Source organism: Apodemus sylvaticus, chromosome 15 (assembly GCF_947179515.1).
Source record: "Apodemus sylvaticus chromosome 15, mApoSyl1.1, whole genome shotgun sequence".
Classification (NCBI taxonomy): Eukaryota; Metazoa; Chordata; class Mammalia; order Rodentia; family Muridae; genus Apodemus; species Apodemus sylvaticus.
This window is the reverse complement of record NC_067486.1, coordinates 40,148,767-40,220,855: the sequence shown is the minus strand read 5'-3', so window position 1 is coordinate 40,220,855 and position 72,089 is coordinate 40,148,767. Positions and strand designations below refer to the sequence as shown.

At 38.6% G+C, this 72,089-nt stretch overlaps 2 protein-coding genes across 3 annotated transcripts; one reads left to right on the top strand and one right to left on the bottom strand.

Moving 5' to 3' along the window:
* Nucleotides 1–27,588: 27,588 nt before the first annotated feature.
* Nucleotides 27,589–28,515, top strand: LOC127666116 (olfactory receptor 5K3-like). The gene has a single exon (XM_052158846.1). The coding sequence runs from the start codon at nucleotides 27,589–27,591 to the stop codon at nucleotides 28,513–28,515; it is 927 nt and encodes a 308-aa protein (XP_052014806.1).
* Nucleotides 28,516–49,010: 20,495 nt separating this feature from the next.
* On the bottom strand, nucleotides 49,011–52,141 carry LOC127665977 (olfactory receptor 187-like). Of its 2 annotated transcripts, XM_052158620.1 has the most exons (2): nucleotides 52,133–52,141; nucleotides 49,011–49,928 (listed from the first exon to the last, which is right to left on the bottom strand). In XM_052158620.1, the coding sequence occupies exons 1-2, from the start codon at nucleotides 52,139–52,141 to the stop codon at nucleotides 49,011–49,013; spliced, it is 927 nt and encodes a 308-aa protein (XP_052014580.1). The 2 variants fall into 2 exon arrangements, with proteins under 2 accessions (XP_052014580.1, XP_052014579.1); XM_052158619.1 differs by lacking the exon at nucleotides 52,133–52,141 and having other exon boundaries at nucleotides 49,011–49,940.
* Nucleotides 52,142–72,089: the final 19,948 nt, after the last annotated feature.

Below are 72,089 nucleotides of genomic sequence, written 5' to 3'. Positions count from 1 at the left end.
AAGTTAATCTTCCTTAAGAGAAGTTAGGATAGAATGATATTTTTTTAATATCTTAAATGCTACCTGTGATTATAACAATGAAATTCCCTCAGTGCTACTAAAAGAATCCCAGTAGAATAGCCAGTCCCCAGGTAGTGTGCAAATATTAAGAAGTTACTGCTAGGGAGCCGATTATAACAATTGTTTCTCGTGTTTTCTTTCTTTTGAAAACAAAAGCTTACAAATTAATAATAATAATAAAAACCTATTCTACTGAGATACTTCTGAACTTTTAAATATAACCGACTTTCCAGGTAAATTTGGTTTACTGACTACAAGTCCTGGAGGGAGTGTGGGACAAAGGGAACCCTCATTCACTATTGATGAGGTTGCAAACTTGTTCAGCCTCTGTATAACTATTGCTTGCAGAATTTAAATGAATATTTTCCATCTGAGATTTTAATACTCCTTCCAAAAGCCAACGACCATCTATCAAAAACCTCAACATCAGGCAGGAGAAGTCTTCGAGTTAATGGTCAGAGTTTTCAAAATTACCAAAAAAATTTACAAAACATTGTAGGCTATTGATGTTGCTTTTGATTGTATCCAAGAGGTAGAGGCCATCATGCCTGAGCTAGAACTGACCTGAAAGCGTCCTCCCTGAGAACAGGAATTCATGATTCCAGAAGGTGCCATGTAAGCTTCAAAAGGAGAAAAGCAGACAATAATCCTACCTAGGGATGATGTCTATGAACCACACAATGACCAACATGGGACAATAAGGTAATGAGGATGCAGTGGGAGCATGTGTACCTTGACAGTACCTAACATTTCTCTAATTGGATCAAAGACATGTCCAACAATAGGGAAACCATGCTTAATACTGGAAACCTAGCTAAATGCCCAGTGCTAGTGAAGTCATGGTTCTTGAAGAGCCTACAACTACCACTTTATTAAATGAGCAGAATTCCTACCTAACTTCTTCTGCACTACAGAAAACCACAACCAATCAAAATGCAGCTGTGGTGACTAGCCAACACATCTACAAAACACACCTACAGCTAAGTCTTAGGAAACTTTGGAGAAGAGGAGGCTAAAATAGTATAAGAGCCAGAGTATCAGAGAGTGTGATGTGGGAGTGTGTCTCCTAGTAACATCAAAATCTACAGCCATAATGTCCCAGCAACATGACTGCCTAAACATGAGCCAAACAAGGATAACAACAGGCATTCCAAAGTGGATGGAGGAAAGTGCATGAGGCCTCAAACCTACACAGAGAATTACAGCAAATAAGGAATGCTAAGCGAGGATGAAATCATCTTTCCCATTAATATCAATTAGTGAAAGCAGAAGGTATGGATATAAATGAGAGCAAGGATGGGTGTATAGGAGGACTCAGTGGTAGGAAAGGGAACAAGAGACAATGCAATTATTTTATGATTTTGAGAGTAAAAGGAAAAAGAGAGAATGAAGAAGAAATAGGATCAGAGTAGAGGAAATGAAACCCTTTTTCTGTTCCTATTATTCTTAGGTTTAGTATTTTCATGGTGTCCCATATTTCTTGAATATTTTATATCTGACATCTTTTAAATTTAACATTTTCTCGGACCAACATACTGATTTTTTTCAGTCCTATCTTCTATGCCTGGAATTTCCTCTTTTATTTTTTTTGTATTCTTTGGTGATGTTTGCTTCTGTAGTTCTTGTTTCTTCCATAGGTTTTCCATCTTCAGGATTCCCTGTTTGTGTTTTCTGTATTGCTTCTATTTCCATTTTTCAGGTCTTGGAACATTCTTTTTAATTCTCAACTGTTTGATTGTATTTTCTTATATCCTTTAATGGAATTATACACTTACTTTTTAAAGGCCCATATCATCTTTTTAAGATTGAATTTAAGGATGTCTTCTTGTGCTTTGACTGTACTAGGATACTCAGGGCATTCAGTAGTAGGATAGCTCAGCTATGATGGTCCCATACTGCCCTGGATGTTTTTGATTGTGTTCTAATGTCAGCCTTGAGCCTTATGGTTGTCCTTGGTGTTGGCTGGATGTTCCTGATGCCAACAAGACTCTTCCAGAAGGAAGGCAGAGGCGGCAGTGCCTAACAACAGATCTCAGGGAACTGAACAGTGCTCACCTCTTCTAGCTGTGCCCCTGGTGGACCTGAATCTTCTGGAGGCCTCCTTGGGAGGGCAGGAAGAGCTCTGGGCTTGATGATAAATCTTGGGGGATAGAACTCAGTTCACTGCTGCTGGCTATGTCCCCAGGGGATCTTGGTAGGTTGTGGATTGGCTGGGATAGGGTCTCACATGGTTGTACCTGGGACCCAGAAGGTCTCCTTGGAAAGGCAGGCAGAGCCCTGACCTGGAAGATGGAATTCAGGGGACATCATGCAGCTCACCTCTGCTGGCTGTGCCCCATGAGTACCCTTTACTGTTTTTAATATTACATGGGGTTGCCACATATGTTCAGGGTTCTGCTTTTTCCCTCAGAGTAGCTAGGTGCCCCTGTGCACCAGGCTGGAAGGATGAAGCAGAGTTCCAGTCTTGCTGAGAGTGAAAGCCAGGGTGGTCGGGGGTGAGGTGGAGGGAAAGCCTTCTCTAAGAATTTTAGTGTAATACCTTTTAGGTGAAGGACTTCTCTGAATTTCTTCAGTGAAACAGCTTATGCACATACATTTTATTCAGGGTGAAAAAAGTCTGTATGTGAACCTTGTAGAGTGGGAAGATGTTTTCGGGGTGAATGTAAATCATTGACTAGAGTTTAATGGGAATGCTTCATTTGCATGGGGAGACATTCCAGGAATTTCAGGTGCTTGCTGATCAGGTTCTTATCAGGAGAAAGGAAGTTGATCATGTAACCTAACCAAAGCTAATGGTATTCAGTAGGTAGAAGGTATGGGACTTTTGAGCTCCAAAGACAAGTTCAGAGAAAGAGAAGCCCTGATCGTAAAGAGAGTCCTCCATTTTGTGCAATGCTTAGAAGGCTAACTAGGCAATGGAAGACTTTGACCTTAAGGGTTTCTGCTGTTTGATTTTTAATAGGGAAATGTCACCAAAGTCCTCAACATCTATAATGGGGTGGCTTGGGACTGAACCAGAACTCAATTAACATGCTTTTGTGTGTGTGTGTGTGTGTGTAACACTACTATCTGAAGTTTTAAAAACTGGAGGGGGCAGGGTGTAAGCATCAAAATAAAGCACAACATAAACCAGAGGGCTTAATGGCAGGGGTAGCCAGGAAGACAGGGGATTGTTAAACCAATTTAACTGCTTAGTAGATAGAAATCTTTAGTACAAGTCTGCTCAGAGGTTTTTAAAAGTATAAAAATTGATCTCAAACAATATTTGATTCATTTACATAGACATAACATTTTTTTTCTTAATACTATGTAAGTTCTCCCAAGTTTAGCTGTCATGAGGCCCTGGCAAGAGAGTTTGTGTGTTGCTGGAGGGATGCTGTTACCTGATTAAGCTTGTCTTGAAAGTCTCCAGTCCACTGGGTTGTCTGGACAAAGGCAGTTTCATAGCCCCAGCATATCCAAGGAAGATGGTTGAGGAGTATCCATCTGGCCTGCAGCAACAGTGCTGCCTTCCTTTTGTCATAGAGGAAAAAAATATGGAATAGTCCCAACAAAGGTTTAGAACCCTAACAGGGGGAGATCTGCATGGGATATGTACAAAAATACACACACACACACACACTCATTCACACACACACACACACACACACACACACACTCATTCAAACACACACACACACATATACAAACACACACACACACACACACACAAACACACTCTCACACACACACACATTGTTTTTACACCAAATGAAAAGAGGGGATAATGCACATATTAAGCCTGTAACAGTTTGATTGGCTACACACTGTGGTCCATTGCTATAGACCTAAGAGGAAGGTAGGCAAAGCAGTAGGTATTAGGTATTATGTTCTATTATATTTATTGTATGTGATTTTACATTGAGGTCTTTGATCCACTTAGACTTGAGTTTTGTGCCCGATGATAAATATGGATCTATTTGTTTTCTTCTACATGCATACTGGCAGTAAGACCAGCACCATCTCTTGAAGAATTTTTTTTCTTTTTTCTATTGTATGGATTTGAATTCTGTTGAAAATCAAGTGACCATAGGTATATGGGTATATTTCAGGGACATTGATTTGATCCCATTGATTAATCTGTCTGTTCTTACACCAATACCATGAAGTTTCTATTACTATTGCTCTGTAGTATAGCTTGAGGTCAGGGATGGTGATGCCTTCAGAAGTCCCTTTGATACTAGGCACTGTTTTAGCTATTCTGAATTGTTTTTTAATATGAAGTTGAGAATTGTTCTTTCAAGGTCTATAAAAATTATGTTGAAATTGTGATGGGAATTACATTGAATCTGTAGATTGCTTTTGGTAAGATAGCAATTTCACTATGTTAATCCTACCAATCCATGAGCATGAGATATCTTTCTGTTTTCTGATATCTTCTTCAATTTCTTTTTTTTCAGAGACTTGAAGTTCTTGTATACAGGTCTTTCAGTTGCTTGGTTACATGAAGCTACATCAAGATATTTTATATTATTTGTGGCTATTTTGAATGGTATCTTCTCCCTATCTTCCTCCTTAGCCTTTTTGTTGTTTGTATAAAGGAGGGCTACTGATTTCTTTGAATTAATTTTGTACCCAGCCACTTTGCTGAAGGTGTTTATGAATTGGTGGAGTTCTCTGGCAGAGTTTGGGGGGGGTCACTTATGTATACTATCATATATCATGTGCAAATTGTGATACTTTAACTTTTCTTTTCTAAATTCTAGCCCCTGATTTCCTTTTGTTGTCTTAATGATCTAGCTAGAACTTCAAGTACTAAATTTATGAGATAGGTAGAGAGTGAACAGCTTTATCTTGTTCCTGATTTTTAGTGGAATTGCTTTATGTTTCTCTCAATTTAATATGTTGTTGGCCATTGGCTTGCTGTATGTTGCCTTCATTGTATGTAAATATGTACCTAGTATCCATGATCTCTCCAAGAATTTTAGCATGAAGGGGTGCTGAATTTTGTCAAAGTCTTTTTCAGCATCTAATGAGATGATCATGTGAATTTTTTTCTTTCAGTTTATTTATATTGTGGATTGTATTTATGGAATTTCTTATATTGAATCACCCATATATTTTCATATATTAAATCAAGTAGGATGAAGCCTACTTGATCATGGTGGATGATGTCTTGGATGTGTTCTTGGAATCAGCTTGCAAGTATTTTATTGAATTTTTCTGCATCAATGTTTATAAGAAAATTACTCTAAAATCCTCTTTTTAAAAAAGATTGATTTATTATTATATGTAAGCACACTGTAGCTGTCTTTAGACACACCAGTAGAAATCTCATTAAGGATGGTTGTGAGCCACCATGTGGTTGCTGGGATTTGAACTCAGGACCTTTGGGAGAATAGTCTTACCCACTGAGCCATCTCACCAGCCCTGAAATCCTCTCATTGTTGAGTCTTTGTGTGGTTTAGATATCAGAGTGACTGTGGTCTCATAAAATGAGTCTGGCAATATTCTTTCTGTATTTATTATGTGGAATAGTTTGATGAGTATTGGTATTAGCTCTTTGAATATCTGGTAGAGTTCTACACCAAATCCATCTGTCACTGGGCTTTATTTTGTTTGTTTGTTTGTTTGTTTGTTTTTGTTGGGAGACTTCAAATAACTGCTTCTATTTCCTTAGGGTTTATATAACTGTTCAGATAGTTTACCTGATCTTTGGTAATTGTTGCCTGTCTACAAAATCATCCATTTCATTTAGATTTTTACAATTTTGTGGAGTATAGACTTTTAAAAAAAGATCTAATGATTCTTTGTATTTTCTTAGTGTCCAATGTTATGTCCCCCTTTTTGTTTTTGATTTTGTTAATTTGGGTACTCTCTGACTATTACTTAGTTTGGCTGAGGGTATGTGTACCTTGTTGATTTTCATAGAAAAAAACAGCTCTTGGATTCCTTGATTCTTTATATTGTTCTCTTCATTTCTAGTTGATTGATTTTAGCCCTGAGTTTGGTTATTTCCTGCTGTCTACTCTTAGGTGTGTTTGTTTCTTTTTTCTAGAGCTTTCATATGTACTTTTAAAGCATAGTTTAAGAACACTCTAATTTTTTATGAAGGAACTTACTGCTGTGAACACTCTTCTTAATGCTGTGAACACTCCTCTTAGCACTGTTTTCATTTTGTCCCATAAGTTTGGGTATGTTTCCCTTCATTTTACTTTAATTCTAGAAAGTCTTTCATTTCTTTCTTTATTTCTTACCTCACCCAGTGATCATAAAGTATTTTTTTAATATTTTTATTTTCTATATTCTTTGTTTACATTCCAAATGATTTCCTCTTTCCTGGATCCCCCCTCCCCATATGTCCCATAAACCTTCTTCTCTCCATCCCTTCTCCAATCACCTCCCTCCTTTTTCTCTGTCCTTATATTCCCTTCCAATGCTAGATCAATCCTTTCCAGGATCAGGACCCTCTCCATACTTCTTCATGGGCATCATTTGTTATGCAATTTGTGCCTTGGGTATTCAGTTCTTCTGGGATAATTAATATCCACTTATCAGAGATTGCATTCCATGTGTATTCTTTTGTGATTGGGTTACCTCACTTAGGATGATATTTTCCAGATCAAACCGTTTGCCTAAAAATTTTGTGAATTCATTGTTTCTAATTGCTGAGTAGTATTCCATTGTGTAAATATACCACATTTTCTGTATCCATTCCTCCTTTGAGGGGCATCTGGGTTCTTTCCAGCTTCTGGCAATTATAAATAAGGCTGCTATGAACATAATGGAGCATGTGTCTTTATTGCATGCTGGGGAATCCTTTGGGAATTGTCCCTTTCCCCACAGCATTGAGCTGGACATCCCTGGCTGGCAGCGCCTCTGGCAGCACCTAGCCTTCTGCTGGTGTTATCTCTGGCCTTTGTTCCCCTGGGAACAATACAGCTGCTTTCACCTTGACAACCAAGGCTGCCTCAGGGCAGTCTCACCTGGAGATCAGCAGAGACCTGCTAGATGGCCCGCTGAGAAGTGGAGCCAAGGAGTTCTCAGCCTACTCCTTGATGTTGGGAGCAGGGTTGTTTTCTAAAGACTATATATTTTGGCTAAATAATAGTAAAGTCAGTCTTGATCAGCAAACTGTCGTCTTGACTCAAATCTCTTTCGTCGCCTTCCCGTTTATCCCCAGAATTCTCTTCCAGGTCTCCAGTTCACATGTGGCCACACCTGAACAGGAACAGACCTGATACCGGAGAATTTCCTGAGGTGACCCTATCTGGCGAAGCTTTGTAGAAAAAATGGAAAGAAGATGGTATCCGCAGGGTAAACAATTATAGTAGTTAAATGCTAGCACTAGTGTAAAATTTTATCCTTTGAAACTATTGTTGTGGGTGCAGAAGGATATGGATAGGCAAGCAGGATTGTGTTGACCCGGCATAGCAGCTGCTTGGGATAGATAGATAGGGAAAAATGGGACAGGAAAGTTCGCGTGAAATTTGCACCCACAACATTCAAGAGTTGCTTCAGATGAAAGGGATAGGGTTGGAAGAAGGAAGGTTGGAAAATTTCTTGGATCAAATATATTCTTGCTGTCCTTGGTTCCAAGAAAAATGAACGTTAAACGAGAGAACCTGGGAAAGAATTGGTAATTCGCTAAAGGCAGCCAAGGCAGATAATATTACCCTCTGCCTCTGAACACTTATAAAGGATATTATAGATGAAGGAGGCCTGAAGGAATTAGATATTATTCAAGAACTTGAGGAATCTCAAGAAGAAAGCCTGCCGGAGAGGACCTCTGCAAAGAAGGACCCTCCCCACCCTAAGTTACAAAAACGCGGAGATAGTGCTGATGAGCTAATTATAAAAAAGGCAGCTCATCCCAAAAGGAGAACAGCTGAATTTCATGGGGAATAATGGGCCCCATTGTGCCCTCTGCTCCGCCTATGACTTTGATGGCAGGAGACGAGATCCAGAGAGATATACAGTTACAAAAGTTGGAGTTTAAAATTAAATTGCAGAAATTGACTAATGAATTACAGGAGCTAAAAAGGGTATCAAATACTAGAGAGAACAATGATCCTGAGACGCGCCAATCGCCACTAGAAAGAGCGATAAGCCAGGCTCATGGAGAAGGGCAAGATACGTCAGAACTCTTAGCTTTTCCTGTCCTTGAGATCGAAGACCAGGAGAATAGGATTAGACGATATCAGACATTGGAATTCAAAGTGATAAAAGAATTAAAGGCAACTGTAGCTCAATATGGCCCTACAGCCCCTTTTACACAAGCTTTATTGGATACTGTGATAGAGTCAAATTTAACTCCACAGGATTGGAGAACTTTGTGTAAGGCTACTTTATCAGGAGGAGATTTCTTGCTTTGGAGTTCTGAATGGCGTGAGGCTAGCAAAAGAACCGCCACCGTAAATACTCAGGCAGGCCATTCAGAATGGAATGTTGATATGTTACTGGGAGAAGGCGTATATGAAGGAAATGCTAATCAGATTGAGTTTCCCATCGCAATATATGCGCAGATTGCAATGGCTGCCCGCCGTGCTTAGAATATTTACCATCAAAGAGAGATCTTAGTGGAAACTTAACAGGTGTCAAACAGGCTCCTGATGAGCTTTTTCAGGATTTTGTGGATAGATTGTTAAAAACAGCTAATAGAATTTTTGGAAATTCTCAGGCAGAAAATCTGTTGGTTACTCAGCTAGCTTATTAAAATGTTAATGCAGCCTGCCACGAGGCTATCAGACCTCACAGGGGGGAGACAGACTTGGCTGGTTATATTCATCTCTGTTCTGAAATTGGCCCCTCGTATAACCAGGGTCTAGCAATGGCCGCAACGTTGCAGGGGACCACCATCCAGGGAATACTTTCGCAGAGATGAGGAAATAAAAGGTGTTTTAAATGTGGTAGTCTGGGTCATTTTAAAAGTGATTGCCCTGATAACAGGGGTGCTATAAGCGGGCAATCACTTTGCTCCCCAGAAATCTGTCCTAAGTGTGGAGGAGAGACCTTTTATCACAAATGAATCTGGTTTCAGGAAAAAAATCCTCAGACTTTGCTTTTATGTTTTAAAGATTTACAGCAAGCTTTAGATGCTAAAGGATTACAAATAGCTCCAGAAAAAGTACAAACCCAGGATCCGTATAATTATCTGGGTTTCAAACTTACAGACCAAGCTGTTTTTCCCAGAAGATAATTATTTGCAGGGACAATTTAAAAACTTTAAATGATTTTCAGAAGTTATTGGGTGACATTAACTGGCTTCAGCCATATTTAAAGCTTACTACAGGAGAATTACGACCTTTATTTGATATTCTAAAGGGGAATGCTGATCCTGCATCCCCTAGATTATTAACTTCAGAAGGACTTTTGGCTTTACAGCTAGTGGAGAAAGCTATTGAAAATCAATTTGTTACCTATATAGATTATTCTTTACCTTTGCATCTGCTAATTTTTAATACGACTCATTCGCCTACAGGTTTATTATGGAAAAAAGCTCCTCTGATGTGGATTCATTTGAGGGTGTCTTCAAGGTGTAATATCTTGCCATATTATGAGGCAGTAGCCCAAGTAATTGTGCTTGGAAGAAAGCAGGTGCTAACTTATTTTGGCAAAGAACCAGATGTTATTATTCAGCCTTATAACGTAGATCAAGATGCTTGGTTAAAACAGCATAGCACAGATTGGTTGCTTGCTCAAATAGGCCTTAAAAGGACTATAGATAACCATTATCCTCAAGACAAATTGATAAAGTTTTTAAATATGCATGAGGTTATATTTCCTAAAATGACATCTTTACAGCCGTTGCATAATGCTCTTTTAATTTTCACAGACGGCTCTTCCAAAGGAAGAGCTGGATATCGTATTAATAATCAACAGGTGGTTATAGAGACCCCTGGACTTTCTGCTCAGTTATCAGAGCTGACAGCGGTATTAAGTGTCTTTCAATCTATAGATAGTACCTTTAATCTTTTTACAGACAGTTTGTATGTTGCCGAATCTGTCCCCTTATTAGAAACCTGTGGCACATTTAATTTTAATACACCAGCTGGATCTTTGTTTTCACAATTGCAAAGTATCATTCTTGCTAAGAAAAATCCCTTTTACATTGGCCATATAAGAGCTCACTCCAGTCTTCCTGGACCTTTGGCTCAGGGTAATGATTGCATTGACAGAGCTCTTATAGGAGAGGCTTTAGTTTTAGAACCTATAGAAATGGTTAGACGTGATCATGATAAATTTCATCTATCTAGCCATACATTAAGACTCTGTCATAAGATCACAAAGGAGCAAGAAAGAATGATTATAAAACAATGCTCTAATTGTCTTACTTTAGCACCAGTTCCCCATTTAGGGGTTAATCCACATGGCCTTATGCCCAATCATATTTGGCAAATGGATGTAACTCACTATCCAGAGTTTAGAAAATTAAAATATATACATGTTTCCATTGATACCTGTTCAAGATTCCTTTTTGCTTCTCTACATACGGGAGAGGCTTCTAAAAATGTAATCGATCATTGTTTACAAGCCTTTAATACCATGGGATTACCCAAGGTCATTAAGACAGACAATGGACCAGCCTATTCTGGTAAGAACTTTATCTCATTTTGTAAAGAATTTGGTATTAAACATAAAACTGGAATTCCTTAAAACCCAATGGGTCAAGGAATCGTCGAGCGTGCTCATCGCACCCTTAAAAACTGGCTTTTTAAAACAAAGAAGGGGAATCTATACCCCCACAGGTCACCCAAAGCACATCTTGCTTTTGTTTTGTTCATTTTAAATTTCCTGCAGACTGATTCTAAAGGTCTATCTGCAGCAGATAGGCACTGGCACCCTACCAGTTCTAATTCCTATGCCATGGTTAAGTGGCGGGACCCTTTAACTAATACATGGAATGGTTCAGACCCTGTTTTAATTTGGGGGAGAGGGTCAATTTGTATTTTTTCTCAAAAAGAAGATGGAGCACGATGGCTACTAGAGAGATTGATAAAACAGGTAAACACACCCTAAAGCTGCTGGTAAGTATAATTAATTCACAAAGGCATTCCCTAAGCCATTTCTCACTTACTTGGGAAGAAAGGTTCCTTTGTGTTCATACATTTAATTTGCAAGCCAGGCCTCTTGCCTGAGCCACAAATTTGCAATCAAATTGAACGCCTTGGGCCTTCTGATACTGACCAAACAGGTTTTTTCTCTTAATCTCCTTTTATATTTCAAGCAGGTATCTCTCAGATTCAACACTCAGAAGATCAGCCTCTACAGCAATGGCTGCCAAGATGAGGATGGGTGGCTATAAAGGCCAGCCAGCCAGCTCTTTTCACAAAGCATTTACTTTACCAGTGGATCCTGGAAAATGAGGCTGCATAGTATTCAGAACTATGCATGTTTGCTAATATAACAAACATGAGCATCAGTTTGAGGTGTGAGGCAAGGCACTGCAAGGGAAAAGGAAAAATCCTGCTTCCAAATTTCCCTGAAAAGCCGTCCGGCTGCATTGGGTTTGACATTGAGAGACTGTCCTTAAATTATTAAGGTCCATTTGTCTGTCACTGTGCCAATACCATGAAGTTTTTCACACTATTGCTCTGTAGTATTGCTTAAAGTCAGGAATACTGATTTCCCCAGAATTTCTTTTGTTGTTGAGAATAGTTTTAGCTATCCTGAGTTTCTTGTTATTCCAGATGAATTTGAGAATTGCTTTTTCTAACTCTGTGAAGAACTGAGTTGGGATTTTGATGGGGATTGCATTGAATATGTAGATCGCTTTTGGCAAGATGGCCGTTTTAACTATATTAATCCTGCCAATCCACGAGCATGGCAGATTTTTCCATTTTCTGAGGTCTTCTTCGATTTCCTTCTTCAGAGATCTGAAGTTCTTGTCATATAGATCTTTCACTTGTTTGGTTAGAGTCACACCAAGATACTTTATATTGTTTGTGACTATTTTGAAGGGTGTCATTTCCCTAACTTCTTTCTCAGCCTGCTTATCCTTTGAGTATAGGAAGGCAACTGATTTGCTTGAGTTGATTTTATAACCAGCCACTTTGCTGAAGTTCTTTATCAGCTGTAGGAGTTCTCTGGTGGAGGTTTTCGGGTCACTTAAGTAGACTATCATGTCATCTGCAAATAGTGATAATTTGACTTCTTCCTTTCCAATTTGTATCCCCTTGACCTCCTTATGTTGTCTAATTGCTCTAGCTAGAACTTCAAGTACTATATTGAAAAGATATGGAGAGAGAGGACAGCCTTGTCTAGTCCCTGATTTAAGTGGGATTGCTTCAAGTTTCTCTCAATTTAGTTTGATGTTGGCTACCGGTTTGCTGTATATTGCTTTAACTATGTTTAGGTATGGGCCTTGAATTTCTGTTCTTTCTAATACTTTTAGCATGAAATGATGCTGGATTTTGTCAAATGCTTTTTCTGCATCTAACGAGATGATCATATGGATTTTTTCTTTGAGTTTGTTTATGTAGTGGATAGCATTGATGGATTTCCTTATATTGAACCATCCCTGCATCCCTGGGATGAAGCCTACTTGATCATGGTGGATGATCATTTTGATGTGTTCTTGGATTCTTGGCAAGAATTTTATTAAGTATTTTTTGCATCAATATTCATAAGAGAAATTGGCCTGAAGTTCTCTTTCTTTGTTGGATCTTTGTGTGGTTTTGGTATCAGCATAATTGTGGCTTCATAGAACGAGTTGGGTAGAGTACCTTCTGTTTCTATTTTGTGGAATAGTTTGAGGAGTATTGGTGTTAGGTCTTCTATGAAGGTCTGATAGAAATCTGCACTGAAGCCATCTGGTCCCATGCTTTTTTTGGTTGAGAGACTTTCTATGACACTTTTTATTTCTTCAGGTGTTATGAGACTGTTTAATTGATCTATTTGATCCTGATTTAGTTTTGGTGACAAATATCTGTCTAGGAAACTGTCCGTTTCCTCCAGATTCTCCAGTTGTGTTGAGTATAGGCTTTTGTAGTAGGATCTGATGATTTTTTGAATTTCCTCAGTTTCTGTTGTTATATCTCCCTTTTCATTTCTAATTTTATTAATCTGGATACTCTGTGTCCTTTGGTTAGTCTGGCTAAGGGTTTATCTATCTTGTTGATTTTCTCAAAGAACAAGCTCCTGGTTTTGTTGATTCTTTGTATGGTTCTCTTTGTTTCTACTTGATTGATTTCGGCCCTGAGTTTGATGATTTCCTGCCTTCTACTCCTCCTGAGTGAAATAGCTTCTTTTTTGTTTCAGGGCTTTCAGGTGTGTCATTAAGCTGGTAGGGTATGCTCTCTCCATTTTCTTTTTGGAGGCACTCAGGGATATGAGTTTTCCTCTTAGCACTGCTTTCATTGTGTCCCATAGATTTGGGTATGTGTGTCTTCATTTTCATTATGTTCTAAAAAGTCTTTGATTTCTTTCCTTATTTCTTCCTTAACCAAGGTATCATTGAGTAGAATATTGTTCAGTTTCGAAGTATATGTGGGTTTTCTGTTGTTTTTGTTGCTATTGAAGACCACTTTTACTCCATAGTGATCTGATAGGAGACATGGGATTCGTTCGATCTTCTTATATTTGTTGAGGTCTGTCTTGTGACCAATTATATGGTCAATTTTGGAGAAGGTACCATGAGGTGCTGAGAAAAAGGTATATTCTTTTGCCTTAGGATAGAATGTTCTATATATATCTATTAAATCTAATTGGTCCAAAGCCTTAATTAGTTTCATTATGTCCCTGTTTAGTTTCTGTTTTCCTGATCAGCCATTGAGGAAAGTGCAGTGTTGAAGTCACCCACCATTATTGTGTTAGGTGCAATGTGTGTTTTGAGCTTTAATAAAGTTTCTTTTATGAATGAGGGTACCCTTGCATTTGGAGCATAGATATTCAGGATTGAGAGTTCTTCTTGTTGTATTTTTCCTTTGACCAGCAAGAAGTGTCCCTCAGAGTCTCTTTTGATGACTTTGGGTTGAAAGTCAATTTTATCTGATATTAAAATGGCTACTCCAGCTTGTTTCCTGAGACCATTTGCTTGTAAAATTGTCTTCCAGCCTTTTACTCTAAGGTAGTGTTTGTCTTTGACCCTGAGGTGTGTTTCCTGTATGCAACAAATAGTAGGGTCCAGTTTATGTATCCAGTCAGTTAGTCTATGTCTTTTTATTGGGGCATTGAGTCCATTGATGTTAAGAGATATTAAGGAATAGTGATTGTTGCTTCCTGTCATTTTTGACGTTATTTTTTAAATTTGATTAGTTAACTCCTTTTGGGTTTGATGAAAGGTTACTATCTTGCTTTTTCCAGGGTGAAGTTTCCCTCCTGGTATTGGTGTTTTCCTCCTATTATCCTTTGTAGGACTGGGTTTGTGGATAGATATTGGGTAAATTTGGTTTTGTCATGGAATATCATAGTTTCTCCATCTATGGTGATTGAGAGTTTTGCTGGATATAGTAGTTTTGGCTGGCATTTTGTTCTCTTAGAGTCTGCATGAGATCTGCCCAGGATCTTCTAGCCTTCATAGTCTCAGGTGAAAAGTCTGCTGTGATTCTGATAGGTCTTCCTTTATATGTTACTTGGCCTTTTTCTCTTACTGCCTTTAGTATTCTTTTTTTGTTTAGTACATTTGGTGTTTTGATTATTATGTGACGGGAGGTATTTCTGTTCTGGTCCAGTCTGTTTGAAGTTCTGTAGGCTTCCTGTATATTCATGGGCATCACTCTCTTTAGGTTAGGGAATTTTTCTTCCATAATTTTATTGAAGGTATTTGCTGGCCCTTTAAGTTGTAAATCTTCACTCTCATCTATGCCTATAATCCTTAGGTTTGGTCTTCTCATTGTGTCCTGGATTTCCTGGATATTTTGGGTTACAAGCTTTTTGCTTTTTGCATTTTCTTTAACTGTTGAGTCCATGGTTTCTATGGTATCTTCAGTATATGAGATTCTTTCTATTATCACTTGTATTCTGTTGTTGATATTGGCATGTATGTCCCCTGATTTTTCCCAAGGCTTTCTATCTCCAAAGTTGTCTCCCTTTGAGTTTTCTTAGTTGTTTCTACTTCTGATTTTAGATCCTGGATGGTTTTGCTTAGCTCCTTCACTTGCTTGTTTGTGCTTTCCTGTAATTCTTTAAGAGATTTTTGCATTTCCTCTTTCATGACCTCAGCCTGTTGACCAAAGTTCTCCTGTATTTCTTTAAGTGTTTTTTTGCATTTCCTCCTTATTGGCTTTTGTATTCTCCTGAATTTGTTTCAATGATTTTTGTGTTTCCCTTGCAAGGGCTTCTAACTTTTGATCCATTTTCTCCTGAATTTCTTTAAGTATGTCCTTCATGTGTTCCTGTACCAGCATCATGACCAGTGATTTTAAATCCAAATCTTGTTTTACTGGTGTGATGGGGTATCTAGGACACGCTGTTAAAGGAGAAATGGGTTCAGATGTTGCCATATTGCCTTGATTTCTGTTAGTGACGTTCCTGCGTTTGCCTTTTGTCATTTAGTTCTCACTGGTGTTAGTTAGTCTTGTCAATGCTGGACTCACCAGTGCAAGCTGCCTCTTCCCAGGTGGCCTCTGGTGCACAGCTTACCTCCTGAACTGTCAGGAGACAGGGTGCTGTTGCCCAGGCTGTTCAGATCCCGAAGCAGACAACTGAAGGCTTCTGCAGGGGCCCCCTGGATTTACCAGAGCACACTGACTCCTCCCAGTCGGCCTCCCAGAAGCCCCTCTTGCCTCTTGCAGGACCTGGAGATGTGGAGTTGCTGCCCAGGCTGATCTGCATCGGGAAGCAGAGAGATCTGAGGGCTCCCGCAGCTGGAGGCCTCAGGACTGGAACCTAAGCTCTGTGCCACTGGAGCAAGCTGTGCGCTCCCAGTCTGCCTCAGGTGCACACCAGGTCTTCCGCACTTCCTGGAGACTGAGTGCTGTGGCCCAGGCTGTTCAGATCCCGAACAGACACCTGAAGGCTCCTGCAGAGGCCGGCTGGATTCACCAAAGCACACTGACTCCTCCATAAAGTATTTTTTAATTTCCATGAGTATATAAACTTTCTGTTGTTTCCATTGTTGTTGAAGTCCAGATTAAACACAAGGGACTATTTCAGTCTTCTTATATCTGATGAGGCTAGCTTTGTAACAAATTATATACGGTCAGTTTTGGAGCTGTTTCCATGAGGCGTTGAGAAAAATGTATATTATTTTGTGTTTCGGTGAACTGTTCCATATATATGTTAGGTTCATTTGAAACATAACTTCTGTTAGTTTCATTATTTCTCTGTTTAGCGTCTGTCTGTATGACATGTCCATTGGTGAGAGTTGGGTATTGAAGTGTCCACTATTAATGTGTGGGGTTAGTGTGTTGATTTAAATTTTAGTGATGTTTCTTTTATGAATGTGGTTGCAGTTGCATTTTGGGCATGGATGTTTAGAACTGAAAAGTCCTCTTGATAGATTTTTCCTTTGATGATATGTTTCTTGGCCTTTTCCCTTTGCTCTTTCTTGATGTGGGTAGTAATTAATAAGAGTATCCCCCTGCCAGGCCTCTACACCTCTCCTTCCAAGTATCCAGTTTAGTCTCTGGGAGCTTTGAGGGGTCTTGGATAGTTGATACTGTTGCAATTCCTCTTGGGTTTCAGTCCCCTTCAGCTCCTTCAATCTTTCCCCTAACTCTTCCATCAAGGTCCCTGACCTCAATCCAATGGTTGGTTGTAAATATCTGCATCTGTCTCAGTCAGTTGCTCATAGAGTTTCTCAGAGGACAGCCATGCTAAGCAGGTCAATAGATGGTCTTTCATTCAATCTCTGCTCCATTTTTTCCCTGCATTTCCTTCAGACAGAAACAATTCTGGGTCAAAAATTTTGAAGATGGGTGGGTTGCCCCATCTCTTTCCACTGGAGATGCTCTCTTCAGGTTCCATCACCTCCATGTTGGGTATTTCAACACCTGCAGCTACATATTTTCATTCATCTCCTGTCCCTTTGGGTTGTTTCCTGCCTCCCCCCCCCCACCAATCTAATCCTGTCCCTCTTTTCCACTCCCCCTTCCCTCTCCCATCCAGATCCCTCCCTCTGCCTCCCATGATTATTTTGTTCCACCTTCTAAGCAGGATTGAAGTATCCTCACTTGGGCTGTTCTCTTGTTAATACTGTCTGTGAGTTGTATCATGGGTATTCTGTACTTTTTGGCTAATATTCACTTATCAGAGAGTACCTACCATGCATGTCCCTTTGAGTCTGGGTTACCTTGCTCAGGATCATATTTTCTAGTTCTTTTCATTTGCTTGCAAAATTTATGATGTCCTCATTTTTAATAGCTGAATAGCATTACATTCTGTAAATGAACCACAATTTCTGTATCCACTCTTCCGTTGAGGGACATCTGGGTTGTTTCCATCTTCTGACTACAAATAATATTGTATATTTATTTTTATTTGTAATGTTCCAAATTTTCTGGATATTTTGAATCATGAACTTTTTAGATTTTGCATTTTATTTGACCAATGTATTGGTTTCTTCTAAAGTATCTTTATGATTGAGATTCTTTCTTCCATCTCTCGTATTCTGTTGGTTATGCTTGCATCTGTAGTTCCTGTTTTCTTTCCTACATTTTCTATCTCCAGGGTTGCTTCTGTTCATCCTTTCTTTATTAATTCTATTTTTATTTTCAGTTCTTGGACAATTTTATTTATTTATATCCTGTACAATTGATTGTATTTTCCTATATTTCTTTACATTTATTTACTTCTTCTTTTAAGGATTCTACCTTTTAATATGTATTTTCCTGTACTTCATTAAAGAATTTATTCATTTCTTCTTTAAAGGCCTTGATCATCTTTATCAGATAATCCTCTTGTACTACAGTTTCCCTAGGCTATCCAGAGTTTGCTATAGCATAATATCTGGGTTCTGGTAGTGCCATATAGCCTGAGTTCTTGTTGATTGTGTTCTTATACTGTCCTTTAGGCACATAGCTTTCCCTGGTATTGGCTCAATGATTCTGATGACAGGACTCCTTGGGATGACACAGGGAGCAGTGAGCCAGATAATGGAGGTCAGGGGATGCAACTCTGCTGGCTGTGTCACATGCTGACCCAACTCACAAGGGATTGTTCCAGGCTGGTTGTTCTATAGACCCCTTCCCAGGCCTCCATGGAGAAGCAGGCCACTCTTGTCCCCAAAGCCTTCTCAGGATGGCAGGGTAAGCCCAGAACCAGACAATGGAGGTCAGGGGACTGCACAACTCATCTCTGTTGGCTATGCCCCTGGCAGAGCAGACTGGGAAGGGATTGGTGGGGCAGGTTCCAAGCTGGTTGTTCATGGGACTTTCACAGGCCTTCATGTGGAAGTAGGATGCCCTTGGAATTCCCCAAGGCTACTCAGGACTGAAGGGTAAGCCCAGAGCCAGACAATAGAGGTCATGGGGCCAAGGACAACTTACCTCTGCTAGCTGTGCCTCAGAAAGACTGGACTGGCAAGGAATTGGTGGGTCTGTGTTCCATATTGGTTGTTCTTGGGGCTCATGCAGGCTTCTGCAGGGAAGCAGGATGCTCTTGTATTCCTGGAAGGCTCGCTCCTCAGATGTGAAGAGCAAGCCAAGAACCAGACAATGGAGGTCAGGGGACCATGTGAATGCAACTTGCCTCTGCTGTCTGTGGCTCAGGCATACCCTACTCTTCCAGCTGTTGAGAAACATGCATTTAAACAAAACTTTTCTTTAGTTATTCCTGTTATTAGGGAGAGCAAACATTTAGATATAAGTATTTAAACAAAATTCAGACAAAGAAGCATGAAAATTCTAAGTTTTGGGTGAACTGGTGTTTCTCTAATTTGTGTTATCGCAAGCTTTATAAGTAAGACTCATTCTGGAACCTTGGGGGAAAGCCCACCTTGCTTTTTAACACTGAAAGTTGCTCTCCTTGACTTTCATCCTTGGTGCCCTAGCCGTAGGCCAGGTCTTACTTACCCTGCAGGGGATAGCATGAGTGATATTTACAGGCCAGGTATAAGTGCCTGTGTTTGCTTGGCAGACTCCTCCCCTTCCCCTAGATTGCACCCTGTTGAAGCATTGCTCCCCAGCTGCATGCTGAATCAACTCAGCTGGAGGCATTTGCTCTCACCCAAACTCCTATGAAAGCAGACTCAACTCAGAATGTGCCTAAAGGGCCAGAGATGGAGTCTGGTGAGTCAAAGAGCAAGGACTTTCCATCCCAGGGTGGAAGATGACAGAAGCATGCTCAGTTTTAGCCTGATGCCTGAACCGTGGAAAAACTGTGTAAAATGTTGATTTGCCTTTGTAGGGGTCCCAGTGGGATGGTCGTCAACTGAGAATGTCCCAGACTCCAGTCTCTTGGCAAGACCACAAACAGAGGCAGAAGTAGGGACAACTGAGGGACCCACAAGCACCTCCCTACCCTTGACTGGGGGCTGTATCTCCATTTTTTTTTCTTTTGTAAAATCCTCAAGAGTGTAGCTTTGCTGGCCAGAGGGTGAAGAGGTTGGGGAAGGGGAAGCAGATGAGATTGAGAGCCCAGGTGCTCTTTGGGGAGTCTTTTAATAGAGGAATTTTATAAGACCCAATCTTTTTTTTTTAATCTGAAGGTGTAGCATGTAGTTTCCACTACCACACTTTAATCTCTGGTTGGGCCATGCTACCAGACACTTCCCTGGTTCCCTTTGATCCACAGATGAAAGATATGCACATATATCAGATCATTTTTAATATGCTTTTTAGCTCAGTGGCTGAGCATCACTAAGACTTCTATGACAAACATGTCCTTATCTTCACTCCCAGCTCAACCCCTCTAAATCTGCCCACAACTAAGTTGTCCAGTTACCTTCCTTTCCTCTTGCTCAGCACCCTAAATCTGCCCTCAGCTTAGTTAATGTTTCTAATCTCCTCCCTGCTACCTCAGGCACAGTCAGGGAAGTAGCCAATGGCCATTCTACCCCAGATCTCACATGGCTGGTGGCTCTCTCTCCCTCTGAAGCATGCAATTTTTTCTCCTCCTGTGTCTCCTAACCTGCCTGAAGGAACCTCGAAATCCCTCTTTTTTCACCTAGTCATTGGCCGCTAGCATTTTTATTGATCCATCAAAAACCAGTTGGGGAATAGGACCTTCAGAGTTGACACACAGATTCCTTATCAAAGCACCAGAATCACTCCCTACATGATGGTTTTTCCTTTCTTTTTTTGTTGAGATGTTGCCTGTGATAGAAAAAAAGAGAAACTCTTTGTCCAATAGGAACATTTCTGTAACCTTCAGCTTTAGGGAATTCCACAGATGTCCAAAATGTTAAGCCTTCCCACAGATTAAGAACTAGTAACCTTTTATTTTTATTTTTATTTTTTGTTTTTGTTTTTGCTATACAAGACGTTTATTTTTTTAATTTTGTTATTCAATATATTTTTATTTGCATTTCAAATGATTTAACTTTTTAAGTGACTGCTGCTTAAGCAGGTTTTCATGACAGTTTTAACAGTTATTGCTGACACCCAAGTGAGCTTACAGACTCCAGAAAGAGGATAGGGTAGCCACCCCAACCAAAAGTTTTTAATTGTCCCTCCCAAACTCAATTGAAAGGTGCAAAGCAAAAGTAAACCAAATAAATGGAGGTAGATTATTACTCCTCAGGTGAGGATGGCCAGGCAAGATGCTATTACCTCCTTTTGTGTGTGTGTTGAGGTGTTCTCAGAAAACCTCTGAGAGTTCCATGGTCCCTGTTTTTGTGCCTTCTGTGAATCTCCCTATTCACTGGGGTTGTTGGCCACTGGCCCATCAGGATAAAGGGAGCAGAGTTTTGCATGGGTCATGAGTATGGGTAAAGATGATCACATTCTAGGATCAGCATAGGGAGACAGATCAACCTTGACCATGTTGACTAAAGGGTTATATAGTTTTGGGAAAGGAAGTAGTAATATCTAGGTAAGGAAATGTCATTGACTGAAGGCCAAGGTTCTCAGCTGCCTCATTAGCATGAGAAGGCATTCCAGGAATCTCATGTGCTTGCTGAACAAATACTTATCAGGAAAAAAGGTAGCAGAACCTGTAATCTAACCAAAGCAACTTGACATTCCAAAAGTAGAGGGTTTGGAAGTTTAGTGCTCCTCAAGCAAGGTCATTTAGGGAGAAGCCCTACTGGTAAAGGAAGTCCCTCATTTTGCACTGAGCTCAGAAAGCATTCTAGACAACGGTAGACTTTGAGCTTAATTAACAGGATTTCTCCACACCAAACTAACTAAAAAGCAGAGAGAATATCCAAATTAACAAAAATGGGAATGAGCAGGAGTACATAACAGGCACCAAGGAAATCCAGAGAATCATAAGGGCATAAGTACTTAAAAACCAGTACTCCCTAAAAATTAAATTTCAAAGAAATAGATCATGTTCTAGATAGATACCACTTATGAAAAGAAAGTCAAGATCAGGTAAACAGTCTAAATAGTCCAAGTGTAATAGAAGCTTTAAGTTTACCAACCAGAAAAGATCGAGGGCTAGATAGGTTTTGAACAGAATTATGTCAAACTTTTAAAGAAAAGATAATGCTGATATCTCTCAAATTATTTTTAAAAAAGAAATAGAAGGAATATTGATTAATCTATTTTATGAGGCCACAGTTACTCTGATAACCACACCAATAAAGACTCAACAGAGAGAATTTCAGACAAAGTTCCCTTATGAATATGGATGAAAAATACTCAATAACATACTCAAATACTGAATCCAAGAACACATCAAAAAGGCCATCCAACATGATCAAGTAGGTTTCATCCCAGAGATGCAGGGATGGCTCAACATGTGAAAATTAGTAAATCTAATCCGTATATAAATAAAATAAAGGAAAAACACATAATCATCTAATCAAATATTACAAAAGCCTTTGATAAAAATCAAACACCCCCTCATAATAAAAGTCCTGAAGAGATTAGGGATATGAAGGACATCTCTTAATGTGGCAAAGACAACTTCCAGTAAGATTAATACCAACATTAAATTAAATGGAGGGAAACTCAAAGTAATTCTACTAAAATTAGGAACAAGACAAGGTTATCTACTCTCTGAATACCTATATAATATAATACTTAAAGTTTTAGCTAGAGGAATAAAAGAACTGTAGGGGATACAACTTGCAAAGGAAAACCTCAACGTGTCATTATTTACACATGATATGATAGTAAAAAGTGATCCTAAAATCTTCTATGGAACTCTACAGCTGATAAACACCTTCAGTAACATGACTGAATACATGATTAACTAAAAAAGAAAAATCTGTAGCCCTCCTATATACTATTGACAAATATACCGAGAGAAGAAATCAGGGCAACAATATACTTCATAATAATCTCATAAATTAAAATATCTTAGGATAACTAACCAAACAATTGCTTAATCTCATTGTTGAATAAACAAGAGACCACAAAAAGAGTATGGAGTCAGAAAATAGTTTGTGACTTGAATTCACAACCAAGGACAGAGATCCACATAGTAGAATGCCTGCATTACAGAGGGAAATAGAATGTATACCTACTTGGGATTAGTGGCCAGTGAAGTGGCAAAGATGAGAAAAACCAACTGTGTGTGGTTATGGATGAGGACACTGGCAGAGATCAACATGACCAGAACAAGGAAGACTACTCTATGCCCATTTCTCACACTATTAATGAAGGTTGCTTTCCAATAGATCAACCAATTCATGGAATGCTAGAGACACTAGGTAGAGTAAGCTGTTCCTCTGGAAACACACACACCCACTTATACACTGCAATAGTGGTTCTTACTGGAGGGAACATCTAATCTTCTAGCTGTAGGGCAGTGGATATCATTGGTAGAAGTAAATTACAACAGTGAGTATATACTTGAGTCATATGTCATCAAGTAAGCCAAGACAGGCTCAGTTTATATACAGCCTTATATATGTAAATATATGATTCTGAGAAAGAAAAGTGAGTAACTGTTCCATATCCCCATTCTAGTGAGTTTCAAAGTAAGCCATTTGTGAACAAATGTTAGTTTTTTTATTCCTTTACCAGAAAGAAAATATTTCATGTTTATATTGGGGATGCAGGGAGCATACACATATGCACATATGCATTTAGAAGTCAGATGTCTTCTTCAAGCACTTCTCTATATGTGTGTGTGTGTGTGTTTGTGTGTGTGTGTGTGTGTGTCTTCCTCTGAACCTGGTGTTTACAGATTGGTTAGACTAGCTAGATAGCAAGCTCTAGGATTTTTCTATAGCTTCCAGCATTTGGTATTATTTGTAGGCATGCTCTGTCCTACAGGTAGGGTTGTAGACTTGTGTCTGTTCCACCACAGGGCACAGCTGCTTAGGGAGGCAGAACGCTGAGAGCTTGACTGTGCTTATTCTAGGTGTGTGCTGGACTGTATACACCACACATATCTCTGTATATACCTGAAGCACAGAGATACTGTTCCAGGGGTGGGAAAGTGCAGTCTGAAAAGTGAGAAAGCAACAGCTGGTTTGGAGATCCTGGGCCTGCTACAAGACCCGGGCCATGGGATTCTCAGACTCTTACATATCCAAGAGACACTGAGAGTCATGGAGGAGCAGAGAATGGAGTTGGGGGCCCATGGGCTGGGGACAGTGTCTAGCCCAGGGACAGGGGAAAGGGGGGGTTTCTGGTTTGTCCCATCAGGGATTGTCCTTATCTTGATGGAGGCAGGCTTGGTGATGGTAGTGGCTAGGAGCAGAGAGAGGCCTTCTATGGGAGATTAGGCTTCGGGTCTGTAGGCGAAGGTCTTCCTCATGGCTTCCCACTGTGGATCTTGATGAAAACAGACAGTCTATGGTTCTAAACAGTTTATTGTCATGGCAGAAAATGAATGCATAAAACCATACCTCACTTCTCAGGATTGGTCTGAGATTAAATACCTTTAGCAAGGAGGAATGTCTGGGAAGAGAAGTTTGTTGGCTAAGCCCTCCTGGCCTCTAGGTATCTCATTAGCATGGAAAACTGTTTTGGGCCTAGGTAACCACAGGTCAGGTCTCTTTTATGTGACAAGCATAGCACATATTCCAAATGAGGAGTCTGGCAGGGATCTGGGAGTCATCAAAGCCTCAGGTATGTGCCCACTGAGTCTTCCGGTCTCAACTTGCTCTACTTTACCAAGCTTCTTCGCATGTTTTTCCATCCCAAACCTATACAGCCTTTTAAATGAATGTTCAACATTTGGTCTCAGAGCTTCATACTTCTATGGCAAGAAGGTTTTCATTTGAACTATCTGCATAAACCTTATTTTAATAATTATTAAATTATTTTAATGCCAGTTATTTTAATGTCTTTACACCAAATTATCGTCTCGCTGTAACTCACTTCATTGCTCTGTTTCTTAATATTGGCATATTTCTTATTATTTTTCTATATGTATATGTGTACCTGTCTATGTATGAATGTGCATACACTTCTGTATCCATGTACAGTAGGCCCAAAGGCCACCTCAAGTAGAATTCTTCAGGCACCTTCCACCTCTTTATTTGGGGCACAGGATCTATCACTGTCGTGGAGTTCAGTGACCAGACTAGACTAGCTAGCCTCTCTCCTTATATCTACTCTCTCTCTCTCTCTCTCTCTCTCTCTCTCTCCCTCTGTGTGTGTTTGTGTGTGTGTGTGTGTGTGTGTAGCTCCAGCTGTGTCCCTATTCATATCCCTTTCCCTAATCCTACACCTATTCTTTTTTTTTTTTTGCCATTTATCTAGAAGCCAAGCTGTTTATTTTATAATGTTTGATATTGAAGAATTTGAACTAGGTCCTCATGAATTTGAGTATTTGTGATATCATAACATAAAGTAAAAAGGAATTACCCATAAAGAAACAAACCTGATGATATTTATATTTTTATATTAAATGGACTATTTTTAATAACTCTATGGGCTTCTGTTTTATTATACCTATTCTTTGTATTATCTCGCTATCTCTGTGAGTCTGTCTCCATCTCTCTATGTAATATACCTCTATATAAGATCTCTTTGGTGTATATATATGTATATATACACATATATATGCACACAGAGGATATAGAAGAACATTGATTGCTCCATTTTATGTGCACGAGACAAACATTTTTCCTAAATATGAAGCTATGCTGATGGCCAGCAAGTTCTAGCTCCTTTCTCCATTTGTCACCAATACTAGGATTACACGTGCATAAGGCCACCCCCCAATGTTTTAATGTGGGTGCTGGGGATTTTAACTCAGATTCTCATGCTTGGGCAATACAGTCTTTTCTGTTGAGCCAACTCTTCAGCCCAATACTAATTATATTTTATAACTCATATTAATTTTATATCATCTACTAAGGTATTAAACTAGCTTGAGACTATTTCTGTTTTAGATTGTATGCACAAATGATTAAGAAAATTTTATGACTTCAGTTGCACCCAAATTAGCAAGATAATCTTCAAGCTGACTTTAGTAAAGAGCATGTTCTCATTGGGCAGTTTTAATTAATTTCAAATAGTTCATATTTGTTAGGACTTAAAATCTCTATAGAAACATACTGATGTCAGAGTTGGGAAATCCTCTTAGGATTTGATCAGTGTCTTTAAGTTTGTAGTACAAGGTCCATAGCTATTATTACCTGCAGATAGCCATGATCTTCATTTCTTCCTCTCATTTGATCCAAGATCAAGGTACATAGGTATTCTTAAATTCTGAGACCTTCACTATAAATCAAATATGAATTTGCAGAAAGCACAGCTCAGTGAAATGCAGGTTAAAAAAAAACCCTAACTTTTTAACCTTAAGTACAGGTATGATAAATTTTTACTTTTCTAATTTTTAAATAAATGATCATTTTTCCTAAATTTTTGACTCCTCTCTTAACTATCTATTCCATCTCAGATTCATAGATTATGTGGAACCAAGTTGAAGTTTAATACTGTAGTCACCCTCGCTTTATGATTGTAAGGTAGAATCCCCCAATATAAGGTAAGATCACAAATAAATTAATTAAATAATTCAGGCATATATTAAAAGTAATTTTCAGTAATGTCTTATATATGTCATGAGATTAATATTTTTCAACAAGTGAATTTCTATGAACATATCTCACTGTTTTTATTACCAGAGAACAAAACCACTTTGGCCATAGCACTTTATTTTATTTGCAGTCAAATTACTAAATATTGACAGCTAGTAGCATTATAAAGCAAAATGAAACTTAGATTCAAATATCTACAATTTAAGCATTTTTTTTTAAGTTTCAAAACGTAACTACAGAAATGAACCCATCTTTATGGGGCTCTAAGCCATGGCACACTTTAGAGAGCATAATTTTCTAAAGAAGTAAAATTGTAAAAGTTAAGTAAATTTTTTAAAGAAATTTTTCCTAAGTTAGTGATACTAAGAATTACTCTGTAGATGCTTCTTTATATTACAGACTATGCAGAAACAAAGAACTGATAAAGGGTTCATACAGATACTGAAAGCAAAATCATCCATCCTAGGTCATCAAGATGAAGGTGGGAGTATATAATCCTATCTCTCCTCAAAACACTTGATGACATATTTCACAGAAGTAGAATACACCTAAATTCAGAATGCATTGAATTTAGTAAAAATATTCAAATACATATAGAAAAATAAAGTAATGTAGATCATATACAATTAATTCTTTTAGGTAACTCTCTGGCTCTGATCTACAATCCTTGCTATTTAGAAGTCTAAGGCATGGGGATTGAAATTTAAAAGTTTACATGAAGTTCAGAAAATCTTCAAGTAATGAATGGTTAACAATGAGATTATCTAAAAAATAAAAAAAATAAAAAATATAATGGACTGGGAGATCAGCTCAGTTGTAGACAAGACAGTATAAGTGAGAGCATATGTAAATTAACTTTACAAAGCATAGGATTTAGATATTTAAAAATGATTAGTGTGATTAATGACATAGAATCAGTATTTACAAAACTTTATGAAAAGGGATGAAAAAAGCAATAACCATTCTTTCAATTTTATTTTTATATAGATATTTAGATACTTACATTTAGATAATTAGATATCTCTAATTTTATTTAGAGATGTGTATGCATTCATTGGTCCATAGTAGTCTTTGTGAAATTTATAAAAATAAATTTAATTTATAGACAAAATATTTTCAAGAAAATATTTCTCTTTCCATTGAATACATTAAAAAGTTTATTAAATAAACATACATTTATAGAAAATTTTATTCTAGATTTATTTTGATGATCTTTAACAAACCTGGCATAAAAATCATTTTGGAACAATAAAAGTCAAATATGTATTCACTAATTTTTTATGATATAGTTTCATGAATGCATATAAAACTTTCTCTACAAAAAGAAGTTACTTTTTACAATTATAAAAGTACTCATGTAAATTTTGAGTTTAAGTTAGAGATCATAGATTCTAAAATTTTAGGAAATACTTTCAACAAACATAGTTAGCTTCATTCCAGAGACCATAGCAGGTGCACTAAGAAGAAATTTTTCTCTTATACAAAAAAAAGTAGGAAATTAAGTTCTGGCCATTACAATTTTATATCTTTGTGATTCCAGTGACAACAGACAATGTGAGATGGCTGATAACAACTACACTGTGACAGATGAATTCATTCTGGTGGGATTCTCAGATCACCCAGACTTGAAAACCCTTCTGTTCCTAGTGTTCTCTGTCATCTATCTGGTCACCATGGTGGGAAACCTTGGGCTGGTGGCCTTGATCTACATGGAGCCTCGACTCCACACACCCATGTACATCTTTCTGGGCAACCTGGCTCTGATGGACTCCTGCTGCTCCTGTGCCATCACTCCCAAGATGCTAGAGAACTTCTTTTCTGTGGACAGGAGGATTTCTCTCTATGAGTGCATGGCACAGTTCTATTTTCTCTGTCTTGCTGAAACTACAGACTGCTTTCTTCTGGCAGCGATGGCCTATGACCGCTATGTGGCCATATGCAACCCACTGCAGTACCACACCATGATGTCCAAGAAGCTCTGCCTTCAGATGACCACAGGAGCCTACATAGCTGGAAACCTGCATCCTATGATTGAAGTAGGGCTTCTGTTGAGGTTAACCTTCTGTAGGTCTCATGTAATCAAGCACTTTTTCTGTGACGTCCTTCCATTATACAGAATCTCTTGTACTGATCCACATATCAATGAGCTGGTATTATTTGTCTTGGCTGGCTCAATTCAAATCTTTACTATCACCATAGTTCTAGTGTCTTACTCCTGTATCCTTTTCACTATATTCACAATGAAATCGAAAGAGGGTAGAGGCAAAGCCTTATCAACCTGCGCTTCCCACTTTCTGTCTGTGTCAATATTCTATGGGTCTCTCCTTTTCATGTATGCTCAACCACATTCAGTCAACGAAGGAGATAAAGATATGCCAGTAGCTATTTTTTATACCCTTGTAATTCCTTTATTAAACCCTTTCATTTACAGTCTAAGAAATAAGGAGGTAATAAATGTAATGAAAAAAACTATGAAAAAGAGATGATTCTGCAACATTATAAAACAAGGATTATCTGATTTGGACAACTGATTTTAAGATGAAAATACCTTTTTATAAACCTGCAAATAATGAGGAAGCGATGAAATAAAACTAAAATTTTGGACAAATTTTTAAAGCACAAGAACACTTGAATAAATTTAGTTCATAATGAAGAAATCTATTAAAACATGCTTGAAATTCTCAGGAATAAATTAAAGAACTATTGAAGTATTGGAATGTGTCTAGTCACTGTTTACAAGACATCTAATTAATTCTTGGAATAAAGTTAGTATCTCTAATGGTAATTTCCATTTAACAATATTAGCAATTTTCTCAAGTTCAGATCTTAAAATTTCAAGCAAATTATAGGCTTTTATTCATAACCTTATCATAAGCATTGGCCTTAAAGGAAGATAAAATTTATGGTTCAATTTAATTTTCAACTTGACATATGATTTCAAGAGATTATATTTTAACATGTATTCATACAAAAGATTTACTTTATAACAGAATGCTTTCATATTTATTTTTAGTCATTTTTACTTTTACATTTTCTCAACTATAGAATAGGTATAAGGCTCATAAGTCTGTACTTTCAAATGATGCTATTACAACAAAATGTTTATATTTTAATTTTTTCCTTTATTTGATTATTTGTCAATCATATATGGTACTGCAACATATAAGTGTATCCATTGAATCATTTTTTTTTCTTCTCAGTGATATTATCATTGTTTGATAATTGTTAGGAAGAACACTCTTACCAATTCATATAAAAATCATTGATAAGCTAATCATTTTAAAAACAAGGAGATGTCATTCAAGCCAGATGAAGTTAAAAAAAACTTGTGAAAACTATAAATATCTAAAATATCTAAACAAAACTCAACAAAAATTAAAATATACCAAGAAATGTACTATTTATTGTGCTAAGCTTTTGGTATTTATCTCTTATTGACTACTTAGGCATTCTTTTGTTTTCCTCAAATACTAAAACACTCAATAATTTTCGATTTTCACTCTGATTCTGACAAGAGTTTGAATAAATATTGCTTTTTCTCTAGACGTTTGAAAGCTGGGGAAATACAGATTATCCTTTAAATTCTTCAACCCTATACAAACAACTATAAGAAAACTAAGGAATTCTAAGAACAGCAGAAATGTCTTCCCCACAGAAGAAGACTTGACTTATCTAGTACCAAATTTATCTGTGATGATGCATGAAGATATTTTACTGTCTCTGTGATAATATGTCTTTGTGAATATATATATATGCCTATATATGTCTCTCTATATATGCACATATATACAATAAATTGACTTAGAATATTATATTATATATTTAAGAATGTATGTTCTTATATATTCTACTTAACAAGTAGAATATACATGAGTATATACATTCTATTTATATAAATATAATGTATAGAAAGGAATATATATTCTATTTATATGAGTAGAATATATGAGTATATAAGAGATAATAGTCAAAATTTTCAGCACATGTATGAGGAAATAGGTGATACATTGATCAATAAATAGATAGATGATAGATAGATTGATGAATAGGAATATAGAAAGATGATAGACAGAAGTTAGACGATAATATAATCTCCAAAAATATTTTTAAAGAACTTTGTCATTATGTAACATCAGATACAAGATGTAAGTTCAAATTAGTCTTTCAGGAAGTGAAGTGCTTTAGTGGAAATAGAGCCTGTGTGTGAGTCATGGGACAGAACCTGTGTAGTAAGACTGTCTGGAAGACAGTCTTACAAAGTCACAATGTTTCCTTTAAGCAAACTGCTTTTTATTCTGGTTTTCATTTCACTGTCTCTGTGAAGATATTTGGGAATTTCCTCTCTGCTGTGCCATATTGAATCACAAAATAATATTTTTCAGTATTTTTTATTGTTTATTTATGCACTTTACATCCCAACTGCAGTCTCCTTCACTCCCCTACACCCAGTTCCACCTTCACAAAGCCCTCCTCTCATTACCCCTCCCCCTTCTCTAGGGAAAGGGGAAGCCATCCAGTCTCAGGGTACCACCCAGATCTAGGACATCAAGTCACAGCAGGACTAAGTGCATCCTCTCCCACTGAGGCCCTAAAAGGCAATCCAGCTAGAAGGAGTTCCAATGGCAGGAAACAGAGTCAAAGATAGCCCCTGCTCCAATTGTTATGGGACCCATATAAAGACCAAGCTGCATATCTGCTTATGATGTGTAGGGTGTCCTAGGTCCAATCCAAGCACTCTACTTGGTTGGTAATTCAGTCTTTGTGAGGCCAGGTTAGTTGACACTGTAGGTCTTCTTGTGGTGTACTTGAACCCTCTGACTCACTCAATCTAATTACCCACTCTTCTACATAACTCCCTGATCCTTCTGATGTTTGGCTGTGGATCTCTGCATCTGTTTTCATCAGCTGCTGGACAATGGAGCCTCTCAGGAGAGAGTTATATAGGTCTCTGTCTACAAGCATAGCAGAGAATCATTAACAGTGTCAAGGATTCTCTCTCCCTCTCTGTCCCTCTCTGTCCCTCTCTCTCCCTCTCTCCCCCCCCTCTCTCTCTCTTGCTCTCTCCCCCTTCTCTCTCCCCCTTCCCCTCCCTCCCTCTCTCTCCCTCCCCCCCCCTCTCTCTCCCTCTTTCTTCCTCTCTCTCTCTTCCCCCCTCTCTCTTTCTCGATGGGTCTCAATTTAGACTAGTCATTCGTTGGACATTCTATCAGTCTCTGCTCTATCTTTATCCCTGTACATCCTGTAGGCAGGACAAATTGTGGATTGAAGGTTTTGTGGGTAGGTTGATGTGTCCCTTCCATCTACTGGAAGTCTTGGCTATAGGAGGTAGTCAGTTCAGTTTCTATATTCCCCCCTGATGGGAGTCTCAGCTAGGATCACCCCATAAATTCCAGAGAGCCTTCCCCTTCCAAAGTCTCAGTCCAGTTCCAGAATTGCACCCCCCTCGATTTCTATTCTCTCTTCCCATCTCCTAGCCTGCAACACACCTGAACCCCATCCCACTTCCTCTCCTCACACCCTCTCCTACAGAGTTCATTCCCTCCATCCACCTCTGATGTCTATTTTATTTCCCCTTCTGGGTGATAATTTTAACCCATTTTTCTAGATTATGATAAATTCTTTTTCCTCCATCACTGTTTTTTATTCTCTACCTTCCATATCCCCTTCTATGCCTCCATTTCCTCCCCCTCCCTCCATCTTCTCTGTACTTTCTTCTTGTCTTCCCCTCCTCTTCTTCCCCTTATTCACCTCTTCCTTTCCCTTTCTTCCTCTAGCCTCTGTTTTCCTAATCTTCTGTTCCTCTTCTCCCTTCCCCCTCCCCTTTCTTCCTCTCTTGCTTTCCCTCTGCCTCCTTCTTCCCCCTTACTTTTCACTCTCTTCTGTCCCTTCCTTACTTTCTTCCTCTCTCCTTCTTCCCTTTCTCCTTTCTCTTTAAATATTTAAACCTCTACTTACTCAGTGAGAAAAAGCTTGCAGGTATAAAATATATATGACTCACCTGTGTGTCTAGAAACACAGACGCTATCAAGTTTATTTCCAATTTTGGAATAAATTATTCTATTAATATATCTGAGCACAATTAACTTTTTGAAAACAATCACTGAAAATTCCTGAAATTTAGCATATTTCTCACTTTATGATTCTTTAGCTAATAGAAACTCAACTGGAGAACATCAAGGTTTTACTGAATTACTCTGCTATATCTCAGTAGTTTTGTCACACTTCTACCTGTCAGTCATGAGAATTTGGTACTAGGGGTTTTTATTTCCTGCCCAAGAAAAATAACTGGGCATTTCCCAAAGTGCTTATTCAAGTGATATTTTTCTTATTTTTCCACTCTACATTTTATGTGCTTATGTAAAAACAAACACACAAACAAGCTATATATAAAAACACCACATTTAGGGTACTGAATTGGTTTATATGGTAAAGGTGCCTACCTCAAAGCTAAGTGACTTAAGTATGATTCAGAATGTACACACATGGTAGAAAAAGAGAATAGACTACAACAGGTCTCTTGTTATGTCAACTATGATATACACATGTACTCAAATGTATATAACACAGGTAAATAACTAAGTAGGTAAGCAAGTAATTGATGAAACATTTAAAGCTCATAGTCTTATACCCTCTTCTATATTATCCCAATAGCCACATTCCAAATTTGTTAAAAATTACAATATAACCTTGTACTATTTCTATATTTGTGTGTAGGAATATTTTAATTTCATCGTTCCATTTTAAAAATATTTTCATGTAATTTTTGTTGTGTGTTGAACTAGTATATTATGGATGGATATTAAAGCATTTGTCCACACACTTCAGCTGCTGCACCTCTACAGATCATTTTATTATCATGAATATAAATTATTGCTGAAGCTACATATTTTGTATCAGTGAAAGTTCCAGGTTTTCATATTCAAACAAAACTAAAAATCTTCTGATATGTGAATTAAAAGTCATATTAATCTTCTTATTGGTAGCTTTGTTCTGATCTCAAACATTATTTTGTATAAAATTTACCAAATCTATGATATAGTTACTATTATCTTGTTGAATATAGTCTTGTATAGGTTATTTATAAAAGTTCTTCTGGTATTTTGTATTGTATGTACACAGTCTTCACTGTGTCTTTTATGTTAAGACCTTGAATATATGCTGAATTACTTTTACCAGAATTTGCAATGCTACTTTTGTTTGTTTGTATTAAATAAAGTTATTTTGCTGGTAGGAGTAATTATGCAACAGTAGCTCATTCTTTTCCAACTCTCTACTCTGTTATATTTCATTTGCATTAGTTTCATTCCATTTAATGCCATGAGGTTTAGAAAAGTGTAACAAAACATAGTAAATGGCTTCCATTTAATTACCCTTCTCCCAGAACCTTGTCCATCTATAAACCTACTTGAAACCTACTTCAAGACCTGTGGCCATAAACTCTTCATGCGTGAACTACCTTGGCCTGGTAAATCACTTCTTCCTTTCTCCATCTCTTCGCCTGCCCTTTACTGTCTGTAAACCCACAATCCTAGTTCCACACCATGACATAAAAATATTCTTTGTTCCTGAGATACCTGTGTTAGGTAAGTATCCTCTTTTCTTTCTCATATATCTGCATTTCCACCCTGCCTGTAGCAATCTTAACACCCATAAAGCTCAGCTTCAGATAGGTAATCTTCAAACCTGCTTTCTTTGGAACAATCTTTGAAAGCCACTCCTCTTCACCGTCTTTCTCTCTGACTACTGCCATCTCTGCTTCCAGAGACATGGTTCCAGACTCATGGTTTGGGAGACAGTTTTTCCTGATCCAATTAAGCAGTTCACTCACCAATTTAATCTGACCTTGTTCAGTTCATGAATCTCATGTACTGACTCAATGTACAAAACAGCAGGCTATCACATCACACATACAACCAAAGAAAGACATCTACAACCTATGTCAAGTTGCAAGAACAAAACAACAACATGAATGGCCAACCATATTACTGTTCCCGTGGAACCCACTAATCCTATAGAAATGTTCTCTACTGAGAAATATCTAGATGAACCCAGGACAAAAAAATTTATAACAATAATACATGTCATCAAAGAATTCATGGAATTTAAAGAAGACACAAATGAATATTTCACTGCACTCCTAGAACATGACAAATATTTGAATGATTTCTAAGAAAATGAAAATACATGGCTGAATGATATGAAAATACTTTAGCATTTGAAGACTGAAGTTAATAAAAAAGAGAGTAATGTCTAAGAATACTCGAGCTGATATGAAGATGGAATTGAGAACATCAGAATCCCATTAAGAAAAACTGAGGGACACCTGGGAAATTCCTGTCAGTAGACCAAGTAGCATGCCCATGATCCTCCATGCTCACTGTTAACAGACCCAGTCTTCAGAGTTTCCCCTAGTGGTGCATCAGAACACTGGCTTCAGCTTCCCTTCCCTGATCCCGATCTTCCTGTGGATCCTACAACAACCCTCCCTGGCCTTCCCTCCTCACTCTTTTACTTTGTCCAAGAACCCAAGTCAGGCGGATACCCCTTGCTCAATCACAGGTCATGTCTGCCAGACGACTAGGTGGTCTGCACATGGACTTTCTCTCTTCTCTGTTTCTCCCATCCCATTTCTCAAGGTCACTAAAAGCACTGCAACAGGCCTTGCCCAAACACCTAACATCAGCAAGCATTCCTGGGAATACACCAGCTGAAAAGGCTAGTAAAACAGGCAACACACATAATACACTCGGAAACTTCAGAGAGGGAAAAGAAAGCAAGAAACAAAACACCCACTCAACAAAGACAAACCCAGAAACCAGAACGATAATTACCCCGAACCCAGATGCCTGACAGCATAAGGTCATTCTTGGTATGTACTCACTAATAAGTGGATATTAGACAAAAAAGTACAGAATACCCAGCATAAGAATAATCAATAAAAGCCAAGGCAATATGTCTCCAAAAGGCCCTATATATTACAACATGCTAACACAACATAAAAACAACTATATGAAGATGAGAAAAATCCTTAAAGAGGAAATTAATAAATCCTACAGAGAAAGCCAGGAAAATACAGGCAAACAATTGGAGGGAATGAATAAATCCCTCAAAGAAAGCCAAGAGAAAACACATAGTTGAAGGAAATGAGTGAAACTATTCAAAACCTGAAAATGAAAATAGATCAATAAAGAAAATACAAATTGATGAAATTATGGAAATGAAAAATTTAGGAATGTGAACAGGAGCTATAGAGGCAAGCTTCACTAACAGAATACAAGAGATAAAAGAAAGAATCTAGAGCACTGAAGATAAAAAGAAGAAATGGAAGCAGAGGCCAAAAAATGTTAAATCTAAAAGAGTTCTGACCCAAAACACCCAAGAATATGGGACAATATATGAGAAGACTAAACATAAGACTAATAGGAGCAGAGGGAAAAGGATGCCAGATTAAAGCCCAGAAAATATTTTCAACAAACTCATAGAAGAAAATTTTCCTAACTTAAAGAAGAAGATGCTTATAAAGGTACAAGAAGCATACTGAACAGGAAATGGATTGGATTAAAAAAGAAAACCTCTTTGCCATATAATAACTAACCACGAGATTCCATCTTACATAAATCAGAATGGTTAAAATCAGAACTCAGGTGACAGCACATGTTGGAGAAAGAGGAACACTCTTCCATTGCTGGTGGGATTGCAAACTAGTAAAACCACCCTGGAAATCAATGTGGAGGTTCCTCACAAAACTAATTAAAACTAATAAAAATAGATTTATGTGAAGGCCCAGCAATAGCACCATTAGGAATGTACCCAAAAGATGCCCTACCATTCCACAGGAGCACGTGTTCCACCATGTTCCCAGCAGCCTTATTTGTGATAGCCAGAAGCTGGAAACAACACAGATGTCCCACAATAGAAGAATGCATGCAGAAAATAAGCAATTCTACTCAGCTATTAAGAACAAAGACGTCATGTGCTGTGCAAAAGCTGGACAGAAAATATCATCCTGAGTGAGGTGACTCAGACCCAAAAGGTCAATCTTGGTATGTACTCACTAATAAGTGGATATTAGACAAAAAAATACAGAATACCCAGGACACAACCCACAGAACTCAAGAAAGTTAACAAGATGAAGGGCCCAAATGAGGATGCCTCAATCCCACTTAGGAGGGAGAAGCAACCACAGGACAGAGGGAGGGAAGGAGGGACCTGGGTGGGAATAGGTACAGGGAGGGAAATAGGAGAACATGTTCAGGTACTGAGTAGAGAGAACTGGACTGACGCCCCGAGGGCCAGCAGAAAGAATGGAAACAGGCAACCTTGAGAGGTAAGAAGTAGAAGAACCATCTAGAATGTACCAGAGACCTGGGAGGTGAGAGACTCTCAGTACTCAAAGGAGGAGGGGACCTTAGATGAAAGGCCCTACAGTGTGGAGAGGGAACTTGTAGAGTCCACCTCCAGTAGAAAGACTGGGAATAAATTGGAGGGATGGAGTTACCATCCCACAGTCAAAAACTCTGGCCCATATTTGTTCCTGTCTAAGAGAACTGCAAGGACAAAAAAGCAGGCCCAGTGACAGGCCCAAATTGGTATCCAGATCAAAGGGAGGCCCCAAGGCCTGACACTATTACTAATGCTATGGCATGCTCACAAAAGGGGTCTATCATGACTGCCCTCCAAGAGGCCAACAAGCAGCTGAAAGAGTCAGATGCAGATATTTACAGCCAACCAATGAATAGAAGTTGCTGACCCTTGTGGTTGAATTAGGGTAAAGCTGGAAGAAGTTGAGAAGGAGGGTGACAATATAGAAAGACCAGCAGTCTCAGCTATACTGGACCCCTGAGATCTCTCAGACACTGAGCCACCAACCAGACAGCATACACCAGCTGATATGAGGCCCCTGACACCTATAAAACAAAGGACTGCTGGGTCTGGACTCAGAGAAGATATTTGTAACCCTCAAGAAACTTGAGGCTCCAGGGCATGGGGAGGTCTGGTGGGCTGGAGGTGGTAGAGTGGGAACTTGCTCTTGGAGATGGCAGATGGGGAAAGAGGTATGAGATGTGAAACAGTCAGAAGGTGGACAGGGAGGGACATAAAGTCTGGACTTTTAAAAAAGATTAAAGAATAAATAAATTTTAAAAAGTACAGGATCAGAACTAAAAAATAATCATAATCAAACCACTAAACATACAGAACAAGAAAGACTATTAAAAGTCAAAAAGGAAAACAATACCAACAACAATTAAAAGCAGACCTATTAGAAGTACACCTGACTTCTCCACACTTTAGAATCCAGAATGGCCCAGACAGATGTCTTGCAAACTCTAAATGGCCCCAGATGCCAGTCCAGACTAGACCCAGAAAAACTTTCAATCATCATAGTTAGAGAAGACAAGATCTTCCATGACAAAGTTATGGTTTTAAATCAGTTTACAAGTATTTTATTGAATTTTGCATGTATGTTTGTAAGGGAAATCTGTCTGCACTTCACTTTTTTGTTTAGTCTTTTTGTGGTTTGGGTATCAAGTATACAGTTGAGGGAAACATGCTTTAAATACATCTTACATAAGACCAAATAGTTTCAAGATATTCTGAATGTTTATAGTGCCTTGTGGCTTTTGGGAAAGATGGGAAAAGGAGCAAAAGTGAGCTTTAAAATATGATCAGGAAATCAAAATATGAAAGACTCCTTTGCGAGGGGGAAATGAGGTCAATAAAGAAGAAGGTAGAAAGAGAGTAAAGGGAATTTTGGGGAAATGCAAGCTAAATTGCTATCTGAATTAGAAGTCATAAATTCACAATAAAATTTAATCAAAGACTTTTTTTCAAATTTATAGTAATATTCTCTAAGTTTGTGTTTATTTACAGAAATATAGCACTTCTGCATCACAAAATGTAACATCCACATCATGGAGCTGTGAGTCTCCATGCCATCAATTATATCATATTCAGGTCCTTTTCACAGGTGCTCCACTACTATAAAAGCTAATGTATATAAAATCTCATGATGAGCATCATATGAACCTGTTAAATTGTTTTAATTTGATTTCTGTCATTTCTAGTTCATTATAATAGAACATTTTATTAAAAGTCTTTGTATGAGTCTTAGTTGGGGTTTTATTTCTGTGAGGAGACACCATGACCAAGGCAGCTCTCATAAAGACAAACATTTAATTGAAATTGGCTTAGAATTTCAGAGGTTCAGTCCATTATCATCAAGGCAAGAAGCATGGCAGCATGCAGGCAGAGGTGGTGTTAGAGAAGGAGCTGAGAGTTCTACATCTTGTTCTGAAGGTAGCCAGAAGGAGACTGACTCTATCACTGGCTGGAACTTGAGCACTAGGAGTCCTCAAAGCCCCACTTACAGTGATACACTTCCTCCAAGTCCACACCTCCTAACAGTAAAACATCCCATGAGCCAAGCACATTCCACTCCCTGGCTGCCCCAGGCTTGTTCAAACACATGAGTCCATGCGGGTCATACCTAGCCATAGCATAATGCAAAATACATTTAGTTCAACTTCAAAAGTCCCATAGTCTATAACATTCTCAACAATATTAAAAGTCCAGGTTCAAAGTCTTTCTGAGATTCATCCAGTTACTTAAATGTAACTTCATAAAATCAAAAATAAAAAATCAGATCACATACCTCCAGCATCACAGGATATACATTACCATTTCAAAACTTCATAGGGAGGAAATAGTGAACCAAAGCAAAACCAAAATCCATCTGGGCAAACTCCAAACTGTATCTTCATGACTGATGTCCAAGCAATCTTCAGATCTCCAACTCCTTTCATCTTTGTTGACTGAAACAAATTTCTTTCTCTTGGGCAATTTCCACTCCTTGTTAGCAGCTTTTCCTGGCAGACAGATGCTCTGGTATCTCTAACATCTTGGGGTCTCCAAGGCAACATGAACTCTACAGCTTCTTGTTCTAAAGTCTGAGTTCCACACACGATCTTCTGGGATCCTCCAAAGGGTTTGGGCCACGCTCCAGGCTCTGATTGATTCCACTCCACTGCTGCTGCTGTTCTTGGTGGTTATTCTATGGTACTGGCAATTCCAATATCGTTGTGTTTTCTACTCCAACTAGGATTGACCAATTAGTTGTCTTTCATAGGCTCTCTTCATGAGGTCAACCCTCCTCAGCTTCTTCTTTTTTTTTTTTCTAAAATGTCATTTATTATTAAAGCTGTAGTTTCAATTTAACAAAAAAATATGACCATGAGATATCCATTTGTACAGTAATAGAAAAAAACACAAAATACAATTAATTAGCGGTTATCCAAAATAAATTCAGTTTAAGGTTGGAACACAGGTGCTCTTATCAATTGAACAAAAGATTTTGTTTTCAATGGATTTTATTTTAGACATTCGAGATATGCATCTTTTAAACTAGAATTAGAAAAAAACCTCTCAATGACTTTACAACATATGTCTAGCAACTTTAAAAATAAAATATCCCCAAACTATTCAATGTCTGATTAATCACAAAACACTGAAGGCTATAAAATATCTACCTTCTAAAAATTTTATACATACACACAGAGAGATACACATATACACACAGAGACACACATATATACACACACAGAGAGACACGCATATCTCTGTCTTCTGAAGAGGAAAAAAGCTTAGTAAAACATAAGCTTTTAAAAATAAATGCAAACATTTATCATTGATAAAATCTGTGATGTAATATGTTTTTCTCTGGCTTTTTGGAAGCTATTCTTTATAATAATACAAATTAATTTTTATTTTTAAGGCACTTGGAAGCAAATCTCAATACATCATATCTTTGAGAAATAAGGACATCTCTCCAACTCAATGTAAGAAGTGGGTGTCCACATCTAGAAGGCTACGCTGTGAGTGCTCACATGTCAGGAGCCTGTCTAAGGGCAGAGAGGCTGGTGTGTCTTAGTGCTTGCTCTTTCAGGGTTAAGGTGTGTTTGGAAAGTAACCTGAATAGAACAAACTTGACCAAAGAAAGTCAAACAGGAAGGGTTCAGCCTTTCTATATATAGATAACACATATTTTTAAAAAGATTATTCCTCAACTTCTTTACATAAGCCCTTCAGTCCTGGGCCATCAACCGCACTTAAGGCTGTGTCTTTACCAATGGCTGTTTCTGGCATATCAAAGTGACAAGCCTCAGCTGATCTCTATGACCCCTTTATGCCTTCAAAACCAGTACCACCTGGGTGATTCTTACATATTACCAGCTGCAGCATGAGGTACAATCTTGGGTATCTCTGAAACATAGCTTCTTTGTGCTCTTGGAAAACATTTCTCAGAAGATTTCACTGATGCTGATCTTTTCTTTTCTTTTTATTCAATATATATTTTTTATTTACATTTCAAATGATATCCCCTTTTCTGCCCCCCCCCACTCGCCGAAAGTCCCATAAGCCCCCTTCCCTTCCCCTGTTCTCCCACCCACCACTTCCCACTTCTCTGTTCTGGTTTTTCCCTATACTGCTACACTGAGTCTTTCCAGAACAAGGGGTCACTCCTCCATTCTTCTCGTACCTCATTTGATGTGTGGATTATGTTTTGGGTATTCCAGTTTTCTAGGTTAATACCCACTTATCAGTGAGTACATACCATGATTGATCTTTTGAGACTGGGTTACCTCACTTAGTATGATGTTCTCCAGCTCCATCCATTTGCCTAAGAATTTCATGAATTCATTGTTTCTAATAGCTGAATAGTACTCCATTGTGCATATATAACCACATTTTTTGCATCCATTCTTCTGTTGAGGGATACCTGGGTTCTTGCCAGCTTCTGGCTATTATAAATAGGCCTGCTATGAACATAGTGGAGCATGTATCCTTATTACATGGTGGGGAATCCTCTGGGTATATGCCCAGGAGTGGTATAGCAGGATCTTCCGGAAGTGAGGTGCCCAGTTTTCTGAGGAACTGCCAGACTGATTTCCAGAGTGGTTGTACCAATGTGTAACCCCACCAGCAGTGGAGGGGTATTCCTCTTTCTCCACATCCTCACCAACACCTGCTGTCTCCTGAATTTTTAATCTTAGCCATTCTGACTGGTGTAAGGTGAAATCTCGGGGTTGTTTTGATTTGCATTTCCCTAATGACTAATGAAGTTGAGCATTTTTTACGATGCTTCTCTGCCATCCGAAGTTCTTCAGGTGAAAATTCTTTGTTTAACTCTGTACCCCATTTTTAATAGGGTTATTTAGTTTTCTGGGGTCTAACTTCTTGAGTCATTTCTATATATTGGATATTAGCCCGCTATCTGATGTAGGTTTGGTAAAGGTCTTTTCCCAATTTGTTGGTTGCCGATTTGTCCTTTTGATGGTGTCCTTTGCCTTAAAGAAACTGTAATTTTATGAGGTCCCATTTGTCAATTCTTGATCTTAGAGCATATGCTATTGATGATCTGTTCAGAAACTTTCCCCCGTACCGATGTCCTCAAGGGTCTTCCCCAGTTTCTTTTCTATTAGCTTCAGAGTGTCTGGCTTTATGTGGAGGTCCTTGATCCATTTGGAGTTGAGCTTAGTACAAGGAGACAAGAATGAATCAATTTGCATTTTTCTGCATGCTGACCTCCAGTTGAACCAGCATCATTTGTTGAAAAGGCTATCTTTTTTCCATTGGATGTTTCAAGTGGCCATAGGTGTGTGGGTTCCTTCCTGGATCTTCAATACTGTTCCATTAATCTGCCTGCCTGTCACTGTACCAATACCATGCAGTTTTTAACACTATTGCTCTGTAGTATTGCTTAAGGTCAGGGATACTGATTCCCCCAGAATTTCTTTTGTTGTTGAGAATAGTTTTAGCTATCCTGGGTTTTTTGTTATTCCAGATGAATTTGAGAATTGCTCTTTCTAACTATATGAAGAATTGAGTTGGGATTTTGATGGGTATTGTGTTGAATCTGTATATTGCTTTTGGGAAAATGGCCATTATAACTATATTAATCCTGCCGATCCATGAGCATGGGAGGGTTTTCCATTTTTTGAGGTCTTCTTCCATTTCCTTCTTCAGAGTCTTGAAGTTCTTGTCATACAGATCTTTCACATGTTTGGTAAGAGTCACCCTAAGGTACTTTATGCTGTTTGTGGCTATTTTGAAGGTGGTCATTTCCCTAATTTCTTTCTCAGCCTGCTCATCCTTTGAGTATAGGAAGGCTACTGATTTGCTTGAGTTGATTTTATAACCTGCCACTTTGCTGAAGTTGTTTATCAGCTGTAGGAGTTCTCTAGTGGAGTTTTTTGGGTCACTTAGGTAGACTATCATGTCATCTGCAAATAATGATAGTTTGACTTCTTCCTTTCCAATTTGTATCCCTTTGATCTCCTTATGTTGTCTAATTGCCCGAGCTAGCACCTAAAGTACAATATTGAAAAGATAAGGAGAAAGGGTCAGCCTTGTCTAGTCCCTGATTTTAGTGGAATTGCTTCAAGTTTCTCTCCATTTAGTTTGATGTTGGCTACCGGTTTGCTGTATATTGCTTTTACTCTGTTTAGGTATGGGCCTTGAATTCCTGTTCGTTCCAAGACTTTAAGCATGAAAGGATGCTGAATTTTGTCAAATGCTTTTTCAGCATCCAATGTAATGACCCTGTGGTTTTTTTTCTTTGAGTTTGTTTCTGTAGTGGATTGCATTGATGGATTTCCGTATATTGAACCAACCCTACATCCCTGGAATAAAGACTACTTGATCATGGTGGATGATCGTTTTTATGTGCTCTTGGATTCGGTTGGCAAGAATTTTATTGAGTATTTTTGCATCGCTGCTGGTCTTTTCTTAATTACCACAAATCTCTTCATTCCAGCTAATCAGCATCAACTGTCCCAATAACCCCTTGTATCACTGACTCTAACTCCAGAACCGATGGCCAAAGATGTCAAGTTCTGCTGCTGCTTGAGTATGGAACATGACCCCTTCATTCTAGTACATTATCATAGGCTTTTTGTTTTCGAACTTCTTCACTACCTAAGCTGGGTGTCCTGGAACTTGCTCTGTAGACTGAATTTGGACTCAGAGATCTGCATGCTTCTATCTCCTGAATTCTGGGAGCATATACCACCACCTCTGGACCTAAGCTTTTGTTTGACTTGAAACTTGCACTGTCCTAGGCTGGCTTTGAACTCAAGAGATCTGCTTGCTTTTGTCTCCTGGAATTAAAGGTATGCACCACCATGCCTAGGCCAACTTTTTCATGTCAACCATGCCTCAAGATCTGGATCAAAAGTGTGTGTCATCCCATGTCAAGGTCTGGGTGAAAAGCCCGTGTCTTCCAACTTCAAATTCTGTATCAAAGATGTGCCCCCACATTTCTGGATTCTAGTTCATTACAGATTGAAAGTGCAAATGAGAAATATAAGCAAGTAATAATTCCTAAAATGATGTAACTATCCCTAGTTCAACTGCAAACACATAAACAATAAACCTAACTACGTGTGATCTTACCCCAGGGTCACCACTCCCTTAATTCCATTTAATATGTTTGAACACAGGATTTAGCTGCATTTTATTTCCTAGTGTCTTTTTATTACTTGAACCATATGTTTTTTATTTTTCTGTTCTAAATTTGCTATGCTTGATCAAAACATTATTCATGAGAATAAACCAGAGGACAAAGTCTATGCCAGAGGTTTTTGAGCCTTCCTTTGTCAATGCAAGTAATCTAAATCTCTTCACCTTAGCCTTAGGCATACTCTTCAGAGAAGAGCAAAAATGCCAGCCCCTCCCCAGGGGGGGGTTTCTTCTTTCTTGTCAGTTCTTCTTGAGGCAGCATGGGGCTGGAAGGGGCTGTCATCGGGAGAGTATAAGACTTGGTCTCATGAAATTCTGAGGTAAGACTTTGTCTTAAGAGATTCGGGCATAAGACATTGTCTTATGAGATATTTAGGGTTGCTGTATAATAAAAAGTTTACTTATCTAAATCTAAGTTACTATGCTATTGTAGCTGACATGACTTCTGTGTTCCTCTGAGGCCAGAAACTGCAGTCCCGGGCACTTAGCACCTCACCCTAAAACAGCAGAAAATTAAGTAAAAGATTTGTTGCTAGAGCCTTTTCCCTATTGTCCAGAAGCCTCTTGCTATCAGGCTAGGTGGATGTTTGGAGCAATAAACTTTTATTGAACCAGGAGAAGAGAATAACAGAAAGAAAAAGTTTTTCTTTTTCTTTTCTTTTCTTTTTTTTGAAAAAGGAAGGAAAAACATTTTATGATAAAATTGAAGATTTACATGGAAAATATTTCTGAAAAAATAGAAGAAATATATAGAAAACATGTTAAAATTGACAATTTTCATGGAAAACTAAAGACTGAAGTAGTAGACATAAAAACATTGCTAAATTAATTGAAAATGGAAGTAGAAACATTTTATAATAGACTTGAAGATTTACGTGGAAAATATTTCTGATAAAGTAGAAAATGGAGAAAAACATGTTAAAATTGATGTTTATCATGGAAAATTTTATATAGATATAATAGTGATAGGCATGAAAGTATTCCTAAATCTATTGAAAGTGGAATTATAAACATTTTCTGATAAAGTTGAAGATTTACATGGAAAGTATTTCTGATAAAATTGAAGAAATATATAGAAAAACAGAAATATTTTCCATGTAAATCTCTGATTTTATCACAAAATGTTTTTAATTCCACCTTCAATTAATTTAGAAAGGGTTTTTATGTCTACCATTTTATCTGTATAATTTTCCATGAAATAGTCAATTTTAACGTGTTTTTCTATATATTTCTTGAATTTTATCAGAAATATTTTCCATGTAAATCTTCAGTTTTACCTGAAAATGTGTATAATTCCACTTTCAATCAACTTAGAATTATTTTTATGCCTACCATTTTATCTGTATAATTTTCCATGATAATCTTCAATTTTAACATGTTTTTCTATATTTCTTCAAGGAAAACTTTTACAGAAGTGAATATGCATAATCTCACATAAGTTCATACACAGCTTCAAGCATGCAGAGTTCTCATTTATACATTTCCACACAAAGTCAGTTAGGCCCAGCTTGCATGCATTCTCACAATTACATACTTACACACACATCCATACTTACATATGCATATAGAGAAAAAAACCAAGCACCAGTGCAGAAAGAACTCACTCATTCTTGGTGGAAAAATGAGCTCCAATCTTTATTGCATAGAGAAAGAAAAAAGCTTCCACCCTTTTAATGCTAAATGAATTAAAACCATGTGTGTAAGAAAAAAAGCTTTGTTCCTTTTAAAGACTAAGACTGCCTTGTCTTTACCATGTGACCTGTTCTGCTCCGACCTGTTTACCATGTGTCTAAAACTTCTCCTCAGTTCAGTTCCTCTCTTAGCTTAGTTGTTCTCTCCTTTGTCCCTCTCACCTCAGTTCCTCAGTTCTGTCTCTTCTTTTTGTCCTCAGCCCTTAAACATCTTTCAGCATACATGATCACGTGTTACAAAGTTCATCACAAGTTCACATACAAAAAAGTCAAATTATAAATTGAAGTAGAAGTTTACAACAGAGAATGTTGACATGTATATCCATTAGGAGTAATTATCTGGCTAAACATCCATCACCTGTCTAAGCCCTACAGGTTCAATGGAGGTTTAAAACCATAATTATGCTATTATTGAAGTTTTGTATAGATAAACCCAGTCAATATTTTATCCTCTGTCCTAGCTCCTATAATAAATCTTAGTTCCCTTTTTATAACCTTTGGTTAATTGTTTTACAGCCTCTTGGAATGTGCTCTGAGTAGGAAAAAGTTCAGTTATCATCTAAGAGCAATTAACTAGTGACACATGGGAAACTGGCAGAGTTCTCATTGCAGTTTTGACTATCAGAAAAGGACCTAATAGCCGTCTCATTAAAAAAGAGCTTAATGATCACAGATATAATTTCAGGAATTCTTATATGATCATCATTAAAACTTAAGTCATCTATTTGTCTGCATAACATCACTACAAGACAGTACATCTTCATGGATCTGCCGAGATCTGCTCCAAAAGGGTGTGTTACTACTTTTTGATTATTATATATGTTTAATAAAATCAGGAAACGCATATCAATAGCAGGAATCTTTCCTAAAATGAGTCCCTTATAGCCTTGCTTAATAAGGGCTCACCTGTCATAGATTATATAATAATTCCAAGCAAGTTATTTCAGGATGATCACCTGCTAACTTATCCCGTAATGGCTTCTGACACAAAAAGAAGCAACATTTTTCATCAAAACATCATAAGAATTATCTCAATAGCTCAAATCACCCTGAGTACAAGTTTCTTCCATATTCCTACTAAGATGGTCCATTAAGTCCCACTTAAAGCATTCCATGGCTTTCCAAATTCAAAGTCCCTAAATCTACATTCCTTCCAACAAAAACATGATCAGGTCTATCACAACAATACCCCAGTCCCTGGTAGAAATTTCTGTCTTAGTTGGGGTTTTATTTCTGTGAAGAGACATCATGACTAAGGCAACTCTTACAAAGGCAAATATTTAATTGCGGCTGTCTTACAGTCTCAGAGGTTCAGTCCATTATCATCATAATAAGAAGCATGGCAACATGCAGACAGACATGGTGCTAGAGAAGAAGCTGGAAGTTCTACATTTTGATCTGAAGGCAGCCATAAGGAGACTGGCTTTTCTTCACTGGGCAGAGCTTGAGCACTAGGAGCTCTCAAAGCCTTCCTACACAGTGACACACTTCATCCAACAAGACCACAGCTCCTAATAGCATCATTTCCCATGGGGCAAGCATTTTCTTTTTTTTTCTTTTCTTTTTTTTTTAATTTATTGATATATTCATTTACATTTCAAATTATTTCCCCTTTTCTGGACCCCCACTCCTCGAAAGTCCCATCAGTCCCCTTCCCTCCCCCTGTTTTCCCACCCAACCCTTCCCACTTCCCTGTTCTGATTTTGCTCTATACTGCTTCACTGAGTCTTTCCAGAATAAGGGGTCACTCCTCCGTTCTTCTTGTACCTCATTTGATGTGTGGATTATGTTTTGGGTATTCCAGGTTTCTAGGTTAATATCCACTTATTAGTGAGTGCATACCATGATTCACCTTTTGAGTCTGGGTTACCTCATGTAGTATGATGTTCTCCAGCTCCATCCATTTGCCTAAGAATTTCATGAATTCGTTGTTTCTAATGGCTGAATAGTACTCCATTGTGTATATATACCACATTTTTTGCATCCACGCTTCTGTTGAGGGATACCTGGGTTCTTTCCAACTTCTGGCAATAATAAATAGGGCTGCTATGAACATAGTAGAACATGTATCCTTATTACATGCTGGGGAATCTTTTGGGTATATGCCCAGGAGTGGTATAGCAGGATCTTCTGGAAGTGAGGTGCCCAGTTTTCGGAGGAACCGCCAGACTGATTTCCAGAGTGGTTGTACCAATTTGCAACCCCACCAGCAGTGGAGGAGTGTTCCTCTTTCTCCACATCCTTGCCAACACCTGCTTTCTCCTGACTTTTTAATCTTAGCCATTCTGACGGGTGTAAGGTGAAATCTCAGGGTTGTTTTGATTTGCATTTCCCTAATGACTAATGAAGTTGAGCATTTTTTAAGATGTTTCTCCGCCATCCGAAGTTCTTCAGATGAGAATTCTTTGTTTAACTCTGTACCCCATTTTTAATAGGGTTGTGCCAAAAGCAATATACAGATTCAATGCAATACCCATCAAAATCCCAACTCAATTCTTCACAGAGTTAGAAAGAGCAATACTCAAATTCATCTGGGATAACAAAAAACCCAGGATAGGTAAAACTATTCTCAGCAACGAGAGAAATTCTGGGGGAATCAGTATCCCTGACCTCAAGCAATACTACAGAGCAATACTGTTAAAAACTGCATGGTATTGGTACAGTGACAGGCAGGCAGATCAATGGAACAGGATTGAAGATCCAGAAATGAACCCACACACCTATGGCCACTTGATCCTCGACAAAGGGGCTGAAAACATCCAATGGAAAAAAAATAGCCTTTTCAACAAATGGTGCTGGTTCAACTGGAGGTCAGCATGCAGAAGAATGCGAATTGATCCATCCTTGTCTCCTTGTACTAAGCTCAAATCCAAATGGATTAAGGACCTCCACATAAAGCCAGACACTCTGAAGCTAATAGAAAAGAAACTGGGGAAGACCCTTGAGGACATCGGTACAGGGAGAAAGTTTCTGAACAGAACACCAATAGCATATACTCTAAGATCAAGAATTGACAAATGGGACCTCATAAAATTACAGTTTCTTTAAGGCAAAGGACACCATCAAAAGGACAAATCAGCAACCAACAAATTGGGAAAAGATCTTCACCAATCCTACATCAGATAGAGGGCTAATATCCAATATATAAAAAGAACTCAAGAAGTTAGACTCCAGGGGCAAGCATTTTCAAACCACTACAGTATGATCTAAAATTTATTTTAACTATTTTTATGGAAATGGATACATAGACAAGAACTCATTTCAATGCCAGCTCTTGTGAACAGTTTATGATCAGAATATAAGAGTATTTGCTGCACAAGATGAATATGAATAACTGTGTTTACATCCACAGCAGCACAGCATACAAATGTCAATAGAAAAGGTCTTCAGATTTCACTGTTGATAAGATCACAACCCTGCATATGTCTATAGCATCACTAGTGTAGGGGATATAGAAAGGAGGATTGTTAGGGTTTGTAGAATATGAACCTAGCTCTGGAGAAAGATCTCTTTCGAGAAAATAAGGTGATAGAGCAGGATGCCTGATAAATTCTTTTAGCCTTCCCATATGTGTGCATGGTCAAATGTATATATGTACATAAGTATACATATACTATACGCATATACATTCACATACACACAAGTCAGCAACAAAAAATTTCTAAGGGATGTGCAATGCAAACATTTTAGCAAGTAAACAAAATTTAGCTATATGCAGCCTCATGATTTTTGTGGTATTTTAATAACAATATATCTGGAAAATAATAGGAGAACTACGTGTTTCTTTTTAAGAATTTTTCCAGTGAATTTTTTATTTGCTTATTTCTCAAACTATAGATAATTGGATTTAGTACAGGAATTATGACAGTGTAAAATACAGAGTCCATCGTATCTTGATCTTCTACTTCTGGAGATACAGGATGCACATACATGAAGAGAAGAGAGCCATAGTACAAAGACACAGAGAGAAGATGGGCTCCACAGGTGGAGAAGGCTTTCTTTATGCTTTTGATAGATTTCTGCTTTAGGATTGAAAACAGAACAAGTGTGTAAGAGACAAGAACAGTAAAAACAGTGAATACCTGAATTGAGCCAGCGAAAATAAAAACCATCAGAAAATTGAGAGAAGGGTCATTACAGGAAATCTTTAACAATGGCATAATATCACAATAAAAGTGATTTATTATGTTAGAGTCACAGAAACTTAGTCTGAATAAAAAGACTCCATGAATCGAAACATGAATGAATCCACCTACAAAGGACAAGGTTAAAAGACGTACACAGAGTCTATTTGTCATGATTGCTGGGTAGAGTAAAGGATTGCATATGGCAACATAGCGATCATAGGCCATTGCTGCCAAGAGAAAACATTCTGTGGTTGCACTGATTCCAAATGAAAAAAACTGTATCAGGCATTCAGAGAAAGAGATCAGTTTACTCTTGGCAAAAAAGTCTAGCAGCATCCTAGGTGTCACTGTGGATGATAACCAAGTATCCACAAGAGCTAAACTGCCAAGAAATAAGTACATAGGGATGTGAAGGTGGGGGTCATTCCAGATGAGAGTGATCAGACCCAGGTTGCCCACAATGGTGATGAGATAGATGAACAAGAAGAACAGGAACAGGGGGATTTTCCACTGGGGCAGATGACGGAGTCCTGTGAGAACAAATTCTGTCAGCAGCGTTGTATTCTCTGTTCCCATGTCCTTACTGGATGTCCCTGAAATGAAAGGCAGTGAAAGTCACACATCATTCACTCTGTGTTCAGAAGGTGAATTTCTCAATTGTGTAATTTAAATGTAGTCGTATAATTATAAGACTGCCCTTTTATTTCATCTAATAGCATGATAATTAATAGAAACTATACTTGAGATTGATAAATGATGTAAGTTCATGATCCAAGTTCTAAATGTGAATAGATCAACAGATTCATGGGAACGAAGATGCCTTTCAACATTTGTAAAATGTGTGGAAGTCTCATTCGTGTGGGTCAAAAATTTCATATCAACGTTGTATTTAATGAGTCTAGCGAATAGATGTTTTATTTACCCACATTATAATATAGATACAAAGGAATATTCTTAACCAACTGGACTTGTAGCTAACTTGCAGAAGAATATTAAGAATAAATAGTCACTAGCAAAATGCTTCAAAATTAGTTATAACGTTATACAATACTGGAACAAAACAGGTTTCTGGGAGGGGGAAAACTTGAAGCAACAATATTAGAAAGCCATACTGTATTCAGAGACAGCAAAGCAGAGTATATCTCAGGATTTTCTGGGCACATTTGTGTGAAATGTAATTTAGAAGTTGATAGCCAGGCGGTGGTGGCGCAGGCCTTTAATCCCAGCACTTGGGAGGCAGAGTCAGGTGGATTTCTGAGTTCAAGGCCAGCCTGGTTTGCAGAGTGAGTTACAGGACAGCCAGAGCTACACGGAGAAACTCTGTCTTGAAACAAACAAACAAACAACAAAAAAAAGAAATTGATGCATTAGTATGAATAGGGCTTAAGAGTCTACCTCTAAAAACAATCGCTTTAAGTTGTAGAAAATCAAACATACATGCGATAGGACACTCATGTTAATTAGGCAGAAGAATGGCAAATCACAAAGTATTCACAATACAGACCTAGTACTAAGTAGTAATGTATGGTGTGCTAACTAGATGATCAATGAAAAAGGAAAAAATAAACTATCTGTGAACTTTGTATTGAGTCTTTTAAGCTTGAGCTTGAGAAATTGGATGCATTAGTCTGCCACTTTTACCATCAAAAGGAGAGTTGTTCTATTAAGGCTTAAGAATAACATGTAGAGGATGGCCTTGATGGACAGCAAAGAGAGGAGAATCCTTTGGTCCTGAGAAGGCTTGATGCCCCAGTGTAGGAGAATGCCAGAACAAGGAAGCAGGCATGGGTAGGTTGGTGAGCAGGGGTTGGGATAGGGCGTTTTCAGAGAGGAAATCAGGAAAGGTGACAACATTTGGAATGCAAATAAAGGAAATATCTCATAAAAAGAAAAGAAAGAAAAAGAATAACATGTGACCTGGTCACTCCCTCTTGTGCGGTGAGTTGCTCCACTCCTCACCAGAATTTCTATGTTAGAACCAATTTTGTCTCTTATGAAATATTTCTTGTTGTAAGGAAGAGCCTATGTTACTCTAGTGAATATGCACAAATTTGCCCTGTGCAGAATATAAATGGATAGCTAAGGTTTTAATCCATAAGAAAGAAAAGGTAACAGGAGTAAAAAGCTAAAGTACAATAAACTACGGATTCCTGTATGTTGACATGTAAGGAGTTTTAATGGCTTTGGTGAAAAGTTTTCTACACGTGATAGAGCCAATGTTCGAAAAGAGAAGAAATAAGGGAAAATAAGAAGAAAATGGGGTAAATTAATGCTGAAAATAGTCTAAGAAAGGCGGAGGACAGTTGGCATTTGTCAGTCACAAATTTGTCAAAACTATAGAGAGCTTTCAACTAAGGATAAATGAGTCAGATTACAAGAGAACACTATGGTAAGGATAAGCACAAGAAAAGTAAGCCAAAATGAATACATCCATCCACACACACACACACACACACACACACACACACACGCACGCACACACACACACATATATATATATAAAGAAATTTAATGTAGTTACCCTGCAGTAAAGATAGCACAAATCCCTAACCAGACATCTTAAGCCAGCAAATAAAAACTACAGTACTGTGACAGGGTTACTTCTCTTTTGGTTGTTTGCCACTAAGATGACCTTCCCATCCCACCTCCACCAAGCATCACAGCCTATGACTATTACACTGGGCTACACTCCGGGACCTGATAACAAGATCCTATATTGCATAAATCACATACCTAAGTGATAGATCATGGAGAAATCAATTAAATACTAACTTCATGGGATCTTAAAAGTCATTGTGCTGATAATTAAAACATTTTTAAAAGCACCATTAAAGAGAATAAATCTAGCTATTTTGATTATTCGTATTTAGTAATGTTAAGATATGCCTGTAATTCTTTGTTGTTGTCTTTATTTAAATCTGGATATAGGAATCCAAAGCTAAAATAACAATAATGGAATAAAAAGTATTCTTGAATATTTACAGAAAGCATAATGGATATTATGGAACTCCTTCCTCACTTACGCATATCTTGAAGAAAAACACTGAGATCTTTAGAATGTGTTGGCCTTTCTAAATCAGAAAAGGACACAACATCACAGAAAGGCAGTAGTATTTGTAGCAATTCTTTTCACAGTGATACATTTTGGAAATTTAACTACCAATGCAGAAATATAATGTTATATTTATGTGAACTTGTACCCTTGCTTTTCACAGAAGAGGATGTATTAGAGAGCGAAAATTCCCACTTGGTTTAACTGTCCTCTGGAGAAGAAAGTAAGGGTGCTCTACTGAGCACCATGGATTTGGACCCCAATGAAATGTCCAAATTGGTCCCACAGAGTATCACAAACTTTAATATTATAAATGTATAAGGCTTTAAGTGTCTTTACTGTTAACTATTGAAATTTCAGAGACATCCCACTTCCATGAGAGTTCTTCATCTTGATGTGCAGGCAACAGAATTAGATTGTGTGCCACTGGGCATAGCTTCAATATATATGACCTAAAAGTCACCCCCATGGCAGGACATTTTTCCAACAAGGCCACATCTCCTTTTTTTTTTAAAATTAGATATTTTCTTTATTTACATTTCAAATGTTATCCCCTTTCCTGGTTTCCCCTCCAAAAACCCCTTATCCCATTCCCCCGTTCCCGCTGCTCACCAACCCACCCACTCCCCCTTCCCTATATTGGGACATCTGGACTTCTCGGAACCAAAAGTCTCTACTCTCTCATGTCCAACAAGGCCATCCTCTGCTACACAGGTGGCTGGAGCCATTGGTCCCTCCATGTGGACTCTTTGGTTGGTGGTTTAGTCCCTGGGAGCTCTCAGGGTACTGGTTCTTTCATATTGTTCCTTCAGTTCCTTCCCTAACTCCCCCATCTCCTGATAGAGCTACTCTCTATGGTCAAACATTCAAACATATGAATGTAAGGGAACCATACCTATTCAAATAATCACAATCACATTTGTTGGGCCCATAGGTTTGGGTATTTTGTGTCTTCATTTTTATTCAATACTAAAAAAAAAAAAAAAAAAAAAAAAAAAAAAAACTTTCAATATCCTTCTTGAATCCTTGGTCCATTTTTAATTCAATAGTGAGTATGGTTTTCACAAGTTTCTATGATTTTTGTTTTTTGTTTATATGTAGCTTTAATATGTGTTGGTCAGATAAGATAAAAGATGGATTTAAGCCGGATGTCAATGTTCTTACATCTGTTGAGACTTGCTTTGCATCCAAATTTGCAGTCAATATTAGATAAAGTTTTATGACCCGCTGAAGAGAAAGTATGTTGTTTCATGTTTGGGTGAAATGTGCTATAGATATCTCCCAGGTCCATTTTATCTGAGGCATTATTAGCATTTCTGTTTAATTTTTGTCTGAATGACCAGTCTACTGACAAGAATGGGTTATTGAAGTCTCCCAGTACCATCTGTCTCTGTGTGATGATTATTATGTGATTTTAGTTTTAGTAGGGTTTTTTTTTCTGAATTTATATGCCCTGGTGTTTTGTGAATAAATGTTTAGGATTGCAGTATCCCTTCCAGCAAATTTTTCTTTTTCTTTTTTTTCAAATTTTTCTTTTGATGAATAGGTACTGTCCTTTCCTATCCCCTTTGGTTAGTTTCTGTATAAGTTCTATTTTTTTTTTTTGTCTTTTTTTTTTATTTGATATAATTTATTTACATTTCAAATGATTTCCCCTTTTCTAGCCCCCCCCCTCCCCGAAAGTCCCGTAAGCCCCCTTCTCTTCCCCTGTCCTCCCTCCCACCCCTTCCCAGTTCCCCGTTCTGGTTTTGCCAAATACTGTTTCACTGAGTCTTTCCAGAACCAGGGACCACTCCTGCTTTCTTCTTGTATCTCATTTGATGTGTGGATTATGTTTTGGGTATTCCAGTTTTCTAGGTTAATAACCACTTATTAGTGAGTGCATACCATGATTCACCTTTTGAGTCTGGGTTACCTCACTTAGTATGATGTTCTCTAGCTCCATCCATTTGCCTAAGAATTTCATGAATTCATTGTTTCTAATGGCTGAATAGTACTCCATTGTGTAGATATACCACATTTTTTGTATCCACTCTTCTGTTGAGGGATACCTGGGTTCTTTCCAGCATCTGGCAATTATAAATAGGGCTGCTATGAACATAGTAGAGCATGTATCCTTATTACATGGTGGGGAATCCTCTGGGTATATGCCCAGGAGTGGTATAGCAGGATCTTCTGGAAGTGAGGTGCCCAGTTTTCGGAGGAACTGCCAGACTGCTTTCCAGAGTGGTTGTACCAATTTGCAACCCCACCAGCAGTGGAGGAGTGTTCCTCTTTCTCCGCACCCTCTCCAACACCTGCTGTCTCCTGAATTTTTAATCTTAGCCATTCTGACTGGTGTAAGATGAAATCTTAGGGTTGTTTTGATTTGCATTTCCCTAATGACTAATGAAGTGGAGCATTTTTTAAGATGCTTCTCCGCCATCCGAAGTTCTTCAGGTGAGAATTCTTTGTTTAACTCTGTACCCCATTTTTTAATAGGGTTGTTCGGTTTTCTGGAGTCTAACTTCTTGAGTTCTTTATATATATTGGATATTAGCCCTCTATCTGATGTAGGATTGGTGAAGATCTTTTCCCAATTTGTTGGTTGCCGATCTGTCCTCTTGACGGTGTCCTTTGCCTTACAGAAACTCTGTAACCTTATGAGGTCCCATTTGTCAATTCTTGCTCTTAGAGCATACGCTATTGGTGTTCTGTTCAGAAACTTTCTCCCTGTACCGATGTCCTCAAGGGTCTTCCCCAGTTTCTTTTCTATTAGCTTCAGAGTGTCTGGCTTTATGTGGAGGTCCTTGATCCATTTGGATTTGAGCTTAGTACAAGGAGACAAGGATGGATCAATTCGCATTCTTCTGCATGCTGACCTCCAGTTGAACCAGCACCATTTGTTGAAAAGGCTACCTTTTTTCCATTGGATGTTTTCAGCCTCTTTGTCAAGGATCAAGTGGCCATAGGTGTGTGGGTTCATTTCTGGATCTTCAATCCTGTTCCATTGATCCTCCTGCCTGTCACTGTACCAATACCATGCAGTTTTTAACACTATTGCTCTGTAGTATTGCTTGAGGTCAGGGATACTGATTCCCCCAGATTTTCTTTTGTTGCTGAGAATAGTTTTAGCTATCCTGGGTTTTTTGTTGTTCCAGATGAATTTGATAATTGCTCTTTCTAACTCTGTGAAGAATTGAGTTGGGATTTTGATGGGTATTGCATTGAATCTGTATAGTGCTTTAGGCAAAATGGCCATTTTAACTATATTGATTCTACCGATCCATGAGCATGGGAGGTTTTCCCATTTTTTGAGGTCTTCTTCCATTTCCTTCTTCAGAGTCTTGAAGTTCTTGCCATACAGATCTTTCGCATGTTTGGTAAGAGTCACCCCAAGATACTTTATACTGTTTGTGGCTATTGTGAAGGGGGTCATTTCCCTAATTTCTTTCTCAGCCTGCTTATCCTTTGAGTATAGGAAGGCCACTGATTTGCTTGAGTTGATTTTGTAACCTGCCACTTTGCTGAAGTTGTTTATCAGCTGTAGGAGCTCTCTAGTGGAGTTCTTTGGGTCACTTAGGTAGACGATCATGTCGTCTGCAAATAATGATAGTTTGACTTCCTCCTTTCCAATTTGTATCCCTTTGACCTCCTTATGTTGTCGAATTGCCCGAGCTAGTACCTCAAGTACAATATTGAAAAGATAAGGAGAAAGGGGGCAGCCTTGTCTGGTCCCTGATTTCAGTGGGATTGCTTCACGTTTCTCTCCGTTTAGTTTGATGCTGGCTACCGGTTTGCTGTATATTGCTTTTACTATGTTTAGGTATGGGCCTTGAATTCCTGTTCTCTCCAAGACTTTAAGCATGAAAGGATGCTGAATTTTGTCAAATGCTTTTTCAGCATCCAATGAAATGACCATATGGTTTTGTTCTTTGAGTTTGTTTATGTAGTGGATTGTATTGATGGATTTCCATATATTGAACCAACCCTGCATTCCCGGGATAAAGCCTACTTGATCATGGTGGATGATCGTTTTGATGTGTTCTTGGATTCGGTTGGCAAGAATTTTGTTGAGTATTTTTGCATCGATGTTCATAAGGGAAATTGGTCTGAAGTTCTCTTTCTTTGTTGGATCTTTGTGTGGCTTTGGTATCAGCGTAATTGTGGCTTCGTAGAAGGAATTGGGTAGTGTTCCTTCTGTTTCTATTTTGTGGAATAGTTTGAAGAGTATTGGTGTTAACTCTTCTTTGAAGGTCTGGTAGAATTCTGCACTGAAACCATCTGGTCCTGTGCTTTTTTTGGTTGGAAGACTTTCTATGACTCCTTCTATTTCTTTAGGCTTTATGGGACTGTTTAGATGGTCTAGTTGGTCCTGATTTAATTTTGGTATTTGGTATCTGTCAAGGAAATTGTCCATTTCCTCCAGATTCTCCAGTTGTGTTGAGTACAGGCTCTTGTAGTAGGATCTGATGATTTTTTGGATTTCCTCAGTTTCCGTTGTTATGTCTCCCTTTTCATTTCTAAGTTTGTTAATTTGGATACTTTCTCTGTGCCCTTTGGTCAGTCTGGCTAAGGGTTTATCTATCTTGTTGATTTTCTCAAAGAACCAGCTCCTAGTTTTGTTGATTTTTTGTATGGTTCTCTTTGTTTCTACTTGATTGATTTCGGCCCTGAGTTTGATGATTTCCTGCCTTCTACTCCTCCTGGGTGAAATAGCTTCTTTTTGTTCTAGGGCTTTCAGGTGTGTCATTAAGTTGGTAATGTATGCTCTCTCCATTTTCTTTTTGGAGGCACTCAGGGCTATGAGTTTTCCTCTTAGCACTGCTTTCATTGTGTCCCATAGATTTGGGTATGTTGTGTTTTCATTTTCATTGTGTTCTAAAAAGTCTTTAATTTCTTTCTTTATTTCTTCCTTGACCAAGGTGTCATTGAGTAGAGTATTGTTCAATCTCCACGTGTTTGTGGGTTTTCTGTTGTTTCTGTTGCTATTGAAGACAACTTTTATTCCATAGTGATCAGATAGGAGGCATGGGATTAGTTCTATCTTTTTATATTTGTTGAGGTCTGTCTTGTGACCAATTATATGGTCGATTTTGGAGAAGGTACCATGAGGTGCTGAAAAAAAGGTATATTCTTTTGTTTTAGGATAGAATGTTCTATATATATCAGTTAAATCTAATTGGTCCAAAGCTTCAATTAGTTTCATTGTGTCCTTGTTTAGTTTCTGTTTTCCTGATCGGTCCATTGAGGAAAGTGCAGTGTTGAAGTCACCAACAATTATTGTGTTAGGTGCAATGTGTGCTTTGAGTTTTAATAAAGTTTCTTTTATGAAAGAGGGTGCCCTTGCATTTGGAGCATAGATGTTCAGGATTGAGAGTTCTTCTTGTTGTATTTTTCCTTTGACCAGCAAGAAGTGTCCCTCAGAGTCTCTTTTGATGACTTTGGGTTGAAAGTCAATTTTATCTGATATTAAAATGGCTACTCCAGCTTGTTTCCTGAGACCATTTGCTTGTAAAATTGTCTTCCAGCCTTTTACTCTAAGGTAGTGTTTGTCTTTGACCCTGAGGTGTGTTTCCTGTAAGCAGCAAAATGTAGGGTCCTGTTTACGTATCCAGTCAGTTAGTCTGTGTCTTTTTATTGGGGCATTGAGTCCATTGATGTTAAGAGATATTAAGGAATAGTGATTGTTACTTCCTATCATTTTTGACGTTATTTTTTAAATTTGATTGCTTAACTTATTTGGGTTTGATGAAAGGTTACTATCTTGCTTTTTTCAGGGTGGAGTTTCCCTCCTTGTATTGGTGTTGTCCTCCTATTATCCTTTTTAGGGCTGGGTTTGTGGATAGATATTGGGTGAACTTGGTTTTGTCGTGAAATATCTTAGTTTCTCCATCTGCGGTGATTGAGAGTTTTGCTGGATATAGTAGTTTTGGTTGGCATTTGTGTTCTCTTAGAGTCTGCATGAGATCTGCCCAGGACCTTCTAGCCTTCATAGTCTCAGGTGAAAAGTCTGCTGTGATTCTGATAGGTCTTCCTTTATATGTTACTTGGCCTTTTTCTCTTACTGCCTTTAGTATTCTTTCTTTGTTTAGAACATTTGGTGTTTTGATTATTATGTGACGGGAAGTATTTCTGTTCTGGTCCAGTCTGTTTGGAGTTCTGTAGGCTTCTTGTATATTCATGGGCATCTCTCTCTTTAGGTTAGGGAAGTTTTCTTCCATAATTTTATTGAAGATATTTGCTGGCCCTTTAAGTTGTAAATCTTCACTCTCATCTATGCCTATAATCCTTAGGTTTGGTCTTCTCATTGTGTCCTGGATTTCCTGGATATTTTGGGTTACAAGCTTTTTGCACTTTGCATTTTCTTTAACTGTTGAGTCCATGGTTTCTATGGAATCTTCAGCATCTGAGATTCTTTCTTCTATCTCTTGTATTCTGTTGTTGATATTTGCATCTCTGTCCCCTGATTTCTTCCCAAGGCTTTCTATCTCCAAAGTTGTCTCCCTTTGAGTTTTCTTAGTTGTTTCTACTTCTGATTTTAGATCCTGGATGGTTTTGCTTAGCTCCTTCCCTTGCATGTTTGTGTTTTCCTGTAATTCTTTAAGAGATTTTTGTGTTTCCTCTTTCATGAGCTCAGCCTGTTGACCAAAGTTCTCCTGTATTTCTTTAAGAGATTTTTGTGTTTCGTCTTTCATGACCTCAGCCTGTTGAGCAAAGTTCTCCTGTATTTCTTTAAGTGTTTTTTGCATTTCCTCCTTGTTGGCTTTTGTATTCTCCTGGATTTCTTTCAATGATTTTTGTGTTTCCCTTGCAAGGGCTTCTAACTTTTGATCCATTTTCTCCTCAATGTCCTTCATGTGTTCCTGTACCAGCATCATGACCAGTGATTTTAAATCCAAATCTTGTTTTACTGGTGTGATGGGGTATCCAGGACTTGCTGGTAGAGGAGAATTTGGTTCAGATGTTGCCATATTGCCTTGATTTCTGTTAGTGACGTTTCTGCGTTTGCCTTTTGCCATCTAGCTCTCACTGGTGTTACTTGGTCTTGTCAGTGCTGGACTCACCAGTGCAAGCTGCCCCTTCCCCGTTGGCCTCTGGTGCACAGCTTACACTCTGCACTGCCTATAGACAGGGTGCTGTTTTCCAGGCTGTTCAGATCCCAAAGCAGGCACCTGAAGGCTCCCGCTGGGGCCCGCAGGATTTATTGGAGCACACCGACTTTTCCCAGCTGGCCGCCCGGAAGCCCCCACTAGCCTCTTGAGGGACCTGGAGATGTGGCGGCCACCCAGGCTGATCTGAAGCGGAGAGATTTGAGCTGGGGGCTTCTGCCTGAGGCCTTGCCCCAGATTGTGTCTGTGGACCAGGTGGAACCCGTGTGCACCCCCAGGGAGCTCCGAAGGTGAATGTTGCTGTGACCTCCCCTGTGCTCTGCTCACTCCGCTGGGCAGCCGATTTCCCCAACCGGGCTGGCGCACACTAGGTTAGCCTTGTCGCCTGGGCCCTGAGTCCAGGCAAACGCCTGGGAGGCCAAGGTCCGAGCAAAGTTCCCCTAGGGCTATGTCTGTTATTTGGGTCCGCCAGGTGACCTGGATGGCGGGCGTGCGCGTCCGCGCTCCGCGAAAGCACCGGGAGAGTCTGTTGTGCTAATAACCTCCTGGGCTGGTTGACACACAGATGGCCCACCAAGCCGCCCAGTTCTTGGGGTCAGTCCTGTGCCTTTTGGGGCCTAGACCCCCGTTTTGTTAGCCTCAGGCTACGCTTGTTAGCAGTCTCTGCCCTCCCGAGCACTCTGGCTCCTGTAGGCAAAATGGCGGCGCGTGCACCGGCCGGGGCAAAAAAAAAAAAAACTCCTGGCTGGGTTGGCGCCCCGATGGCCACTCGAACAGCCCAGGGCCTGGGTGCAGGCCAACGCCCGTCTGGCTCAGACCCCTGCGGTGTTGGGCCTAGGATTATGTTTGTGTACCTCAGTCTGACCGATCTCTGGAGCCCGGGATCAAGATGGCGGTGAGTCTCTCCTGACTGGCGGGCAGCCGAGTTCTGAAGTGGCTTCCGTGCAGCGAAAGGCTCCGCAGAACCGCAGTTGCTTGCCGCCCGGCTGGTCAGCGAAGGTCAGTGGTCGTGGGCGCAGGGCCTAACTGGACCCTGTGTCGCCTTGGTTCCACTGCTGATGGCCCTTCAGCTGGAGCAGCCACTGCTACCGCCGCCGCCTTATAAGTTCTATTTAATCAGATATTAAAATTACTACACCTGCTTGCTTCTTGGATCCATTTACTTGAAATACTTTTTTTGTCCTTTTACCCTTATGTAATGGTGCATTATGGTAAGGTATGTTTCCTGAATGCAGTAGAAATATGGACATTTTTCTAATCTAATCTATTTGTCTGTGTCATTTTATTGGACAGTTGGATGATATCATTAATACCAATGTGCAGTGTTTATTGATTCCTACTACCTTGTTATGATGTGGAATTCTCCCCCTCTTCGATTTGAGGGTTTTTTTTTTTTTTAAATCTTCTTGTGTAGAACTGGGTTAGAAACTAGAGATTGCATACATTTGATTTTATCATGAAATCTTTACTTTCTCTGTGAATTGTTATTGATAGTTTTTCTGGGAATATTAGTCTAGATGGGCAACCATGATCTCTTGGTGTTTTAAAACATCCATACTTTCCCTTCTGGCTTTTAGACCCTCACTCGAAAGGTCAGGTATTTTTCTAATGGTCTTGCCTTTATATGTGACTTAGTCTTTTTTCCATGCTGCTTTTAATATCTTTTATTTATTCTGTACATTTGGTGTTTTGGTTGTTGTGTGTCGTGAAAAATTCTTTTCTTCTCCTGTCTACTTGATATTCTACTTCTTTCATCTTAGTAGACACTTTCTTCTTCAGATTATAAAATATTTTCTTTTACAATATTGTTAAGATTTTCTGGGCCTTTGGCTTTCAGATTTCCTCTATCACTATTTGTACTGGCTGGTTTTGTGTGTCAACTTGACACAGGCTGGAGTTATCACAGAGAAAGGAGATTCAGTAGGGGAAATGCCTCCATAAGATCCAGCTGTGGGATATTTTCTCAGTTTAGTGATCAAGGGGGGACAACCTCTTGTGGGTGATGCCATCCCTGGACTGGTAGTCTTGGGTTCTATAAGAGAGCAGGGGAAGCAAGCCAGTAAGAAACATCCCTCCATGGCCTCTGTATCAGCTCCTGCTTCCTGCTCTGATTGAGTTCTAGTCCTGACTTCTTTTAGTGATGAACAGCAGTATGGAAGTGCAAGCTGAATAAACGCTTTCCTCCCTAACTTGCTTCTTGGTCATGATGTTGGTCCTGACTAAGACAAATTGGTAGAAGTGTAGTGGTGGGGTATTCCTGTGACAACCTGATTATGTTTTGGGGAGGACTGTGGAAGGACTTTGGAACTTTGGGCTAGATGGGCCATTCAGTGTTGAGACTTTTGTGGGATGCTGTATATTAGCTTGGAAGATAATGTTGAGAACAGTGTAGAAGGTGAAGACCTGGCTTGTGAAATTTCAGAGGGAAGATTAAAGACTCTTCTCAGGGCCATGTTTCAATTATGAAGATTCTGTGGTTTTTGTTAGCTGGGTCTGAAGAATCAGCTGTGATTAACAAGATACCGGAACCACTAAAGTAAACCTTTGTGTTACTGGGACTATTGATGCTGGTTAGCTGGAGCTAAGAAATTAGCAGTGATTAAGAAGAGACCAGCATCACTGAGGTGAAATCTGTGAAATGTTTTCTGAGAGCACAGAGCCTGTATTTTGTGCTGTATCTGGACTTGGTACTAAGTAAGAGTCACCCAGATAGTACTGGTTTTGAAGGCATGAAGAGGTCATGAAGAGTAGCTGAAGCTCTCAGCACAGTGAGAGGCTGCAGAAGGCCATTGGTGAAGGTGCAGCCTCAGTTGCAATTGATGGCCCAGGACTTGAAGAGGTCATGCAAAGGAGCTGAGGCTTGGCACTATGAAGAGAGCCTATGAGAGGCTATTGGTGAAGCCTAGTTACAGTTTGAGATAGCAGTGTTTGGGAGATGCCATTATGATGAGATGACCACCAAGAACAGCAGCAGTGGAGAACAGGCAGCTGAAGCCTAGAAGACCAGGTGTGTGCTACAAAGGACAGAGCTGGAGAAGTGACCCAAGCCCTTGGAGGAGCCAGGAAAATCGCAGTTGTATCCCAGACATTGAACCATTAGAGTTTGAGTTTTGCTTTTGATTATGACTGTGCCCTGATATTTTTCACTCTTGGAGAAAGAAAGTATTTTAGTAGAGCCCACAGTTCAGAGACTAAATTTTTAAGAGACTTTAAATTTTTAAAAGACTTTGAATTTTAAAAGATATTGGATGTTTTAAAGGGATTGAACTTTCAATATGTAAAGACTGTGGGACTTTTAAAGTTATGTAGATCTTGGGGATGAATACAAAAGGAAGGGTTGAGGCTTAATAGTGATGTGTTTGTGTGTCAAGTTGATAAGGGGTCAATTGTGCTGGCTGGTTTTGTGTGTCAACTTGACACAGGTTGGAATTATCACAGAGAAAGGAGCTTCAGTTGGGGAAATGCCTCCATGAGATGCAGCTGTGTGGCATTTTCTCAATTAGTGATCAAGGGGGGAGGGCCCCTTGTGGGTGGTACCATCTCTGGGCTGGTAGTCTTGGGTTCAATAAGAGAGCAGGCTGAGCAAGTCGGGGGAAGCAAGCCAGTAAGAAACGTTCCTCCATGGCCTCTGCATCTGCTCCTGCTTCCTGACCTGCTTGAGTTCCAGCCCTGACTTCCTTTAGTGATGAACAGCAGCATGGAAGTATCAGCTCAATAAACCCTTTCCTCCCCAACTTGCTTTGTGGTCATGATGTTTGTGCAGGAATAGAAACCCTGACTGATACACTATTCTTGTTTGTACATTTGGTTTTTTTCATAATATATCTTATTTCCTGGAAGTTTTCTCTTTGTTGTTGGTGGTTTTGTTTTAGCATTTTCTTTGAAGTATCCAGATCTTCTATCTTTTCTTCAACACCTGATATTTTCTACTTGGCTTCTAATTAAGGTTGGTAAGGCTTACCTGTGAGGATTTTGATTGACTTCTTAAAGTTTTCATTTCTAGTTTTATTTCAGTTTGGGTTTTCTTTAGTGAGTCTATTAGTACTTTCATATCTTTAACTCTTTTCATTATTTCATTCACATGCTTCTTTGTGTCTTTACGGTTTTCATTAAGTGATTTATTTATTCACAGCATCATCAAGGTTCTTAATCATAATTGTAATTGTAAGTTTGAAGCTGATATCTTGTCCTTCAACTTTAGTGTATTTCTCATAGCTTATATAGTAGGGCTTCTGGGTTCTCACTGAGGCATATTGTCTTGATTATTCGCATTTGTGTTTTTGTTCTAGGATCTAAGCAACTATGATGATGTTTTAGGGCGTTTTTGATATTAATATCTGGTCTTGTCTTTGTTGGGTGAGTATTTTCTTATTCATTTGTTGCCCTCCAGGTGTTCAAGGCAAGTGTGGTAGCAGCATTACCCTAGGCAAATAGTGTTTCTGAAGTCAGTTGAGGGTGTAAAAGAATGGAGATGCTGTGTGGGCAGGTGGGGGAGCATCCTCATAGAGGCAGGAGGAGGGAAGATGGGATAGTAGCTTTCTGGAGGGGAACTGGGAAAGGGGATAACATTTGAAATGTAAATAAATTAACTATCCAAGGGGAAAAAAAGAATACAGATGGTTTAAGAAGAAAAGCTGAGAGGGTCTGTGGCAAAGAGCTAAGGAAACTAAGTGTGCACCAAATTGTGGAGTCCTCAGGAAGTAGCAGTATGGTAGGAAAACCAGGTAATTTACTGTGTCCACTTGACTGGTACCTAGGGTACCTAATGAAACATCATTTCTAGGTGTATCTGTCAGAGGATTTCTTTGTTGAGGGTGTTAAGTGTCTTGGCTGGCAGAATAAATAAGTTATTTGGCTTTCCACAAATATGTGTGAACATCATTATGTTAAGTTGGGTCCTCAGTAAAATGAAACTTAGAGAAAAGTTGAGTTTATTTTTCACAACTCTTAATCATTGATATTCATCTTACAGGTACACATCAATTCCTGGCCTTTAGATTCAGAATGGATAACACCATTCATTATTATTTTACTATCTGAACTTTGAACTAAGCATGGAATTCCATTTTTAGCTAGGAAATAGAGAGCAAACATGGAACTTGTAAGTCTTTATAACCTCAATCAATATAGTACCCACTTCATATTTGATAAATTTTTTGATGAAAGAAAAAATATCATTTCACAATTGCAAGATACTGCCTTCAAATAAATTTCACATAAAACAAACACTATCAAAGAAGAAAAAATAACGGAGCTTAGGTTCCAGTCCTGAGGCCTCTGGCAGGAGCCCTCAGATCTCTGCTTCGGGGTCCAGAACAGCCTGGGCTACAACGCCACATCTCCAGGTCCTGCAAGACTCAAGAGGGGAATCTGGGAGGCCATCTGGGAGGAGTCAGTGTGCTCTTCTGAGTCCATCAGGCCCCTGGAGGAGCCTTCAGGTGTCTGCTTTGGGATCTGAACAGCCTGGGCCACAGCACCCTGTCTCCAGGCAGTGCAGGAGGTCAGCTGTGCACCAGAGGCCAACTGGGAAGAGGCAGCTTGCACTGGTGAGTCCAGCATTGACAAGACCAACTAACACCAGTGAGAACTAGATGGCAAAAGGCAAACTCAGGAACGTCACTAACAGAAATCAAGGCAATATGGCAGCATCTGAACCCAATTCTCCTTTATCAGCATGTCCTGGATACCCCATCACACCAGTAAAACAAGATTTGGATTTAAAATCACTGGTCATGATGCTGGTACAGGAACACATGAAGAACATACTGAAAGAAATTCAGGAGAAAATGTATCAAAAGTTAGAAGCCCTTACAAGGGAAACACAAAAATCATCGAAAGAAATCCAGGAGAATACAAAAGCCAATAAGGAGGAAACGGAAAAATCACATAAGAAATACAGGAGAACTTTGGTCAACAGGCTGAGGTCATGAAAGAGGAAACACAAAAATCTCTTAAAGAATTACAGGAAAGCACAAACAAGCAAGTGAAGGAGCTAAGCAAAACCATCCAGGATCTAAAATCAGAAGTAGAAACAACTAAGAAAACTCAAAGGGAGACAACTTTGGAGATAGAAAACCTTGGGAAGAAATCAGGGGACATAGATGCAAATATCAACAACAGAATACAAGAGATAGAAGAAAGAATCTCAGATGCTGAAGATACCATAGAAACCATGGACTCAACAGTTAAAGAAAATGCAAAACCCAAAATATCCAGGAAATCCAGGACACAATGAGAAGACCAAACCTAAGGATTATAGGCATATATGAGAGTGTAGATTTACAATTTCTTTGGCCAGCAAATATCTTCAATTAAATTATGGAAGAAAACTTCCCTAACCTAAAGAGAGAGATGCCCATGAATATACAAGAAGCCGACAGAACTCCAAACAGACTGGACCAGAACAGAAATACCTCCCGTTACATAATAATCAAAACACCAAATGTACTAAACAAAGAAAGAATACTAAAGGCAGTAAGGGAAAAAGGCCAAGTAACATATAAAGGAAGACCTATCAGAATCACAGCAGACTTTTCACCTGAGACTATGAAAGCTAGAAGATCCTTGGCAGATCTCATGCAGACTCTAAGAGAACACAAATGCCAGCCAAAACTACTATACCCAGCAAAACTCTCAATCACCATAGATGGAGAAACTAAGATATTCCATGGCAAAACCAAGTTTACCCAATATCTATCCACAAACCCAGCCCTACAAAGGATAATAGGAGGAAAACACCAATACAAGGAGAGAAACTTCACCCTGGAAAAAGCAAGATAGTAACCTTCTCTCATCAAACCCAAAAGAAGTTAACCAATCAAATTTAAAAAATAACATAAAAAGTGATAGGAAATAACAATCACTATTCCTTAATATCGCTTAACATCAATGGACTCAATGCCCCAATAAAAAGACATAGACTAACCGACTGGATATGTATACAGGACCTTACATATTGCTGCATACAGGAAACACACCTCAGGGTCAAAGACAAACACTACCTTAGAGTAAAAGGCTGGAAGACAGTTTTACAAGCAAATGGTCTCAGGAAACAAGCTGGAGTAGCCATTCTAATATCAGATAAAATTGACTTTCAACCCAAAGTCATCAAAAGAGACTCTGAGGGACACTTCTTGATGGTCAAAGGAAAAATACAACAAGAAGAACTCTCAATCCTGAACATCTATGCTCCAAATGCAAGGGCACCCTCATTCATAAAAGAAACTTTACTAAAGCTTAAAGCACACATTGCACCTAACACAATAATTGTGGGTGACTTCAACACTGCACTTTCCTCAATGGACCGATCAGGAAAACAGAAACTGTACAGGGACACAATGAAACTAATTGAAGCTTTGGACTAATTAGATTTAACAAATATATATAAAACATTCTATCCTAAAGCAAAAGAATACACCTTTTTCTCAGCACCTCATGGTACCTTCTCCAAAATCGACCATATAATTGGTCACAAGACAGACCTTAACAAATATAAGAAGACTGAACTAATCCCATGCCTCCTATCAGATCACTATGGAGTAAAAGTGGTCTTCAATAGCAACAAAAACAACAGAAAACCCACATACACGTGGAAACTTTACAATATTCTACTTAATGATACCTTGGTCAAGGAAGATATAAAAAAAAAAGAAATTAAAGACTTTTTAGAACATAATGAAAATGAAGACACAACATACCCAAATCTATGGGACACAGTGAAAGCAGTGCTAAGAGGAAAACTCATAGCCCTGAGTGCCTCCAAAAAGAAAATGGAGAGAGCATACAGTAACAGCTTAATGACACACCTGAAAGCCCTGGAACAAAAAGAAGCTATTTCACCCAGGAGGAGTAGAAGGCAGGAAATCATCAAACTCAGGGCCGAAATCAATCAAGTAGAAACAAAGAGAACCATACAAAGAATCAACAAAACCAGGAGCTGGTTCTTTGAGAAAATTGACAAGATAGACAAACCCTTAGCCAGACTAACCAAAGGGCACAGAGACAGTATCCAGATTAACAAACTTAGATATGAAAAGGGAGATATAACAACAGAAACTGAGGAAATTCAAAAAATTATTAGATCTTACTACAAAAGACTATACTCAACACAACTGGAGAATCTGGAGGAAATGGACAGTTTCCTAGACAGATATCCTACACCAAAACTAAATCAGGATCAAATAGATCAACTAAACAGTCCCATAACACCAGAAGAAATAAAAAGGGTCATCGAAAGTCTCCCAACCAAAAAAAGCATGGGACCAGATGGCTTCAGTGCAGAATTCTATCAGACCTTCATAGAAGACCTAACACCAATACTCTTCAAACTATTCCACAAAATAGAAACAGAAGGAACTCTACCCAACTCATTCTATGAAGCCACAATTACACAGATACCAAAACCACACAAAGATTCAACAAAGAAAGAGAACTTCAGGCCAATTTCTCTTATGAATATTGATGCAAAAATACTTAATAAAATTCTTCCCAACCAAATCCAAGAACACATCAAAATGATCATCCACCATGATTACGTACGCTTCATCCCAGGGATACAGTGATGGTTCAATATGAGGAAATCCATCAATGCTATCCACTACATAAACAAATTCAATAAAAAAAAACCATATGATCATCTCATTAGATGCAGAAAAAGCATTTGACGAAATTCAGCATCCTTTCATGCTAATAGTCTTGGAAAGAACAGGAATTCAAGGCCCATACCTACACATAGTTAAAGCAACATACAGCAAACTGGTAGCCAACATCAAACTAAATGGAGAGAAAGTTGAAGCAATCCCACTAAAATCAGTGACTAGACAAGGCTGTCCTCTCTCTCCATATCTTTTCAATATAGTACTTGAAGTTCTACCTAGAGAAATTAGACAACATAAGTAGGTCAAGGGGATACAAATTGGAAAGGAAGTAGTCAAATTATCACTATTTGCAGATGACATGATAGTCTACTAGTCTACTTAAGTGACCCGAAAACCTCCACCAGAGAACTCCTACAGCTGATAAAGAACTTCAGCAAAGTGGCTGGTTATAAAATCAACTCAAGCAAATCAGTTGCCTTCCTATACTCAAAGGATAAGCAGGCTGAAAAAGAAGTTAGGTAAACGACACCCTTCAAAATAGCCACAAACAATATAAAGTATCTTGGTGTGACTCTAACCAAACAAGTGAAAGATCTATATGGCAAGAACTTCAGGTCTCTGAAGAAGGAAATCAAAGAAGACCTCAGAAAATGGAAAAATCTGCCATGCTCATGGATTGGCAGGATTAATATAGTTAAAATGGCCATCTTGCCAAAAGCGATCTACAGATTCAATGCAATCCCCATCAAAATTCCAACTCAGTTCTTCACAGAGTTAGAAAAAAGCAATCCTCAAATTCATCTCGAATAACAAAAAACCCAGGATAGCTAAAAATATTCTCAACAACAAAAGAAATTCTGAGGGAATCAGTATCCTTGACTTCAAGCAATACTACGGAGCAATAGTGTTAAAAACTGCATGGTATTGGCACAGTGACAGACAAGTGGACCAATGGAATAGAATTGAAGATCCAGAAATGAACCCATACACCTACGGTCACTTGATCTTCGACTAAGGAGCCAAAAAACATCCAGTGGAAAAAAGATAGCCTTTTCAACAAATGGTGCTGGTTCAATTGGAGGTCAGCATGCAGAAGAATGCTCATTGATCCATTCTTATCTCCATGTACTAAACTTCACTCCAAGTGGATCAAGGACCTCCATGCAAAACCAGACACACTGAAACTAATAGAAAAGAAACTGGGAAAGACCCTAGAGGACATGGGCATGGGGAAAAAGTTCCTGAACAGATCACCAATAGCTTATGCTCTAAGATCAAGAATTGACAAATGGGACCTCATAAAATTACAAAGTTTCTGTAAGGCCAAGGACACTGTTAAAAGGACAAAACGGCAACCATCAAATTGGGAAAGGATATTCACCAACCCTACATCTGAAAGAGGGATAATATCCAATATATACAAGGAACTCAAGAAGTTAGACCCCAGGGAACCAAATAACCTTATTAAAAAATAGATCTAAACAAAGAATTTTTACCTGAAGAAATTCGGATGGCCAAGAGGCACCTTAAGAAGTGCTCAACATCATTAGTCATTAGGGAAATGCAACTCAAAACAACCCTGAGATTTCACCTTACACCAGTCAGAATGGCTAAAGTCAAAAACTCAGGAGACAGCAGGTGTTGGCAAGGATGTGGAGAAAGAGGAACACTCATCCACTGCTGGTAGGGCTGTAAGATGGTACAACCACTTTGGAAATCAGTCTGGTGATTCCTCAGAAAACTGGACATGACACTTCCGGAGGACCCTGCTATACCTCTCCTGGGCATATACCCAAAGGATTCCCCGGCATACAATAAAGACACATGCACCATTATATTCATAGCAGCCTTATTTATAACAGCCAGATGCTGGAAAGAACCCAGATGTCCCTCAAAGGAGGAATGGATACAGAAAATGTGGTATATTTACACAATGGAACACTACTCAGCAATTAGAAACAATGAATTCACACAATTTTTAGGCAAATGGTTTGATCTGGAAAATATCATCCTAAGTGAGGTAACCCAGTCACAAAAGAATACGCATGGAATGCAATCTCTGATAAGTGGATATTAATTTGTCCAGAAGCCCTGAATACCCAAGGCACAAATCGCATAACAAATGACTCCCATGAAGTATGGAGACGGTCCTGATCCTGGAAAGGATTGATCTAGCATTGGAAGGGAATATAAGGACAGAGGAAAAAGGGAGGGAGGTGATTGGAGAATGGATGGAGAGAAGAAGGTTTATGGGACATATGGGGAGGGGGACATCTGGGAAAGGGGAAATCATTTGGAATGTAAACAAAGAATATAGAAAATTTAAAAAAAGAAGTAAAAATAATATTTTCTAAAAAAAGATGTTTCTTTTTTATTTTTAAAATGAATTTTTCAGATGGTGAAATATACAAGCAATTCATAACAGAACCTGGAAACTAAAACATTATGGCTTATCTATCCTTTGTGCTGATACATTTTAAAAAGAATATTGATATACAATTAATAATTTAAGATTATACAGGCTATATTTTAGTGTATTTAAAATGTTCCATAGCTGTTATTTAGGACATTTTCCTTTCTTTTTTTCATTTGATGAGTTATTTTCCATTTTCTTTTTTTTTGAACCCCTGCAGGCCCAAGGGCAACTCCTCCCACTGATGTCCAAGGCCATCCTCTGCCACATATGTGGCTGGAGCCATGGGTCCCTCCGTGTGTACTCTTTGGTTGGTGGTCTAGTCCTCAGGAGCTCTGGGGGTCTGGCCAGTTAATACTGTTGCTCCCCTCATGGGGCTATAAACCTCCTCAGCTTGCAAAGAAATTTCTTATACATGAACTTTGAGAGCTATAGTCCAAGATGGATTTTTCTTGTTAAATAATACTTTTGTAATTAATATAAGCCCTCACACTATTATCACTCTCAACACCAGATCCATAGAGAAAATGAACAAATGCCCTTTGCAACCTTTGAAATAGAGGCTATATTGAATGATTTATCTATCTCAGTATGCATGGGGGGAGGAAGCAGATGGTATAAATCTTACTATTTTCTTATTCCCATTTGAATAATATTGAATGTGTAGCACTTTAGTTTGATTTATATAGAGATACTTTATATAGAATTTTTATAAAACCTTATTTTAGAGCAGGAATTTTCTAAGTATGATACTAATCAACTTTATTAACATTACTGAATTAGAAACTATCAAGGTATAACAAGTTAGCTTGCATTTTCACACACTGTGTTGGTGACTTTTAATTTCCACTAAATATTTAAAGCCTGATATTTAAGGATTCAACCAACCAATGAAATAAATCAGTGATAGCCTTTAAAGGACTCATGACTTATATCTGAAAATATATTCAACATCATTCTGCCATAGCTACGGACCTACATAAACTGATTATTATCCCTCTGTGTCTTACTTAGTTTTCTGTTGCTGAAAGCAAATCCACGAGCAAAAGAATCATTTTTAAAAAAATTTAATTTAATTTTTTGTACTTATTCACTTTATATCTCACCTATTGCCCCTCTTCTGGTCATGCCCCTCCCACAATTCTTCCCCCATCCTCCTCCCTTCTCTGAGCAAGTGGGGGGGGGCACCCTGGCACTTCAAGTCTCTTGAGAAGCTAGGTGCTTTCTCTCTGATTGATGTCAGATAAGCCAGTGTAGCTAAAAAAACATATCCCACATACAGGTAACAGCTTTTGGGATATACCCCATTCCGATTCTTTTTGACTTACATGAAGACTAAGTTGTAGATGTGCTACATATGCGCAGAGAGGCCTAGATCCAGCCTGTGCATGTTTGGTTGGTCATTCAGACTCTGATTGCTCCAAGTTACCAAGGTTAGTCGGCTCTGTTGGTCTTCCTGTGGAGTTCCGATCCCATTTGGGACCTGCAATCATTCCTCCTATTCTTCCATAAGAGTCCCCAACTTGGTGTCTGCATCTGTCTGAGTCAGCTGCTGGATGAAGCCTCTCTGAA

What these genes read in the sequence shown, in the direction of transcription:
- LOC127665977 (XM_052158619.1), bottom strand. Translation starts at nt 49,940, where the DNA reads ATGGGAACAGAGAATACAACGCTGCTGACAGAATTTGTTCTCACAGGA.
- LOC127666116 (XM_052158846.1), top strand. Translation starts at nt 27,589, where the DNA reads ATGGCTGATAACAACTACACTGTGACAGATGAATTCATTCTGGTGGGA.